Source organism: Lytechinus variegatus, chromosome 13 (assembly GCF_018143015.1).
Source record: "Lytechinus variegatus isolate NC3 chromosome 13, Lvar_3.0, whole genome shotgun sequence".
Classification (NCBI taxonomy): Eukaryota; Metazoa; Echinodermata; class Echinoidea; order Temnopleuroida; family Toxopneustidae; genus Lytechinus; species Lytechinus variegatus.
This window is the reverse complement of record NC_054752.1, coordinates 16,820,507-16,885,871: the sequence shown is the minus strand read 5'-3', so window position 1 is coordinate 16,885,871 and position 65,365 is coordinate 16,820,507. Positions and strand designations below refer to the sequence as shown.

The following is a 65,365-nucleotide window of genomic DNA, read 5'->3' as shown; positions in this document are numbered from 1 at the left end:
GACATATTGTTTCCTATCCCACTGCACCGCTCTTTCTAGATCTGCCACCATTCGCTTTCTCCTTTTTATGGATTCCATAAGGCCACCCCCCCCCCCGATCCGCCACTGACAGATGGATTGATTTCTTTTTTTTTCTTGCCGCGTTGACAAACGGCAATACCAGTATAACGTGTGGTCTCTTTTGACTCATCCAAATTGTGCATAATACTTGTACAAATAAATTTATGCGATTTTAGAAGGGGGTGTGCATTTCAGCCGATTTTGATTTTTTCTAATCATTTTTTGTATCGTTAAAGGTGTAGTCCAGTGCAGTGGCGTATCTAGGGAGGGGGCACGTGCCCCAGGCGCCACTTTAAAGGGGTGCAAAAAGGGAAAGGGGCGCAAATAAAGAAAACGAAAATATACGGTGAACTTAGGAATAAAGGCGCAGAAAAGGAATACCACTGGAGGTGATTAATACCCCTGTTCTATGATGATACCGTGGTGATGCAGTTTCCAACTCATTTAGAAAATTAATATTGCATTTTTTTTACCCAAGGACAAATATTTGTGTCAGCTTTTGGTTAGTGATATACTTATTCTTTTCGAGAATTCCAACAAACAGTCCTGAAAATATTTCTTTTATCAATATAACTTTTCATCTCTAGCTGCGGGTTAGCATTTTGATACGTTACTCTTAATTAATTCAAACAAATAGTTCTGAAGTACATATTTTCTGGATTAATTGTCAAGCGCTGATTTGATAAGGGCGGAACAAACACACTTCATTAATTTTAACGTGCAATCGTCCCTTTTTTAGGAGAGAAAGGGCCTATACATAACAAAAAAATCAGCTCGCGCTCGGATTACGCCGAAGAGATATGTATGTGAAGTTCAAGGATTCATAAGAATGCTCCTTAAAAATGTTCCCCTTTTAGGTGAGCATAAAGAAATGTCAGCTCATCGTTCGTGCCTGCATTAATTTCTTAGTTTAGATCCGCATCGTGGGATTACTTCTCTCTAAGATCCCGATTCCAGGTATAAATATCAATAAGGTTAGCTCGCGCTTCGCGCTCTCATTAGTTATACAATTGTTTAGAATAGTCTTAAGATCCTAATGTTGGAAAAAAAGTGCTCGCGCTTTGCCCTCGAATTACATGTCGGTTGATTTATTAAATGAGATTCCTATCATAATTAATCTATAGTAAATGTTCCTTTTTCAGGTCTGAAGACCAATAATTTTCAGCTCGCGCTTCGCGCTTGCATTCATTATTAAGTTAGATACGAATCATGTTCATGTTTACAAAAAACAAAAAACGAAGAAGTATCCGTCTAAACGTCTATTGAAAGAAAACTTCGCACTCTCATTGATATAATACACTTTGAAAGGGACGCGATCTCTTGTCCCGGTCGCCGTTTGTCCTAAATACGCCACTGGTCCAGTGTCATACTTGGGGTACCTTTACAGCACATGTTCACACCTATCAAAAAGGTGCATCTTAGCTTCACACATTGTCATGATTACACCGAACATATTATAAAGCATGCTAGAAATAGGCACAGCAGCTTTCCCCCGTAAATTCACCATGCGCGAGTTCAAGTACGACGGACTTTGATAATAAGGCGATTTTTTTTTCTTCAGCAAACACCAAATAATGCATGTTTTTAAAGAAACAAAAACACTAGCGTTGCATTTTCATGTAGTGTAATTCCAATGTTTTTATATATCACTCTCATCCTACGCAGTTTTCCTTCATCCTCCGATATAAAACCGATCCATGGCATCCATTCTTCTATTTTTGTTTTGATGTTTTTATTTTGTTTGGTTTTTCTTCATCAGTCTAGCGACATAAGCCAAAAATGAACATTCTGCAAATAGTGCAACAAGTATCATTTCAATGAGTGCCTGCGGCTCTCAATTGTCTTTCGCGTTATAGTGTGCGGTTATTTGTCAACGTGGTTGAAAACGAATCAACACGAGTGAACAACCACTGTGACCATGCCCACGGCGCCATTTAATCGCAGTGTATCAAGTTGCGGAGGAATTGTTCTGTCCAGAGGTTCGTGGTGTCCACCCACTATCAGATAGATCAGATCGCATATACTGCAGAGTTCAAACCATGGCCGTCCGCTGCTGGTAAACCAATGGAATAAGATTAAAGCCTTCCTTTTCTTATTGTAAATTTCCACAAATTCCCAGCAAGAGTGTTATTTTCAACATGCAACAATTAATGGAGAGGATCGTCTCTGTCACTTCGCTCCCTTGCTTATGGGTGACTTCTTGATATTTGACGACCCCCCACCCCCTCCTGACCATGTATCAAAGGAGAAAACATTAATATCCCAAAACTTTGAGGGACCTGGTTTACTCATTCAAATTTCTTTGTTTGGCATGCCGGTAGTCATTTTAGATAGTGAGACACCAAATTGTGCCCGTCTTCCAGTCCCCTTTTTAAGGGGGGGGGGGGTCATGTGACAAATATTTGAAAGCAACTCAAGCGCCGTAGGTATAATCATTATACAAAAAAGAACCCCCCCCCTTAAGGGTAAAATATACAAATAAATAACTAAGAAGATAAATGCACAATTTAAAAATATATATATGAAAAGAAATAAATGAATACATAACTAAATGAATAAATTATTATTTATTCATTTAGTTTACTGGGAGAACATATTTTGGAACTGGAGGGTAAATATACCGTTATTATAATTATTATTATTTAAAAAATGGTACGTGTTACTTTGTAAAACTTGTAAAGGTAAAATATGTATGTATTTTTTCGGATGTTTCTGTCTGTGAAGATGGGTGTCGTTAAACACGGATGCGCGTGTGCGGCTGTATGTGAGGTGTGCGATATTGCAACGTTAGGGTGTGTGGGTAGGCTTTGGATTGAAAAAAAAAACTGTTGTGCAAGATGTATGGATTGAGTTTAGGATGCTATGTATTTATGTTAAGGTGGTTGTGATGGAAAGGGGGTGAGAGTGAGGCAGAGAGATAGAAAGTGAAACAGAAAGAGGGAAAGAGAGAGATTTTAATATCCTTCCAATATGAAGTTTCTGGGGAAACATTTTCCGGTGTGACATTTCTTCCTCTGGGACCCCTTCCATTAATCAAAAACCGTTACTCTGTTTAAAGTGCATGAAACGAGGTGAAGAGCTTTTCCGTTTTACTACGACAAAACAGGAAATATTGGGTTCCTCTCCATTTTATATTCCTCGAATGCAGGAATATGAAATGAACATTTTCTCACCTCGTAGGTAACTGAAACAGTGCATCTCTGTTCAACAGTTTGATTTGACATAGGGGCTCCAGTATGCTATTCAAGGACTATTTATAAAATGCATGGCGTTATTTAGGTGCCACGTGATGGGTGCGTGTGTGTGTGGCCGGAGCAGGTGAATAAATTCGCGGTCGTTCCACGAGATCGACTCGCCGGCTGTTGGTCTCGTAGTTAGTCGGTCTTTTGGGCGTCGGTCTGGTAAGTTGTACCCCCAAAATGCATGAGGTTATGAGGAAATGTTTATAGAAAAGTAGAAGGGAGTTTTCAAATGGAGATGGTAGTTGCGAGGCCGGGATGAAAATGTCATCAGAGACTTTAGGACTATCGTTCGATGCCCTACCTGATTGGTTTCGAATGGCTTTGTCGCCATCATCATCTGCTCAGCTCTTTTTCAAAAACATTCGGGTGTCACCAACCTTCCTCTCGTATCGACGCATTTATCAGACTGATGTAAACAAATAACTTATCACCCTGGTAAAAAACAAAATATATATATATTTTTTTAAACAAACAACATCGGTCCTCGGATAATATACCGCCACATTATAAGGAAATGGACCTACTTCTATTAGCCTTGACGAAGCATACGCACCTATTTAGGGATATACCCTGACACATGAAATATTGATGCTGAGTTGAATTAGCCTGGCATGGCCTATTGGTATTCATTGCCACGAATGCAATGAAAATAGGACACCATATTGCTAGAACATTAGGCCTCGAGGATATATAGCGTTAGATTTAGAAATATTATTGATCGAATGTTTCCATAGCCTAATTAAGTGCATATCCTTGTCTCCGTCTGTGTATGCAGCAAAATGTCCATGGAAACATACGGTTGTTGTTGTCGTTTGTTAGATTATGATTATAGAATAAAATTCCAGTCATTAATCTAATTTTAGCGTTTACATATAACTTTGAATTTTCTTCAGAAAATGTGGGAAAAAAATATTTTTAATTTTTATGTAGTCGAAATTGCTCTTGTATTTAATATTCAATTGTGTATTCCTTCAGTATGTATATCCTTATTTAAGAATCATGACAATTTTTGCAGAGATCTACTTATCCAAACCTATAAAAGTAACGTGACGACGCAGAAAACCCGATGCGAGGTAATGTGGTCTCGTTATGCACCAATCAGGTTCCATATCAGAAAGATATCTGGATGCCCTACATTTTGCTTCGAAAGGATACATTGTATATATTGCCTGAGTAGGTGACTTGGCTGAATTACAAGATCAGCGGTCTTCTCATTTTTTTGTCGAAAGACCCCTTGATTTTTACAAACTTGGCTCAGTCTCCTGTGGACGTCGAGATGGATGGTCTTGTTCAGGACCAACACTAGTCTACAAATGTAGACCCACATCTGCAGTGTGTGTACCTTAGCTGATTCAACGAGTCTGCATAGCAGACTAGGTCTACTGAGGCTGCAGACGTGGAATGGCTCACTACGCTCGCCCTTTCAGGCTGGTTTGCTTCGCAAACCAGTAGCAGATCCCACCTCACGAGCCATTCAGAGTCTGCATAGCAGACTAGACCAACACCGTGAAACCTACTACACTAACCCCAGATAACCCTTTATTTTTTTATGAAAACTAACAAATAATCGATGTATTGTCTGTTTTTGTTTCCTATGCAGATTTGATCACGTGATCATTTTCCACTCCGAATGACCGAAGCAGGATCAATGTTACCCGATTTCGCAATGGTTTCTTCTGAAGAAGAGTGTATTGCGTTGGCAAGCTCGTATAAAGAAACGAGTGAAGGTAAGCTATTAAATCCACTTTAATGAACCGAGCATACTACATCTTAAAGATGTCTCTTTGAGCATTTCATATCAATTCCCTCGTCGTCAACTCCTGGCAAATCGCCAAACAGGACTTTCTCCTCTCCTTGGGGAGCATTCCAACAATTTTTTTTTTAAGGAACACTGTAATAAACTTCCACATCCTATAGGGTACCCATTTTAATACTGAAGTCAGTTTCGCCAAAGTGTCGTAGGTAATGGGTCTTTGTCATGTCTATGCAAGGAAAAAATAGGGCGAAATGGGAATTTCCCTTCTTAGAGCTATTTCCTTAAACAATATAGCGATGGCGTAAATGTTGTTTTCCAAAATAAAAAAAAAATCCATGATTATCGCAGGAAATGTAAGCGTATAAAAAGTGGAAGAAATAAAATCAATAACTAATCCAGCATTGCTCCCATGTCGCCCCAAACGCAACTCGCCTGTCATATTCCGCCCTGTGGTGAAGGAATGCTAGACCGAGTTCCATATATGAACTTTGAAAAATCTAGGCTTTTTTTTCAAAAGAAAATTGTTCTGCACGGTCGTGACACTCCCAGCCTCAGGATTGGGATGGTAGTTTTCCATAGTTCTGGTGACTAGACACATGGCACCATGTTTCGATGCGAACCCACGGCACCTACATGTACGTCGCTCAGGGAAACGTTTACTGAATCTTACGCTTATCTTAGACAAAAATGAGCGGAATATAATCTTGGTAACAATATGTGGAATTGTTTTTTTTTATTATCGAAGTGCCTCAACTAATCATAATTTTTTTCATCTCCAACTCAACTGTTAATGTATATTTCACTAAAAATGACCTCATCCCTATCTTCATCACTGTCATCGTCGTTGTCGCCGTTTAAATACAACTTTATCACCTTTATCAGGAGCACGAGCTCTACCACTAACAACACCACTTCATTGTCAACATCATCATCATCGTCGTCATCTTTCTTGTCAGTATTGTCATAATCACCATTTCATCACAATTCAATTTATTAACATAATGCGTCTCATAAGTTTATTATGCCTTCAGTGCCGTCTATGCGAACATTTGGGTAATGCGAATTGTATTACTTATCAAGCAATCAATTTCTCGGGTTACCAAAGTTTGCAATTGATTAAAACTCTCATTTTTGTAGGTTCGTCTTGGAAAGCGCCATCAGGTTTAAACTTGATAGCCGCTTATGGCCATGAACAACCTTCAACCAGCCTGTAAAGATGATTAAATGTGCTTCCTCCAATACGCCCCGATATCATAAACAACGCATCGCGTTATTCATGATATTGCTGTACTTACTCAAATAATAGTTCACGTGAATTCGTGGCGTCTGCATGTGCTGCGGAGAGCTCTCTAAAAATTCAAAATGTCTCAAACAATCTGTATTCATAATTATATAACAGTAATATCACTTGCCACTTGTTAAACACTTGTCTTACATGTAGATGATTGTAAAATGAAATTTACATCGGCCCTTTTTTTTTGTTTTTTCCATTCTCTTTTTAGGAGAGTGCATTGAAGTAATAATACCCAACAAGCTCGCAGACAAATTTGACTAAGAACGGAAGGAGGGGGGGGGGGTGATTTTCTTTGCACTTGCCGCCTCATTTTATTTCCTAGTAAGTGTTGCGAGTTTCCCCATGTAATTTGGGACCCATCAGTTCATTATCGAGGAGGTACCGTATTAGCGTGAAACAATCTTCCGGCTTTTTATCATACCCATGCTTCAGAACTGTCTCCCCTGCTGCATTTTTCTGATTACCCTCACGACCACCACGAATCCTCTTTGAACCTAAACAATGCACACTAAACGGCTAAACCGACTCCAGACCGACAAAATCTATTATTTGCAAACCGCCGGTCGGTTGGTGCCAATGGGGAGATTTCGCATTTACGACGAAGACACTCTCTACAACACTTCCATTCTTCGGGAAATGTAATCAAAGTCACATTGGGGGAGCTGAGAGGCTTCTGTCGAAAGTTGGTGGACTGGGACAGCAGATCATCAGAAGACTTGCACCGGGCGAACAATTGCAAATATTTCTTTGTCCAAAGTCAAGAGATTCCGATGCTGTCCACCAACTTTCGACAAAATCATTTAAGCTCTCTATTGTGGTTTGACTTGCATTTCAAATACATTGTTGCGGTGTAGAGAATGTATCTCACGTGACAAACTCAAATTTTTGTTCGCCTGAATGTGTATAATATGCATGTGACGGAATTTATCGACTTTGTTTGGCGCCATTTGAATAATTTCTTTACTTAAACATGCTTTAAAAATAAGTCCGAGTCATAATTTCATAATACCCGTCGGTGCAGCCCTTGCAGTTATCATTTTCGTCTCCATCATTAACCCCCCCCCCCCAACACACACATTTACACACAATTTGCTGCCTCTGCCACCAAATGTACACAACTCATCCTTTAACTGTCGTCACTCTTTCCATCTATCCATTCATCCAGACCACACCACCAATCCCCTCCCTCGTTTTCCTCGTGATCACTAAATGCCATGCATCACATCAAGTTCATTGTAAAAACACAGCCTTTTACAAGCCATGTGCAGAATTAATACAATGCTACAGAAAAAAGGAGAAATATCCGCGCCCCTACCGCCCCACCCACTCACTCATCCACCGTGTCGATACACTTTCTCACCGGGTTCCGTAGTTCCTGTCTTGCACCGTTTCGTTCGACCGCCATCAAATCATTATCGAGAATGCATCATGTAGTTAGTTTAAAAGACAAGTCTGTGTAGCATGAGCATAATGAAAGTCCCCTCTGGATTGCAAGTGCCGATTCGTCTGTAAACACGTGTAATGAATGAGGAATTTTTGGTTAACGTTTGATAAACTATGTCATGTATGTAGTTGCAGCTGCCCAGTCTTGGATCATGGTACTTTGGAGCATTGTATAAAAACCTGAAAACGATTCCAGTGCACGTATAATTAGCGCCGTTGGGTTGGTGGGGACCTGCAGAACCAAAGGTGCAAAGAAATGCACTTCCGTAATTGTCACAAAGACTAATGATAGACAAAATGATCACCGTTGATAAATGTTAAGTAAAAAATATCGTTTTTAAGGCGATTACTTTTCAGAAGCGAAGCTTAAGAACGATATCGTTACACAAGCTCGCACGGAAAGAATTAACTTTATGGACGTTTGGCCAATCAGATTCTTAGTAAAGGAACCAGAGGCATGGTTCACCAGCACTATTAATTTGTTTTAATTGAGAAATGTACTTCTATTTTATTGACAAAATATACTTCTTTTGTCATGTCGTATAGTGGTTACGATTGGGGACATCGTGATCTAGTGGTTAAGATCATTGTCTTTCAATCAGTGGGATGTGGGTTCGAATCCCAGACAAGGCGTGTTTTTCTTCAGCAATAATTTTACCCACATCGTGCTGCACTCGGCCCAGGCGAGGTGAATGGGTACCTGGCAGGATTAATTCCTTGAACGCACCAAGCGCCTTCAACATCTGGAGCCAAAGCTAGGGTGATATATAGTGCGCCATTGAATAGACAACCTCCGCTTCATCATATTCCGAGCACGATCTCCATCTCGTGTCGTTCATCTATACCGAGGGACTTGAAGGAAATCATGAATGCTCCATACGCAATCTCCTACATTATCGTTCCATTAATGGGCCCGAGTTCATTCGGCGACATGTGTTTCAGGGATGTTCATAGAAAAAGAATCGCCCAAATTAAAGCCCCCCCCCCCTTTGCTCTTCTTTGGAAGTTGGTAATTTACTTCAATAACTCCATACATCTACTTGATTTGCTAGTTCAGCCTTGGACTGCCATACCCGAATAGAACTCCCAAGGATTTAAAAAGCGCGCGCGCGCCCTCTCCCGTTCAGGCTTACTACCCATGAACACCGCGCAATTAGCGTCCATCTTCCTCTTTTGCTTTCGGCAAGCCTACGGATCAGACGTGCTCAGATAAGTCTCCCAAATTTCAAATCTTTTTTGATCTTTGGTTTACTCTTTTTGCTTATCTTTGTGCATTCTCCCTTTTAATTTCAATCTCCCCATTTGTGTGTTAGATTGTGTTCAGGATTTACACCCGGCGCGACTTTTTAGCGTGTTTTTTTGTGACACTTATTTTGTTTTCCTAACGTTTGGGTTCTTCACGCTGAAACACGTTCCTCGGCGGTGGGTCCTTCGTACCCCCCCCCCCCCCCCCTCGTCGCGCCGCTTCGCTAGCGCGTTCGCGAGGCACCGGGTTTAATCTGCCTACGTGGCAGCAAACCTTCTCCTGCCACGGTCATTGTTCTTCATGTTCAAAGTGTGGTAGTTTTTAGTGCCGTTCTCTTGAATTATTTTCTAGACAACCTCTACACTTGTTGCAGTGGGTGTTCTTGTTATTCCCTTTACAGGTTGGGATCTACGACTCTGCTTTTTTCCTTTTCTTCCGGAATTGATTATTAAGATTTTCAATTGATTATTGATTGATTAATTCTTCAATTCCCTTTTCCTTCTGTTCTGAATAAATTTCTTGATCGATATTTTATTCACAGGTGGATCTTAACTCAATTCCTTTTTCCTTTCTGTTTGGATTAAATTTCTTGTTTGATAATTTATTCACAGACGGATCTTAAAACTCAATTCTTTCCTTCCTGTTCTGAATAAATTTCTTGATTGATTTTTTATTCACAGCCGGATCCTCAAGTTCTTTTCTTGTTCCTTTCTTCTCTGAATAATTTCTCTTGATTAAGATTTTATTCACAGACGGAACTTAAAACCCCCTCTTTTTCACTACAGGGAGTTTTTAATTAGACTTAAGCGATTTCGTCTGGGTTGATTGGCTATTCAACCCCCCCAAAAAAAAAAAAAAAAAAAAAATTTTTTTGCAGGTGGGGTCTTCTTCTTGTTAGAAATTCTTTTTGTTTCTGACCTCTCCCGGAATTGTTTCTTCCTTCAATTCCCTCTCCCCTCCTAGTCTTATAGTTTTTATTTCGACAGGCGGGCTCTACGATTCTTCTTTGAGGTTCTTTTCTGTGTCGTTCCTCCTCTTGAAATCGTTATTAGAGACGTTCCCCCCTTCCTCCTGTTCTGTTTTCTTTACCTTTCCACAGGAGGTTACGTTTTTTCTCTTGGAAATTATCGTAAAAGTTCTCAATCCCTTTTATCCGATTCTATACAGGTGTTCTAAGAACCTTACAGGTAGATATCTAAACTATTATTAGGTTCTTCTCCCTCCCTACCCTTCCCCTTTTGAATTGTTCTGTTTACCCAAACAAACTTCTTATAGGAGGAGAGTAAGACCACTCCGGTCTCCCAAGCGAGATCTTGGTAAAAAAAAAAAAAAAAAAAAATTCTTGTTCTTTTCTTTTTTCAGGGTAGAGAGAGGCACCGATGAGCGGGACTAACACAGCCCCAGAGGACCCGGTGTCCCCCACGGGGATCGCCCCGCTTGCAAGTGTTCAGAATTCGACCGCCTCCACCGGCGGCGGTGAGTATGAGGGTGCGTCGTTCAGCATTCCGAATTTGCGGTCGGATGCTAAGAGTAGGAAGGCCGAGACTGTGGCGCCACGGTCTCGGACAAAGAAAAAAGTGGTAGCCAAGGCTTCCAAGCCTAAACTAGGTCCTGCCGCCGCAGCACCCAAAGGGCTATGCGACCCACCGGCTACCGGGTCACCAGAAGTCCGGGGGGAGAGTGCGGTTCTCTCCCCCCGGCACAGGTCAGGATCTCTGCCGTATAAGTCGTCCTCCGTTGACAGCATCGGGAGAGATCGCCCAGCCCCTGACGCGAGAGGCGTCACACATCAGACTGTGACCACAATCTGACCCCGTCAGATTCGGGTGATTTTTCGTTGTTGGCGGCCGCCCTGCCAGGGGCGGCAAATCGTAAGAGATCACCCGCGCCTCTTGTGCCTTCTTCTGCTCCGGCCACGCCGGCGGAGCCCGCAAGAAAGAAGAAGAAGAAGAGGTCTAAGGAGAGGTCGGCCAGCCCTGCTGCCAGGGGCATTCCTCCTTCAGACCCTTGTGTCGGTGGTCAGATGTCACAGCTATTCACGCTGCTGTATTCTGCCTTCGAGCGGTGCGGGTTCGCCCCACCCTCGACCTCTACTCACTCCGCTGGTGCCCCCGAGCATCATGCGAGACAAGTGAGAGATAACCACCAGACACCCGGGGAATCCTCGAGCGATTCGGTTGAATCTCTCGAGTCCACCACCCCGACGCATACGGGACGCCCTTGCCTCCCGGAGAGCCGACCGAGAGGCCGTATGGCCCCCGCGGCTCTAGGAGCCCCTCCAGGGGAGGAAACTTGTCATGACATCCTCCCCGATCAGAACGAGCGAGACTCCCCTTACGAGGAGTCTCTCGAAGGCGAGGATAACCCTCCCACGGCCGACTCCGCAGTAAGCGCCCAGGCGCTACTGGAGAAGTATCTGCCCCACATCTACCCTCCGAGCGGGGGTATCGATGAAGAAGGGGAGTCCTTATTTTTTGCCCCGCCGCTTCAGGCGTCGAAAGGCATTAGATTAACCAAGGACTTCAAGTCGGCCTTTGAGAATGCTGCCGCTCTAGCCAGCTCCCCACTGGTTAAGAACAAAGGGCAGAAGTCTTATGGAAGACAGTTTACCTTTGTCCAGGAGGACCAAGAAGCATTTTTCTTGCCCAAATCATTCTCACCAGAACTCGATCGTATCGGGGCGAGATTGGGGACCCGTTTTTCCGCCAACCAGCACAACTCGTCGGAAAAAACAGGAGGTAGCATATGAGCGTCAAACCCGCTCGGCCCTTCGCCTGACGGCGTACCTCGGGGCCCTAATGGCTCTCAGAGCCCAATCGCCTGAGTTGGGAGTGTCGGACGGTGACGCGGTCGCCTTAGATGAAGCGTTACTTTCTCTGATTGGCGACTTATGGATGCACTTATCCTTTTCTGCGTCCCTCGTAACCAATGCTCGGCGGGAGAAGGCGCTCAGCAAACTCGGCATCCCGCCCAAGGAAATCGCTAACTTCCTCCCAGGCATCCCCCAAAGCAACAAGTTCCTCTTCGGGGGCGCAGCGGCCTCCCTCCTCAAGGAGGAGGTCGACGGTCGCAAGCAGGCGTCAGAGCTTATTAAGGAGCTCAGACCCAAGCGCCCGGCGGCTCCCACGACGAGGAAGCCTCCAGCTCCGAGGGCGCAAGCCCACCCCCGCTCTGCTGCTGCCCGGAGACGCCGGGCTCCAGCACCGCCGCCTCGTAACTTCCAAGTCTCTCGAGACCAGCGAGAAGCCAGAGGCAGGGGCAGGGGAAGAGGGGGGCGACCCAATTCGAAGGCGCCGCCCAAACCGAAGCAGTCGGTTTGACATGCTGCCCCGAGCGCTGGGCAAGGTAGGCGGGCGTCTCCGCCATTTCCTCCCGGCTTGGGAGGAAATCACGGAAGACGCATATATCTTATCCGTCGTGCGAGACGGCTTCTTTATAGAAACAGAAGCCTTCCCGCACGGCGCGATTCGCATCGCCTCACCGCCTTCCTCCACCCTCCACCATCAGTACATTGCGGCCGAAATCGCCGCACTGGTGGAGAAGGACGCAATAGAGAGGGTGACAGACAACCCCAATCTTTGTCTATCCCCGATCTTCGTCATTCCCAAGCGCTCGGGCAAATTGAGAATGATTCTCAACATGAAGAGAATCAATACATTCATTCCGACCGAACATTTCCGGATGGAAACGTTAGCCACGATCCTCCCCTCACTGGAGGCGGCGGACTTGGCAGTGTCCCTGGATTTACGCGACGCGTACTTCCACATTCCCATCCACCCAGCCTCACGAGACCTGCTGGGTTTTCAATTCGACGGCGTGACTTACCGATTCCGGGCCCTCCCGTTCGGGCTAAGACCGGCGCCCCGAGTGTTTACACGCATAGTCACCACCGTGGCAGCCTATTTGAGAAACCAAGGCCTGCGACTCTTCGTCTATCTAGACGACTGGCTTCTTGTCGCAGACTCAGAGGTAAAGTTACAAGCTCACCTCTCCTTGCTACTACGGGTGACTCAGAACCTCGGGTTCATAATCAACTGGGAGAAATCGGAGCTCACTCCTTCCCGCGTCCCCACGTATTTGGGCGCGAGGATAGATATACCAAACCAGCTCGCACGGCCCAGCCCAGAGAGGGTGCGGTCGATCACGTCTCTCGCCCGCTCCCTAAGGGGGCGCAGTCACGTGAGAGCCCGCGTCTGGCTTCAGTTACTAGGCTATATGGCCAGCTTAGTAGACATAATGCAAGATTGTCGTCTCTATATGAGGCCCTTCCAAAGACACCTTCTCCGCTACTACAGCCCCGGAGTAGACTCACTGCATTCTCGGATTCCCTTACCACTGGCTATCCGTCGCAGTTTAGCGCCCTGGACTCGCCCAGCATTCGTGGCTCAGGGAAAGCCACTACAGACTCCCCTCCCGTCAGCCTCATTGACCACCGACGCCTCGCTCTCCGGTTGGGGAGGCCACTGCGAGGGGGAGATGGTGTCCGGAGATTGGGCTTATCCAGGCGCCCTCCCTCACATCAATGTGTTGGAAATGCAAGCGGTGTCCAACGCTCTTCGCCACTTTCAGCACAAGCTAATCGGGCGGACAGTGCTGGTCCGCACGGACAACAGGTCTGTGGCAGCCTACATAAACAGACAAGGGGGCACACGGTCGAATTCTCTCGACGCGTTGGCTGCGGGTCTCTGGAAGTGGTGTCGTGCAACGGAGATTGTCCCGATCGCCTCGTACATACCGGGCAGGGACAATCTCATAGCCGACTTCCTCTCTCGGGGGCGGTGCCTCCCCTCCGAGTGGGCACTAAACCCAGAGATCTTCAGGTCGATTCTCCACCGCTGGGGACCGCTGGACATCGACCTGTTCGCAACAGCGCTGAATCGGAAGCTCCCAGTCTTCTGCTCTCGAGTAAACGAGATGGAAGCGTCACATCTCGATGCTTTCTCAATGAACTGGGGACGTCAGAGGTGCTATGCCTTCCCGCCTTTCTCCCTGATCCCGCAGGTCCTCCGGAAGGTGAAGGCGGACAGGGCGTGGGTACTTCTCATAGCACCCAACTGGCCGGGAAGGGCGTGGTTCCCCCAACTACTGGAATTATTAGTGGGGGATCCTCTCACTCTACCTCCGACAAGTCAGCTAGTTTCCCAGCCCCTCTCGGGAATCAGGCATCCGCGGCCGGAGTCACTACACTTGACTGCGTGGCCGCTCTCGGGGAGGATGCCCGGGCCCTAGGTCTGTCGGATCGGGCAGCCAAGTTTGTCTCGGAAAGCAGGCGTGCTTCCACGTTGGGCTTATACAACTCCAGACTTGGCATCTTTTCAGAGTGGTGCAATCAACGCTCACTCGATCCTCGCTCTGCTTCGATTGCGTCGATCGCAGATTTTCTGGTTGACCTTTTTGATAAAGGCAAAGCGATCGCAACTATCAGGGGCTATCGGTCCGCGATTGCAGCGACGCACCACGGTTTCGCGGATGGTTCTTCTGTATCTAACTCGTCAGTCATTACGGATTTATTAAAATCCTTTTTTGTGAAGCGGCCACCAGTCAAATCTTTAGCCCCGTCGTGGAGTTTGCCTGCAGTTCTTAAGGCCCTTGCAAAACCGCCCTTTGAGCCCCTAGCGGAGGCTTCTCTCCATAACTTAGCCATCAAAACAGCGTTTTTAATGGCTATCGCTTCGGGCCAAAGGCGAAGTTCTCTCCATGCCCTGTGTGTTTCCCCGGGACACATTCGCTGGGAGAGACGGGGTGTTAGGTTAATTCCGACCCCCTCGTTCATCGCAAAGAATCAAACTATGTCGTCTGGTTCAGTTGAAATCTTCCTGGCCCCTCTGTCTAGTTTTTCATCTATTTCAGAGGATAGATTGTGGTGTCCCGTGAGGGCGTTGAAGTGGTACTTGGATCGCACCAAATCGTCTAGGAGTTCAGATCAATTATTCGTAATTTCACGTGAACCCTTCTCAGCGGCATCCCGCGACACCATCTCTAGATGGATTGTTGAGGCCATCAACTCAGCGGGCGCGGGTGCTTTGTTATCGGATACAACCAGGCCTAAGGCCCATGACACTAGGGGCATTAGTTCGTCATGGGCCCTTTTCCAGGGCATTCCCTCGAGGACATCTTGAGAGCCGCCTTTTGGCGCTCATCTAACTCCTTCACTTCGTTCTACTTGAAGGACATTCCGTCCAGTGAGGCGAGATTTGCTGCTTCGGCGCTTAAAGCAGCTGCGGCTTTTTCCCCCTCTCCCTAATTTTCGTGTTTCCTTTGGTGTTTAAATTTTCGGGCTTACATTTGAAAACATGCCTCCCTACGGGTTGAGTCCGTGCTGGTCTAGCAAATCAAGTAGATGTATGGAGTTATTGAAGTAAATTATGAAAATACTTACCTGATTTTCTTATTTACGAGATAACTCATACATCTACTTGATACCCTCCCACCGACCCTCCGCCTTGCGTAGCAACATGTTTCAACGTATGGGCTTGCAAAAGTTGAGGAAGATGGACGCTAATTGCGCGGTGTTCATGGGTAGTAAGCCTGAACGGGAGAGGGCGCGCGCGCGCTTTTTAAATCCTTGGGAGTTCTATTCGGGTATGGCAGTCCAGAAGGCTGAACTAGCAAATCAAGTAGATGTATGAGTTATCTCGTAAATAAGAAAATCAGGTAAGTATTTTCATAATCGCGACTCTGACCGGGAAAGTGGCAATTTAGACTCCCACTTTTCCTGCTCTTACATTGATATAAAGATAGTTAATTCATTTTGTGATTAGTAATTTGAAGATGTCTCCTTTATAGACACTTGCTGGTCATTCGCTGTATACCTTTAAACTCGTTGGATGTTGGACGGACCCTTCAATTCGAATCCATGTTCTAGCATACAGACCACCAAAGTGTGCCTTTGTAAATACTTCCTGTCTTACTGGACACAGATTAGGTTCGATTCATGATAAACACACTCACACAATCCAACAAGTGATCAATGTCCCTGCTGGAATAAACACGATTTTCACACTGTATAAACACACTAACACAAAGTTTAACTGCCTTTTTTAATAATATGACCTCTTCGTGAACCACATCCTCACACCGTCAATTGCATGAGTGTGAACACACTTTGAACACTCACGGACGAAGTGTCAGCACTGTGGACTTGTTTTCACACTGTTAATCAGCTGACTAATGTATACTTCCAGTCCTCATAGGTTATGTACAGGGACCATCTAACCGATTCCAGTAGTCAATGGGTTAAGAATTTAACAGTCGTTGGGAACATTAACACTTTCGAGGTGACTGTAATGTGGAATTATAGACACATTTTTTTTAATGATAATTTCAACATTAAGAATCATATCTTGATATACATGTAGTCCAATATGTGAAGATGTTGTGCACATTCTTTGTGTTGAAGTGTTCACAGTGTGAAAATGTATTCACACTGTTGTCATTTTAACAGTGTGAATCGATTTTGTCCATAGTCCATTATGTGAACACACTGTGAACACCTACACTCTCGGGCGGTCCAAAGTGTGATACTGCATTTACACTGTATGTCCACTATTTTGAACACACAATATACACCCGCTCAGAAGAGGTTCCGCAGTCAGACAGTGTTGAATTGTCTTCTCACTGTTAAAGGGCAAGTCCACCCCAACAAAAACTTGATTTGATAAAAAGAGAAAAAATCAACAAGCATAACACTGAAAATTTCATCAAAATCGGATGTAAAATAAGAGAGTTATGACATTTTTATGGAAGCTTATAAAGTGCCACCCAGATGTTGAGATAGTTATCTTGGAAAATCGACATCTTGCAAGCAAAAAGACCAGATGACAAGATCCCGGATCTCATCATGTCCACATCTTTAAGAAGAGATGATCAAATGAAAAGATCCCAGATCTCATCATGTCTTGTCAGATGACAAGATCCGGGATCTTGTTATCTGATCATCTCTTCTAAAAGATGTCGACATGAGATCCAGGATCTTGTCATCTGATCATCTCTTCTTAAAGATGTCGACATGAGATCCGGGATCTTGTCATCTGATCATCTCTTCTGAAAGATGTGGACATGATGAGATCTGGGATCTCGTCATCTGATCTTTTGCTATCATGATGTCGACTTCCCAAGATAATTATCTCAACATCTCGGTGGCGCTTTTAAGCTTCCATACACTTTAAAGTTTAGCTTCATTTCACAAAACAGTTATATGCTCATCTCAGTCGGTATGCAAATGAGGGAAGTGATGACATCCCTCACTCACTATTTCTTTTGTATTTTATTATATTAAATATGAAATATTTTTATTTTCTCGTCATTGTCATGTGAAATGAAATTTCATTCCTCCCTGAACACGTGGAATTCCATTATCTTTAACATTTTGTGCTTCAGGCAAGGAGATCCTAATCATCAAATTCGTAAAAAATGAGATATTGTATATTTCAAACAATAAAAGACAAAAGAAATAGTGAGGGAGTGACATCATCGACTCTCTCATATAGATGTAACTGGCTCGTTCATATAACTATTTTGTTAGAAATAAGCGAAACTTTGAAATGTCATAACTTTCTGATTTTACATATGATTTTGATGAAATTTTCAGCATTGTGCTTGTCTATTTTTTCTCTATTGATTCAAATCAACATTTTTCTGAGGTGGACTTGACCTTTAAATTTGAGCGTTTTGATACAAAGTCCGCACTGAACATACTGTGAACACACTGAAAACGCAACTTGAACTTAATCTGAAATGAGAAATTACACAATTACTCTTAGTTTTCACAATCATGTCCACTGCTGACGTCCCCAATGCTTTTCTTAATCTTAATGATAAGGTGACATTTCAATTCATTTCTGATATTCCTTTAATATAATGCACTTTTACAGCATAGGGATGCAACACTACCTGATATTATGATAGCGTATAACATTATTGTAAACGTTATTCTGAACTTTGACATTAGAAGACAAACTGTATGCTAGGTGATGTGATTCCGTGCCATGAAGTTGTAAACGATATGCGCCGAATGTTCCGTGAACTAATGTAGAGAATGATATCTGGTGTTGACCTTCAACCTCTGGTATATGTTGGAAATGTGGACAGACACCTGCTGCACTTTGGAATAGATTCTGTTATATACATGGTGCTGACACGAAGCGCAAAATCTTTACCATGTTTACCGTACTTGTGTCAAGGTACATGTAGGTGTTTGTTCGGTGACACGACAATTGCTCCTGCGACATTTGATCCGTTCATCGTATCTCAGATGGCATAGGGAAAGAGTTAGAATTGCAATAGAGTCTTGGTTCAGAACAATGTAAAGATAATGGTTAGGGTTTAATTAGTTATGGAGGCTAGATTTTATGTATTGGCTTAACGTGCAGATTTCACCATCTGAGCAATTGTCGCCGGAGCAAATGTCATGTTCATTGTCGTCACATTTTCGTTATCGCCCTCTCTCGATCATCCACATCTATTATACTTCTCACTCGATCTTCCTCTTTCTCACATACACACACACCCCTTCCTTCTCTCAATATTTCCCTTTCTTCCTTTCTTCATGGAGGTTTACCAGTTTATTTTTTTTCCTTTTATCTTCCCACCTCTTCATTCGTCTGCATGTATTATTCTAATTATTCCAACCACACACTCTCTATAAAATGAAGAAGAGCTAACATTTTACCTAGTAATCACACTCCTCTCCGAGTGAGTCCATTCGGAGCGAGCTGTGCCTTAATGAATAGAGCAGTATAGCTCATTCTAGAGTGAACTATGCATCATGTTAGATATTTCATTCCAGACAGAATAAAATCCACTCTCAAATGATGAAAATCTTACTCCAAAAGGAGTGGCATCGTCGACTCACTCCGAGAGGAGTGTGATTGGAACATAGAGGTGGAGAAATAAGTTTTAATTTATCCAGCTATATGGATTGGAACCAGATCAGCTGTTTTAAATTTATAGAATAAAGTAAGTTCTCCTAGTTTTCCTTGGGCTTCATATATATCCAGGGGCGGAAATCTCTCCCAAAAGGTAGGGGGACAAGGGTCTGGAAAATTTGACAAGCAAAAAAAAAGGTCATCTCGTCCGAAAACGCACGTTTTATTCACATTTTGAGTGATATATTTCTTAGCATCACCAAAGACCCAAAATAGTAGGGGGACATTTGATATTGTGTCCCCCCTACTATTTTGAGTAGGGGGACACGTCCCCTGTCCCCCCTGGGATTTCCGCCTTTTTATATACCTCTCCGTCTTCTATGTTATTTATTTCCATTAATTCATCTAGTCCCAATTTCACTCTTTTCTCAATCCATTGACCTCTTGGTTTCCCTTTGTTTTGTATGTACATCGGCTGATATAAATGCATTGCAACGAATCCATGAATATGACGTAAACATGCAAGTATCCAAACTCCAAATCATACGTCTGATTGATTCGAACCTGTTATGGCAGAATGTAATTTAAGCAATATACAAATCTACCAAATCTCTATTTGATTGCCATGTCAAAATCTATTGACAGAAATGAGTAATTGTGGCTTTGAGAAATCAATTAAGGACGACCTCACCAATCCATAGGCTCAGAAGAAAGAAGGACATGGTCAGGCAAATAAAGAAAATCTACTTTCCGATAATCCGTCACAACATACTGCATTTGTACCATACAATAACTTGGTTGTTAGAACTCGTACATAAGGCTGCAGTCACTTAGATGAAGCAGAGTCCAGAGCCCATCAAAGCTATAGCATCATTTCCAATGATACGCCATTGGTCGATTTAGAGTTGGCTTGGTTAGTGTGACTGTACCTAAATGAAATTATCTTTAGATCTGGATCCCGTTTCCAAAAAGATTTGTTATAATAACAGTGCATAATTTCTAAAAACCAATTTACTTTCAGCCAATCGGTTTAGCTGATCCGTTGCTGCAGTAGGTCCATGGCTGACTTCAGTAGCTTATAACTGTTATTACAAAATTGTTATTATAGCAAGTTTTATGACATGGACCCTTGGATATTCAGAAATGCTCTACCAATATTGCATGAGGATATGATAAATGTCATTGATTTGATACTATCATGATGGATGTGTGAACATTTCGGTATTGCAACGGGTTTACAGAAACAATAGTGTTGTAATATCGTTCCATTTATTTTGATGAGGCTGCAGCGATCTCTGTCAATTTAAGCCAGGGAATATATCGAAGATGTTTAAGGAAATTGACGAGATTTTGCAGTCACGAGGAGATCCCTGGGGAATTTTACAGGGTGTGTGTTGCTTGGGAAATTAGAGTATCAAATGATTTCGACAAGATGATCATATTTTGTAAATCCGCGAAAGGTTAGTATATAGAATTATTCATTCTTTAAAACCAATTTTATTTGCTGGCGCCTAGGACGCGCTCAGGACAGTAGTTTTGTTCATTACCTTGTTTTACAATCGTTGTATTTTGATATCACCATGCTCTTTTCCATTACTTCTATAGGAACTATTTTTTTTAGTATCATCGTCGTTTTCCTCTATTAGAGTTATCGTGCACTACTGAATACTAATGAATTGTCATTGTTTCGTATTTGTAATCGTGTGTTTTGACCTCTTCTTCTTCTTTTTCTGCTTCTTCATGTATTTAATTTCCCGAGCAACGGACCTTGCATAATTCCCAGTGATCTGCAAAATCTCGTAAATTTCCTTAAGCATATTCAATATATTCCCTGGCTTATTTTGACAGCAATCGCTACAACCTCATCAAAATAAATGCAGTAATATTACAACACTAAATATTTATGTCTTTATGTAATATTTCTGTTTAATTTAATTATTTAATTTTGTTTATTTTATCTATTTTTGTATAAGATCTTGCATGTTATTATATTCTGTAAACATGTTTATTTCAGCCAACGGCTGCCAATCATGTATTGCCAAAAATCATTACTATTCTATTCTTATTCCCTTTTCTCATTCTCCTTTCTCTTATTATTCTTCTTCTTCTTCATGACCTTGACCCCTTTTCACTACTTATTCTCCTTCTCCCCGTCTAACTCCTCCCTTTTTTTTAAATATGAATCGGTTAAAATTGTAGGCCTATATGGATAACCCAAAGTGACATTGTATTGGTTGTTATAGGGGAAAATAGCTTTTTCATCACCTAGTTGTATTAATGCAACGAACTTCATCATGCAGGGTGCTCTATGTGTTACTTATATGAACAGATGAAGTGACAGGGGGTGACTTGGTTCTGAGGAGGTCTTTACTGCATTAAGTATATAGTTGATAAGTCGTAAACGTTGGGACGGGACAAATCACAGACACCCACATCGACTCACCAATAAATAATAACGCGTTCACCATAAACATGATAAATATTGAAAAAAAAATAATATACACTGCAAAAGCTGTGGTGTTAAATCTGACACCAATTGGTGTTAATAGAGGACCACACCCTGAGGTGTTAAATAACACCCTAGAGATTGAACATAACACCAAAGAGTGTAAATGTAACAACCATAGGTGTAGTAGTAACAAACATAGGTGTTGTAATAACACCTATATGTGTAAAACTAACACCACCAATTTAACACCGCTGTAAAATAACTGGTGTGGTCCTCTATGCACACCAGTTAACACCACATTTTTTGCTGTGTAGGGTCTGCCCTTTCTAATGCGTGGTTCAGTGTCATTTTAATGCTTGATTTGTTAGAGTTGTCACATTATTTTGATTAAACCACATTATTTTACCTCCCGCTGGTTTTATCTTCATTTTCCCTGTTTATTATCGATCAAGATCATAGGGTGAGGAGAAATAAACGCAATAAATGTTATTGCTCTTTGGTTCATGCACTGTTGGGACTGTCGTGGACATGGCCCTCGGAATCCGGGGTGCTGGGGGTGCCTCAGTTTTTCATAGGCAGCACTCCCTGGTATTCTGGTAGGTGTGTCACGTTTCCGAAATGTACGGAAAACGACCAACATTGTCTGTTTAAACGTTTTTTGCTAGTCAAAATTGTATTGGACATAAACTACCTTCATTTTGTAGCAAAACCCTTTTTTTGGGGGGGGGCTTGTCAATTTTTGGTGACCAAAACGACATTCCTTTTCTAAATGAAAACTTTTTTCCTTTTCTTCTCTTTTTTTTGCTCGTCCATTTTACTTCAGCAACCCCAGAAAAAAAAATGTTCCATCGGTCGTGAACAATTAAGGTTTTGGGGAGGGGAGTGGTTTTGTGTTTAAATTCGAATGGCTTAGAAACGCATTTTATTTTTAAATAAAACGTTATTTCGTCGATATTTTTTTTATTCAATCAATATCCGAATTAATATATTGTTCTATATAATTCAACGAGAAAAAGGGGGTGAATGACCCCTGAGGAGCCCTTCTGACATCCATCTATGTTTCGAAGCTATCTATTAGACGTATCTTCGTGTGGGTGAGTCGGGCTATGTAGTAATGTTACTCAGATATCGTAAACATTATCATAAATCATGCATCACTGTCCTACAACCTCTTGTATATTGAATTATGATGAATGATACCAGATCATTCCTTATTCATTCCCTTCTCCGTTTTGGGTGTTATCCCCATTTTTTCGTCAAAAAGAGTTTGTGCTGCATGCCTTTGCGTCCATAACTAATCCGTGGGAGGGAGGGAGGGGAGTCTCGAATTCTCTGTGACCATATTTCATCTTTTAATGGTTTTGCTCTAGGATATGGTGGCTAAACCTGACAGTGTTCTCTTTAAACATTCCGGTGATCTAAAAAGTTGTTGGAACATTTTGTCAGAACCCGGGAGCCGTCATTGCACATGAATCAACGTTGTAGTCTATTTCATGTTCAGAGCTGTGTGACATTGCATTGTAAACATACCTTGTGAAGTGTTTCCCCCCACCATAATGTAAACCCGTAGACATTCTTGCAAACATCGCTAGAATGTTTGAAACAACAAGCAATCGGGATATATGTTTCGGATATAACGCTGTTGTTTTTTATTTAAAGATTAAAACCAGTTTCTCTGTTAATGCGTGTCATTATTTTCATGCTACCAAATTCGCATTTTTTAAAGAAAAAATGACAAATATGTACCTTGATAATAAGATTGGTATTGCTTTGGAAAGAGTATCATTGATTTTTACATCGCTGCCAGTAGAAAGGTAAAATAGAAGAGTAAGAGCCGCGATGTGATTAAATTTGGCATTACACGTACGGAAACACGGCACGTGAATGCACGGTCGTGAATGTCTGTAACATTGACTGAGGCCAATAATGAAAAAGAAATAATTCCTATTAATGCCCATTTACAGTAAAAAAAACATTGCTTAAATCATTCCTCTTCGCCCGCTCATTGACACAAAACTTTATCGAACCGAAATTTAAAAGTGTGCCGACCAGAACTTGGAATGTTTCTTTGAGTCACTTGCAAAGAGGCAAAATTTGAAGATGTACATGTACGTACTAGCAAAATAATCACACAGCCTATTACTACTCGACGTTGATCCTTCGTGAGACGTTAGAGGCACCAGCGACATATAAATCATAAATGTATCCTATGACAATTATTAAGGACATTAAATCTGGCAGGCGGAAGTCATAAAAAAAATACCCGAGCGTATTATCGGCTTGATCGTGTTCGCGCCGTTACACTTCATTTATTAATTCATATTAATCTCAACTACAATATGAGTACCAGGGTTGATAAAGAAATTTAAGGATCGGTTAGACATCCTTGGACTGGAAACATTAACATTTCGTGGGATTTTACAGGATAGTGGGACCTAAGTGAGCCCTAGAATTCCTTTCACTCAGATGCATTGAACCTTACGCGGTGAGCGGGAAGGGTTGCAACCCCCCTTCGTTCTCCGAATTTTGTACAGTAAGATGGTCGCCTCCCGATGATGGACCAATGAAGTCCCTCGAACCACCGCATCCCAAGTAGATATATCAGGAGCGCCATCTCATAATATTTTAAGAGAATATTGACTGCGTCGCGGGATGAAATTAAATATTTCCTGACTTCAAAACAAGACCTATGGTACTTTTTTTAAATATAGAAGAATACATGATGAAGAAACGCCCTACTTCGGTCGTGGACTAGCCTGCCGAGGTGCCGTTTCAATTACCGGCAAAACCCGAGACGACTTTTGCTTGATTAGGCATAATGTAAGAATATTGAGACTGTTCCGTCCGATTGAAAAGTGCCTGGTGACATCACCAGGAAAGAATATCATCCTTCAGGATCCATTTTGGCTTTTCTAATAGAGTTTTTCTTCAGATATTGCGTGTACTTAAGGTCCACTCCTGGCATTGGATTTTTATTGGGTTGAGTGGACAATAAAACCTACGCTGATTCGGCCGTGTCCATTGGCATCATATCAACTTGAACGTAAACGAGACGGGGGTGGGGTAGGGATGATGAGGCGAGGTCAGGGAGACTTGCGAATGCCGGCGCCGAGAGACGGGAAAGGGGACGGGATAAAATAAAGATACATGCCATCATTTATTTGAAAAAAGGGGAAGGTTATTGCACGAGGATGAGAAATGTGCGACTTGATAGAAGATGGAAAGGTGCATGGATAGGGGGAACTAGGAATTGAGCACAGGGAATTCAGAGTTTTAAAAGGGCGACGAACATGACGAAAGGAACCCGGGGATCAATCTGCCAGTGATCGAGTAATTGAAGAGCAATGTTCAGCTGAGTTGCAATTTTAGGAAGATGTTCGTAGCCTCACGCATGAATTTACAAAACACTGGATCCTACCAAGCCAAATGTAATTCTCAGTTCAGAGAACATAATATCCAAGTTGTCGAATAATACTGTTTGGATAATTTTGTCAACATGCCAATACAACCTCAGAAAATACCGTTTAGGTTGCATTTTTTTTTTGTTTCATATTCCATTAGTGTGTAAAATTATGGTTACAGCCGGATTGGAGAAATTATATAAACTGGATAATGGGCTAAGTGGCAAAGAGACTATTGAACTTAACTCAAAAGCATCTGTTTAATATATTAAACAGGTTTTTAAAACATCAGGACTATTAAAAAACAAAGTTCTTTTGAAACTATTTTTAAATTATCAACATTTTAACTGTGTATGTATGGTTTAGTGCATGAACTACATGGATTAGACAATATTGGATCTTAAAACCAATCGGGCATTTTAGTCAAACCGATTTTAGACCGAGTGATAATCAACCACTCCATCCCCACTTTCATGAATCCATTTTCTTTTTATTTCACCTTCAATCAGGTTCACCATCATGCCTACCCGACTGGGACGGTGAGATATGCTGGCCCTTAACAACGGCTAGTCAAGAGGTCGAAATGGATTGTCCAGATAAACCATGGATAGATGCGTCAAGTAAGAGCCATTATAATTTATTATCATGATTAAAGAGATTTTGTAACTTTTAATATTGCTTATTAAAAACGTGATTGAAAAGAAAGCAACACAGTGTAGTTTTAGTGAATGATCATGATAGTGGTGGCATTGGTGATAACTCATTCTATTTTCAAACATTTATGACGTTGGGAAGCAGAAAACCAACATGTTTTAAAAAATATCAAGACAAAGCTTGTTCGAAGGGATGCAATGATAAAGAAAGACCCTCATCAAAATAGAGGCTTTACATTTAAAGTTCAAATCTCCTTGGTAAATAACACCAAATATGCAAAAACTTAAATCGTTCGATCTAATAGCAAGATACAAAATTATTTGTTATAGTTTTATTATTATCATTAACCTCCCTCTTCCTGTCTCCGCCTCGCCCCACCTTATACAGAATCATTTTACAGGGCGTGTAGCTCCAACGGGACGTGGGCGGGGCCTGGACAGTACTCGGATTGTTTTCTCGACAGTCTCGTCACCAACCCGACGTTGTACCTTGCCAACATCTCAGACGCACAGCTACGGGTAATGTATACTATTTAGTACTGACCAATATGAGGGGCAATATAAACACAAAATGTCCAACATGTTTCATACAGTGGATAGAATAGATAATTGTGGTGCCACCGAAAAATATTATAAGCGCATTATATGCATTTTGTATGCGCTTTATGTCGCGCTCATCAATAAAGAGCATTAACCGTTTGTTCCCTTTGATACCTTGAATCCACATGACAATTTCTAACTTTTAATTGTTCTGAAATGCAAATAACAAATTTTCCATTGTTATTTTGCTCATAAACCATTCTCCTGGTAATACAAAGCTAAACGCCTTTCTATGATGTAAGGGTTGAGGAGAAAGGGGGTTTGACGGAATAATAGTATCGGGGAAAAATATAAATTCGCCTGATATTCAAAATTAACTTAGGGGAAATGGTAATTAACAACAATTTTAACATGTTTTAAAGAGAGACGCTTGATGTGCCTGTATAAAATCATCAATTCAAAACGGCACAAAATATGTTTGTGTTCTTAACATTTACGTTGATGACAAATATAATACACAACAGTTTGATGGATAAATCCGCGGCCTAAGCCCTTAAATCATATGGGATAATCCACACATCAAAAACTAATCACATTGTAACATTTACTAACATGGCAGCAGGGTTTAGCAGCAAATGAAGTTCAAGTTCCTTGCCGATTAGTAAAATGTCAAATTTACCATACTAACAGTTTCCCCGTACAACATGACCCTCGAGCTGATACATGTTTTCTCAGATCTAGAAACGACATCTTGTTGCTGACACGTGCTCCCATTGTTTAGACCCAATACCTAAATAATACACAAGAGAGTCAACACTTCCAAAACGTATCTGTTAAATCAAACACCATCTCAATGTATAGGGATATGTCGCGTTCCCAAAGCAGATGTTTGAAGACAACCAAAACAGATCTGGGCCCCGTTTTACAAAGAGTGAAGATGGATCCGATCAACCTCAACTGTATGGACATTCATTAAAGTCATACTTTGTCTACAGGAACTTTGCACTATGTCATTTGCAAACAAAGTGAAGCACACTAGATTTTCCCGAAAACAACGAATTTATGAATATTTCGCACATTTAGAATATATGAACAAAACATGTAATTTAGATGTTGACTTTGCTGGGTTTTCTATAGTTGTGGTAATCAGGTCAGTTATAACTCTTAGTATCGTAAGACGGGGCCATGTTCATAAAACTCGTGGTAAATCGTTGTATTTTATGGTGTAATGGGCATGATTCCCACTGTTATGTCATCCATGGTGACGTTATGGGAACCCCATACACAGGCCGTTCAGACTGTCCCCCGTCACCGGGGGAAAGGGGGAGAGAAATCTTATCTCTTGACGACCGACATGACCGACAGTCCATACATGCACATCCCCCGGTGTCCGGGAGATTGGCACTGGGGGATGAGTGGGCTAGGTCGTCGGCATGGTTACGTAAGGCCCGCCCGCACATGATAACGGGGAAATGCAATTACTTGCAGCTAGCCGAGCACTATTGTCGATCATGATCGACCTTAGCGGAAGCAGTTTTTTGACACCACATTACGCGCATGTGCACTTATGATTAAAACAGGTGCACGATCTCGGATTACGGGCCAAGGTCGCTCTTCTTTTGAAAACCCTGTGGGTCTCACAGGCCTAATTCATTCCCCATAGACTCATGTGTTAAATTGGCACTTTAAAAAATTCATAAAAAATAAGGATGAAATTCGGGGGTCGAATGTTTACTACCAGTGGATAGGATTTATATCTGGCAATCCATATCTGACCAGAAAAGGGTCCCTCGACCGGCTCATTTTAAAAATAAATTGGCGTGTTTGAAGACACCGTCGGGGGGAGCAGATTCATCAACTCAAACAGCAAAATAGCCCTAATCCTTCCGCCAGTCATAATATAGTCCAAAATTGGTGATATTTCTTCCCAATTAGGGAAAAGGAAGTTCAGTAATTACCAAAAATAGAATCAGTGTTAGATGGACAATCATATGCATACACTTTGTCAATCAGCCATATCAAAATTAAAAAAATAGCAATGGGTTGGCTCGAATGAATATCTATGGCCTACCACTAGTAATTAGGCCCGTGAGACCTGTATTGTATGGCACATGAAGGTTTCTTTTTAATTTACCTTCCTGGCTTTTCTTCAACATCTGTACACTCACTTTATCACAAAGAAATGCATGAAATATACAGATGTGTTATGTAATGACCATTTCTAATGTTACTCCTAATGTCCAGTGCCCTATGGATTTACACACATCCTACATGCCTATATGTAGCTCAACAATGGATGCAATGTAGGGCCCAAATCCTATAATACAAATTGTAGATATGAATAGTGTGCATATCTGGATTCAAGATCTGCCCACAATATAAATACCAGATTCACATGAGTTTAATTAGATAACAATAAAAAGAAATGAGAATCAACATACAAGCATACTATACATTCACATCTTCCTATGACAAGGGCCCAAGCCAGGCTGTAAGAGAAAGAGACAGGGGGTTAGATGGCTTGTATTCTAAATGGATCGGGGGCTAGTCTGGCTAGAAGTCAGTAAAAGTTGAACAAGATGGCAGTAGAACTCATTCTCAGCCCCCCCCCCCACATACTAACTATGCTTTTCTCTACCCCCCCCCCCCCCCCTCCTCTTGAATCCACCACTCTTCAGTCAAATTCTAAAGTTTTCTCTTCTCATTCCCTTCCCCATGAACCAATTTCACAAGCGCAATTGATGCAAGGCCTATCTAATGTGTGCTTTATCTCGTGATGGGTGCAATACACGATTTACAGCAGCGCTCGTCGGTATACGAAAACACACAACATGCAAGCAAGTCCCAGTGACAAACACATGCACATACAGCCTACACAGCCTAGCCTAGGTACACAAACACAGAGTTAGTTACTAATAACAACTTGTTACCTGTAGTACCCCCTATGTAGCCTTGTATAGCCATGAAGTTCAGTTTTTGGACCTCTTGATGATTGAAACATGTCTACTAGTAGAAACAATCTGCTACTGAAGAGTTGGGCAGGGATTTCATCCACTAAGGAATTTTAGGCTATGGTCAAGGTTATATATATATAGGTCTCACAGGCCTAATTCATTCCCCATAGACTCATGTGTTAAATTGGCACTTTAAAAAATTCATAAAAAATAAGGATGAAATTCGGGGGTCGAATGTTTACTACCAGTGGATAGGATTTATATCTGGCAATCCATATCTGACCAGAAAAGGGTCCCTCGACCGGCTCATTTTAAAAATAAATTGGCGTGTTTGAAGACACCGTCGGGGGGAGCAGATTCATCAACTCAAACAGCAAAATAGCCCTAATCCTTCCGCCAGTCATAATATAGTCCAAAATTGGTGATATTTCTTCCCAATTAGGGAAAAGGAAGTTCAGTTATTACCAAAAATAGAATCAGTGTTAGATGGACAATCATATGCATACACTTTGTCAATCAGCCATATCAAAATAAAAAAAATAGCAATGGGTTGGCTCGAATGAATATCTATGGCCTACCACTAGTAATTAGGCCCGTGAGACCTGTGGGATAGAACCAGGAGACGGGGGACAATCATCCAGACCGTCCAGACTGTCGATTTTCCCGGGGTGTCCCGGGTACCGGGGGATCACCCGCGGGATGTCCCGGGTGACGGGGCGCAGTCTGAACAGGGTGTTTATTATATAGTTAAAACTTTGCTTTGAGCTAACACCAGTTGGCATTCAAACAGCTTATTCCAAATTAAAGCAAGGTTGGTTTGGTTATAAGCTGATGTTGTTTCAAAAGTTTCCCAGTATTTTACGCGCAGTTTTTTTGGGCCATGGACTACCGAAAGTTTTATCCATCGATGTGCGTTATATCCGATAGCGGCTTCTATATAAAGCAATATATCATACCCAGCGACCTGATATGCCAATTCCATTACCTATTCTTTTTAGATACATGTTTATTTCATCGCCCGTAGAGCTCAGAACAGCATGCATACTGTCAAATTGACCCTTCGGGAGGGGAAGTGGGTCACGCGTTGCATTATTGGATACCTGGAAAACGATCAATTCATTTTTTTTCAAAAGCAATCTCACGGTGAGAGGAAACATAGCCTGTACTATGCAATAAATTTCAATTTCCCTTCGGATCATGTTGGGTAAATGTGGTTTATGAAGGTATAGAATGAAAAGTATGATTGATGGTAATATCCATTTTGGTTCATTATAAAGTACTTTGTTTCTTTATCAAGGTTTACAGCGCTTATGCCATCATCATGTATCACGCGTACTCTGTAATCCTGACACATAAACTAAACGCTTCAAATGAAGTAAGGGGTCTGTAAGATCTACCAAGATTGTATGCCATGGAAATGGGAATGACGCCGGGACTATTAGGATACAATGTGGGAAAAACGTCATGGGATATTGTTAGGGATCACCAAATAGTGCCATGCAAATTAGATAATGCTCTTAGAAATATAGCTTCACTGAATTGTGAAAACTCTTATTGATTAGCATAACGGTGCACTGTGGGAACCTTAAAATTCGATCTCGATATTTTTGGAAACCAAATATTAATGATTGATGTGGAAATAATGTATGACCTTTAAATGCTCGTATGAAATCTTCCAGAGAATTCAATGTGATGAAAAAATACTTTCAAATGTTTCAGTCGAATTCAAATATTCATTATATTTCCAACGAGTTTATAATACCAAGAAATCATCTTACTCTCTATACCTCTCTACTGTTATCCCTACTGTATGTTCATATCTTCATTAGATCAATGGGCAGCGATCGTGAGGAGGGGTTGGGTAGGGTAACACGGAGATCTAAATTTCGGTATTAAACAATTATCCCTGGAAGAGGGACTGTATATTACCCTCCCACATCTCTTCTACATGTATTTATCTCCCTCTATCACCTTCCCCCCCCCTCCCATCTTCCTGGACCTGACACTAAATCACTGTCTAGAAGTGATAATTAAAGAAATAAATACATATCCGTGGCTTTTCATGAAACCCTTTCATAATTCCTCACTCAAGGCATGTCGATGTCACCTGATCGATGCCACAAATCCGACTGTCCAAGAAGCGACCTGTTGCACGTGGACGCGAGAAACCACGAGTGGGTGTACCATACATCTTTGTCAAACAATCCCTGATCGTAAGCATGGTTATCAGATTTGCTACATTTGTCGACGGCGCGAAAGCAAATACTTAAAAAGGAATAATCCATTCCCTAACCATGACTGATCGTTTTGGGGAAACCAAAACCTATTTTCACGATCCGGAAAAAGTCAATGGAGTTCTACAGGGCTTATTCTTCATTTTCTTGAAGGAAATCTATGATTGCCAAGAGTATGTAAGATATCCACCTCACACCTTTTGAAAATCAAGTGCCACGCACGCAAAATTGGAGTATCAGACGACATCTTCTTGTAACACAAAAAGCTGCATAGGTTACATTTACCTTTTTTTATTTATTTGTTATATTTTTTACTTATATTATTTTGGGCTTTTGTGGGAGTACTTATGCCTCTTGCAATAGGGCTTAAAGCAAATTTAAAATTACAGAGCTCTTTATACAGTGTAACGTAATTTCTAAGCGCTTTATAGATAAGTAATTACCAAGGTGATCTCAAGAAGCAATGAATTTTGGAAGAGTTTTGGAATTGATATGAATGTTTGTAATTGTCGCAATACCATTGTAGCCATTATAGTAAATTCCATTGTACACCCTTAAAGTGTTTTCTTTAATGAAAAAAAAAAATTACGTTTCTCAACTGAAATTACAATGTTGAATCGTGATTTCCATTTATTCATTCAATTATTCATTCACTCATTTATCTATTTATTTATTGATTTATTTTTGTATCTGTGTATTTATTCAGTAATGTATTCATAAGATGACTATTTATTTATTCATTCATGCATTTTATTTAGTTATTTATTTATTTTATTTTTGGGGGTATAAAAATAAAGCAAAATGGTTTATATTTGAACTTTCATGTAGCTGAAAACATGGAAAACGAATATAAAAGGGTGGTACATTGCAGCTGTGAAATCGCCAACGCCAGTTGGCACGCATGGACGCGTGTTTACCAACGTTCCGACCAACATGGCCAAATGATCCATTTAATAAAAGAATGATTAGTATTTCTTTGTAGTTACAGAGGAATTTCCAATTTTATACCAGAATTATTGGGCATGTAATGTTTATTTCTCATGTTAATGCATAAAACACTCATACTTATTTTAGATCCCCCCCCCCCCTCTGTTTATCCTTAATGTTTAACAGAATAGGAGAAAGTTCCATTATAGAGAAGGTCGCGCTTAAACGGCTACCCGACCAACATATGTTATTGACCGGTTAGCCACAATGTCGCCATGCATAAAAGTATTCGTTTTTATTTTTATTAGTATTTGTTTTCCTTTGAAAAATATGTGCTTTGCTTACGGAACCTCTTTTTGTCTACCATAGAAAGTCACCTATTCTCGTTTTATAGGTATACATTCTACCTTAAAAAATCATTGGTATTAATGATAAAAAGCCAAAACTGACTGTAAACAGTTAAATAAAGATGCACTCCATTCACGAGACACAAATACCTGATGTAGCCCAGGGCACCCAACCTCTTTGCTTTCGCAATCGGCACCTGGTTTACACTCTTGAGCTTGCAATTCGAATAGGGTTCGGTGTATAAGGACATGGGTTCCTATATCGTTCTGCATTAGAGGCTTACCGTATAGATTATCTATATGCTTTCGAACACACCTGCGACGCCGAAAATGTCACGTGGCTATTATAACGGAAAAGGGTACTTAGAGAGCGAGTGTGTGTTTTTTTTTGTCTCGCATGATGTATGAAGTCTGAACGTTTTCAAAGAATTGAAAAAACATAATATAGAGTAAGGGATGTTTTAAAGCGTTTATTTCATAAACATATTTAGTTGCTCGGGGGTCAATGCTCAAAGACTGTAAAAGCGTTCCCCTGTTTTCTTTTATGTGGCGCTCTCCTCCGCCTTTCATTTTTTTCTTTCTTTTTCTCTCCCTGTCATTCTCTTTATAACGTACATCTCATATTGTCTTATGTTCTCTCACTATCGCTGTCCCATATTCTCCTGCTGCCCCTGTGTTTCTCACTCATTTTTAAATATTATTTTACTTCACCCCCCCCCCCCCCACCTTCGCCCTAAATCGTGCAGTGTCCAACTCTCATAATAAATCAAGGTTTTACATTGTAATTACACTTTCTCCGTCCTTATTTCTCGTAAATTTCCTTCATATTTTTGTTATCATACAGCCTGTACAATGCATTGGCCTCATTATCTGGTTCATAAAGGCCCCCCCCCCCCCCCTCCATCTGCATGTCAACCCACGCATGATAATCCACAATAAGATGAATCCGTCCAGGGTTTAATTCTTCTCGATGCGGGTGTTTAAACTGCTATTTGCATTCCGAAACTCTCAGAGTGAGAGCAAAAATGACAAGCAGCAAAGAACATGAAGAAAGCTGATAGCATCGCTTCGTCGTCCACAGAGCCGAAGGCTACCCGGTGTGAGAAGGTCAGAATGGCGCCAGGCTCTCTGTTGGCCGGGGCTGATAGCACCGTGTGTGTTATGAGGATATATATATTGAGGTTTCCCCGTTGAGTGTTTTATGCTTTACTGCTTATGACTTCGACATATCTATCTGAAATTTAAGTATTAGTTGAGAGTATTAAAGGAGACTCATATGTTTGGTTGCATTACCGCGCACCCTATTTCATGTACTTTATGGCCCGTATTCTGAAGTCGGGTTCAACTTAAACTCAGGTTTAAAGTTATGGTCTAAGTATGGGAAGCCAAAAGTATCAAAATTTTTATTCAGTTGTATGTTTCTTATGTTTAATCTGCTCTTTCCTGATTCATCGATAGTGAAGACAATCATCTATTTATACTTCCTAGACAATTATGAATGATTTGGTAGCCAAATGAACTTAAGTATGATATCTCTTCTGTGAATTATGTAACAATTGGCTCTCCATACTTAAACCACAACTTTAAACCTGAGTTTAAGTTAAAACCGACATCAGAATACGGGCCTATGTGTTTATGCTGTACTGAAGATGACCAATATCAAAGCTAAAGGTAGCGATAGCAAATTGTAAGTTCGAAAACATGGTCAAATCAAAGGGAAATATTATCAAATACATGTGTTCTTTTTTTTCTTTCTTGTCTTAGATGGGGCCGGAGTAAGAATGTTGAACTTGTCAACATGGCGTTTAGAAATTTTACAGAAATTGTATGATTGAATTTTGATAGACTCATTCGAATTTGCTTTCTTTTTTGTAAATCTTTACAGCATAACAAATATTTGTAGAAACGTATGGATAGCTTGGAGGAGGGGTCGGCAAATGCCCCCAAAATAACCCCTCCTGTACACAACCACAAAATACAAGGAGAAGAGTTGTAACACATCATATATTTCGAAGGCAGGGCGAATTTAGCAATCCCCTTAGAATAAACGTTGTAATATCAACCAAAAACTATTCAGATTGAGTCTTTGGAGGAATATTTGAACAAGAGTTTCAGCAAGAAGTTGGATCCATTTGTGAGGTTCACGTTAGAATATGTCATTTTATATAAAAACAAAATATTGGGCCGTCCCGTCAAGAGATGGCCACTGCACCTCATTCATTCAATGAGTATTCAATTTGAACACACTAATAAAAGTAAAAATATGTACTAAAATACAAGGTTGTCTATTTAGGAAGCATACCGGTACATTCATTATAATGGTGATTTGTTAAGCCGCGAGCCTCTCGATTCAGAACGATTGAATTAGTGTGGTTTCGATTATCATAATTAGAAATCGGTAAATCTTAGAGGAAACGGCATCGAATATGCGTATACCATTATTGTTTTTTATTTTGTCTCTGTCTACTTCTTTCTTAGAGTTTCTAAAAATAGAACTCTACCCATATTTTAGTTTTGTTTTCCCCACAACCGGTTCCCATTAATTTCAATAATTTTATTAGAATCAGTTTGCTATACTATGGACATTCGCTCCATGGGACGAGTATTACTTGTTCTGCATTACAAAATGATATCACCGAAGAGACACATTATTTAGAAGACGCAATCATGGCAATATGAAGAAAGGGGATGAGAGTTCAGCTGTAAAGTGTTTTGATTTGTTTTTTGTTGGTTTTTTTTATCCTTTTTTTACTTTCAACAATTAAAAAGAAGAGAAAGTTTCACTCTTTCCGCCTAATTCGAAATATTATTCTTATTTGTTGAAACCATTTCAATCTACAAAATGTACTAAAATACAAAGACATTTAAAGTTTCTAAATAAATTACAAATTTCAAGAACAAGGATCTGTCTGATTCTCTCTTTACCTCCCCCTTCCCCTCTCTCTCTCTTTCTCTCTCTCACCCCTCCCCCTTTTGTCTATATTTTGGTTTTGTTTTCTGAAACTCCCACCTGTAAATATTACGAGGACCCTATGTCGTTGGCAGATGCGATATGTATAAATGTGTGAAGAGGCACTCGTTATCCCCCTAGCTTGTACATCGTTATCATATATGTCACTTATTACCATTTCTGAACTAAATGAATAACAATTTATTGGGTAAATAAACATGAGGGGAAATCAGATCGACTCAATTAGGCGCACTCCTAGTTTTAAAACACAACTGCTAGGCATGATAGGCTTTCGCATCCTACTGGATACAAATTCGCCCCCTGAGTGGAGGATGGCAATTGTGGATAAATGCTTTCCCAAAGAACGGTAGGCCGCAGTGTTATCCGAACGCACGACCTTCAGATCACGAGGCGTGTGTAAGAACCGTTAGGCCAGAACGCTTTACATCATGTGTATAGGAAGCTACAATATAAAATTGAATAATGTATAAACTACATTCGCCATTACACTTCCTCGGCTTGCATCGGCGTGAATGGGGGTTATTAATTATCGATTTGACTATCGATTCTTAGCCTTCGCTTGTTAGAATTTTGTGCATTGTGGAGACGTGTCACAAGATGATTATGCATGGAAAGCGATGCACTTCTTTTTATCGCGAAATTTATTTCTCCAGCTGACCTGGCGGTTTGGCAATTATTATTACAGTTGAATAATTATGCAATTTTAGTGGGTGAATGACGTTGGGTATTTTCACTTTAGGGGTATTCACCCAAAGTGTTTGAATGACAGACCATATAGGAGGAGGAGAATTTAGCTTTTTGAAACGTTTGTCACAGCAAGGACGACATCGTTGTGTTTATTCATTCTAGATTAGGTTTCGATCTGCATTTATCTTAGTTATTTTCCAGGCATATATATATATATATGTAGGAGAATAATGGTGATGATAGAGTTATGCCTATATGCATATCGTTTCCTTGGAGGGTCCGGCCAGACGCATAACAATTTTGAAACACAAATCAAACTGAGTGAGGGGGCGAAGCGACCAAGCTTGACTAGAAGCACTTTTGCATTTTCAAAGTGAAATTGATGAAATTGCGCACACTCTGGTTGAATGAAAAATGCCACCTACACTGAGTGCGGTCATGATACAGCTAATTGTCTCGGCAGTGATCGTGAGTTCTACGGAGGTGGCAACAGTATTTCATGTGAAAAGTGAGAGGCTTATTAAAAATCTAAGCTTGCAGTGCCTCTCATAAGCACAAGGAACGTATTCGTAATCATAAGAAAATGTAAAATTGACCGTAGGGCTTTTTGGAAAAAGGGAAGGAAATATGAAAAAGAGGTGCATAAATGAAATAAAGTGCTAGAGGAGGTCTCTGTTCAAGGCCATGGCCTTTGATATTTCAATCTAGGTTTAATGATCATTAATCATACCAAAAAAGTGGTGATAAATATCTGACTTTCAAAGGATGGTATTCGCTAATTTGTCAAAAGCAATCGTGCTGTATATTTGATTCCTTCGAAATGTCAATTGTTCGCAATCTGATTCGATTTCTCCTCATGTAGGGGCGCCATCAGAATATTTTGAGGGAAGGGGTAGGCCCAGGACGACATTAACGTGGTATTATTTTTTTCACCAATTCAAATAATGGGGAAGCGTTGATGTACTTTTTCATATTCTTCTCTCATCTTTTATCTGTTTGTCCTCCGTTTCCTCGTTCTTTTACATCTACCCTTTTTAAGGTCATAGAAGGCGCCCCCCCCCCCCCGCTCCGTTGCGCCACCTCAACTTCTCATATTGTCGCTTTTATCTTCGTCATGTTGGTCCATAAATCATAGATCATACTACATGGATAAGTTAATATATCCGCTTGATACCGACATCAATAACTGAAAGGGGCCATTTAAGACATGTGTTTTTCGCCAAAAACCCCCGATTATCCGACCAGTCACGACCTCACCCTCGTTTTCTTTTTATATTTAATTTCTATTGATCTGTTATCTGCCCTATCGTTTGGTTGAGATGGGAGAGCTCGATTGTTAAAACGCTTGACATGAATTGCGTGCTCATTACAATTCCAACGATATGGCTCTTAGACCTTTGCAAATTATGCAAATATGAGTTGCCTGCAAAAATGCATTTGCTTTGTAAAATAAAAAACAACGCAAGACCTTGTGTCTTGCATCGGATCCCACTTAAATCGTTAGGAAGGTACTCGCTTTCGAACTTATAGCTATTTGACAGTAGTTGCAGTATTAAAAACACTGATTTCGTGAGAAAGTCTGTAAAACCAAAATTAAGTTTTACTATGTCATCGTCGATCGAGATCTAGATCTGGTACAGTTACATAAGATGAACTTTGTGAAATCATAAAATCTAAGCTGAACAACAATCACACTGAAGATCGGCAACACAGATAGGCACACGTGGGACAGTGTATATTATATTGCTGGAATAATGGCCCGACGGAAGAGCCCGAATCCGCGATTATTTTGCTTATTTCACAGCAATTACACAATTTCTTTCAGAATCCTTTGGGACATATTTTTTATTCATATACACAGACACTTGGGTAGTCATTACATGTATATTGGATTCTGCAAAAAGTCATCTTGAGATCGTTACCACAACTGGCATTTACTAAATCATCAACAAAGTATAGACTATACCTTCTAATAAAGGCGAAATACCAGCATTTACAGGGTGTGGACATTTTAATTTCCAAAATGTATTAATTTGTTTTTCAAAAATAGAGGCGTACATTTACGGAGGGACAGTAATCTTTACATATTCCCTGTACAAAAACGACGCTCTCCGAATAGTGCCTTCCAGAAAGTAGCTTTCGTGGACGATGTGCAGTTTACCCCCCCCCCCCCCCTTTGATTACTTTTCAAATACCAAACGATGACATTTTCTCCGAAAAGGCGATAAGACCCAACGGTTTCCTCCATTTTGTCTGACAATATAAGCAAGATTTGAACCATCACTTTGGGCACTTACCGTGCTCACTGCTAAAAAACAGTTGGTTGTGAATTCGCAAGCGGCTCTTCCCCATATCTCTATGTCTTCCCTTGGCCTCCCCGCCGGGTTCACGGCGATGTTTTGAAGCTAAATATTGCAAATGGACACATTCATTCATCGAGTTTAGCACTTTATTCATGCAGGATGACACCCTGAAGACATGGCCACCTTGCAGATGAAAACATACACCGAATTTATTCAGATGTATCTCTTTCCCCCGGGTGGTCAATGAAAAAACATGCAGCTCCATTTTCGCGATGGATCGGGTCAAAATTCACTTCTGATCATGAGAAGGCGACAAATACTTTTTGAGAGGAATACATACATAGATTGTTTTTCCTCATCTAATACGATATTAAATAGGGGAAATCTGGAAAACACAATAATTGGAGGTTAGAAGAAAAAAATCAGATTGCAGGATCTTTATTTAAATTGCATTAAATCACACATTGGCGATTGAATAAGTAGATTATGACAATTAATTGGTGTGGGTAAAAGTTATACTTCCGTTTACTCATTCTTCATGCTATATGAGATTTAGATTATGTGTATATTCACGCCCTTTTACTATGATGCAGAAATATTGTAGATATTATCTGTTCTACTTGAAGAATTCGGTAGTTTTTTCGTGAAAATTTGCTTTGATCAGGTGTCCTTTTATGAAAACGTTATATAGGCGTATATATCTTCATCCGCTATATGAACTTATTTTTTATTCATGCCCATTTCCATACGTGGACTATTTCCAATCATGCCAATAGCGAACTGTAATTATTACCTACAATACTTTAACTGCAACCTAGTCTCGAGTGAAAATTAATATGCGCTGTGAGGGTATAGGAACGCAAAACGATACTCTACATACCATAATATCAAAGTTAGTTCTCCATTTGAAACACCACAGGGAGTGCATCCTTTTTTTTCGCGTCATGTCACACGGAATTCTACGAAACTCCTACACCCCCATTTCCTTCCATCGTGCCATCACCATTACATAAAGCGGTTGATGGGTGCGCCGGGGATTCCATGTTTTACATAATTTTCTAGCTATATGGCTCAATTTAAGGGAAATCTCTTGAAGGAATTTGGGTTTTGGTGCAACCATTTGTGAACTTTGTTTATTTTGATCAGCTCATCATATTCCAATAATGCCTAATAAGATATATATGTACTTGTAAGTGCATCCAAGAAGGCTTTTCTTTGTTTCCTCCTTTATGACATCGAAAATCATCCATATATCTTATTTTCCTAATCTCCTGTTAATGATTATTGTGAGTATACATGTATGTGTGCATGAACTTAAATTCCAGATGAATTTTTCTTCTCTTCAGATTTATGAAACATTTCAAATCTATGTGGTAAAGGGTTAATAGTTTGAATTATACTTGAGTATCATTTAAGATTCCAGGGTTTTTTACGTTTTAGTAGCTCTCAACAGAAATTAGAGCTGTTAAATCTTTGTCAAAAATTCGGTTGCAATTTTTCAAAAACATACCTCCTTTCGCTCTGTAATGTTTTTTATAAGGGGGACACATCTTACAAAATTGGGTAAGACATACATAAGAAAGCTACATACGTCACGAATTATGTATCCATTTAATAATATTGTTTGAAAAATTGTTTCATTTCAACATGAAGAAAAAAGCATTCCAGACGTACAATATAGTTTGATCGGGCATCCGATGGAAATAAGATTACCTGTGATATCGCATCATAGACCTGATAGATCCTGCAACACACGTCTAAAATTTATAAGAGTTGGAATGGTGGCATGCACCTTTAGCACTGGCGGATCCAGGGAGCATATCATCAAAAATGTTAAATGTTGACCCAAGTGTGCCCCTCATCCTAAAAAACGAAGACCATTTTTTTTGCTTGTCAAATTTCCATCGGAAAATGTGCCCCCCCCCCCTTTCAAAATCCTAGATCCGCCCCTCCTTTAGTGTCTTCACGAAAACTTAAACCTGGGTTTTATATGAACTCGATCCCTCTGAAAATACATATTTTGATATCATGTTTGGATAGAGTGGAATCAATGGGCATCACTGATCCGTCTATATGACAGAGCCAGCGTGTCTATGGTTTCGTGATTGCTTGTGACAAAACCCAATCTCCTGCGATTTTCTGCCATGACATAATGAAACAGATGTAAGTCCGCGTTATGATAAAAATATCTCCAGTAAATGAGGGGACATGAAATTGGAAAAGGAGGAGAGATACATTGTTAGGGACTACCGTAATGTTCTGCAGTTTCTTCATCCTTTGTTCAATCTTCTAAACAGGAAAATGTTGAATGCATCCTTATTAGATTTGTTTTCCTCGCAACTTCTGTTTTCTACTTCTCTCCATTTCTTCCGTTTCTGCCCCCCCCCCCCCCCTCTCCTTCTTTTTTACTGACACTCCCATTCACTCGCAAACTCATTCTTTCTTTATCCCTATCTCCATTTCTCTCTCTCTCTATCTATCTAGTTATCTAGCCGGCTATCTTCCTGTATTCCCTTTTCGAATCCACATTTTTATCATTATTCTCTCATCTCTCCTGTACCCCCCCCCAAACCCCTTTTTACTTGCCATTCCGTCCAATGCTATGTATTTGGTGTCCCCACCCTTCCCAATTCCACCTAAATGCCCCTATCCCCCCCCCCCATACCACCTCCATATTCAGCTATCCCACTATACCCTAGTGCCTTCCCCTTATTCAGTTTTCCCTTCCCGTCCTTGCCCGTATTCCCCGCATCGATCCCAAAACAAATCACGATAATTTCAAAATGGATATTAAATACCGCGCAACCTGCTCCTGGCTATGAAACGATCTATTTTGATGTACACGATCGAAATCATTTTGAAGAGGACAGGCACGTGTGCACTTGTCATCGGGGGAAGTTATGAAATGAAATCGCAAAGATGTTGGACAAGTTTGGTGAAAGGAGATATGAATGTTTGTTCGAGACTTCCATTGATCTTTTGGGTTATTGTTTTGTGTTTTCGCATCGATTTTAACTTAGTTTGATGAAACGATGAATGTTGAATCCCCCTACCTTCGCATTCACACACACACATACATATCATATATATATATATATATATATATATTTATATGTATATAATATATTATATACACACTCACGCACGCACCCACACAGACCCAAGTCACCAATGGCCGATCTTTGATTGTGAATGCCGATTCAATCAAATGCAATACAGTATAGCATATACGTGACATGCCTGTTTATTATATTTCTTTGTATTAATGTCATGAAGAAATGTACGTTAAGACTGATCTTATTAACATTTATGTTCACGTAATTACAATCACCATGGACATCAACACCTCCACCACCGTCGTCACCATCAAATTCATTATTATCGTCGTTTGTTTTTTATCATCCCCACTTTTCATCATCATGACCGCCATCATCATTATCATTTTTTCTAATGACTTTAGTTTTCTTGATGAAACGAACTTTTGTCTCCATGTCATTATCCATACTGTTTATCGTTCGAAAGAATAATTATTGTTTTGATTTTTTGCCCTAAATCAATTAGACGATGACGGTAGCCGGAAATGCAAAGGGAAACTTGAATGCGTTTTACATGGCGAATTGTCTAGAAGATAAAATTGAATATAATAAATGAAAACGTACCTTGAAACAAAATCATTATCAAAAGTACCAGCCTTAAAAAAGGTAAATTAAAAGGAAAATGAAAAATTAATAAAATGAGAGGCGAATCCCAGTAGAAATAAACCTCACAAATCTACTTCCTTCAAATTAATTAGATTGGATACCATTTGATAATTTAAAAGTGAAATGTTGTGATGTGAATCTTCCTAACCCTCGGAAGTTGGCAGTAGATTCACTTAAATTAAGACGGCGATGCATGTCCCAATGAGTGTTTTGAAATTCTCCAGGTAAAACAACTTGAACAGGTAAACCGCCCATTCGCATTTCCGTTTATATTATTCTGGTGTTGTTTATTAAGCTTTGTTAATAGTTAAGATTATCTTGACTCTATTGAAGAGAATTTTTTGCTAATTTCCCGAGAGAAATCGAGCAAATAGAATCTCCAATTATGAATTGAATGTAAGTTATTGGAAAAAAGGCTTGTCCATAAATAAATTTCAGCAACTTGAATGTTGTATCGAATTAGAGCAGTAATCGGAATTGAAAATCGGAGGTTTATAGGATTGAAGCAAAATAAACTACTAAACAACATTGAGGGATTCTTGTTTTGTCACACTGAGGGAATATCAATTTGTTGTTTTTGTTTTCTTGAATTAATGATATCGTTTTCTATTTTCTGTCTTAATATCTCTCTCTCTCTCTCCCTCTCTCCCTTTCCCTCCCATCCTATGTATGTTAATATTATTTATTCATTTTTATGATATTCTCTCTCTCTCTCTACGTTTGATTTCTTTCTGTTTGTCAATATTTATTGGTGACCGATCTATATCTGTGTGTGTGTCTCCCCCTCTCTCTCTTTCACATTGTGCCTTTTTAGAGGGTCAAGTATCCTACTTTTGTATTCCTTTATATAGTTGACATGAAAAACAGATATGTAGATATCTTCCAACGGGCATTCTTATTTTCTATAAGACTTTCAAAGTAATAGACTTCCCCAAATGCTTCAATACCGCCTCGCCAGGAGAAATAACGCCCATGAGTATTCAATACAAATTAGGTCCTCTGTTTATTTGTATTTTATAGGCAAAAAAGTAGGTTAAGCCCTATCATGAGATTTGATGTAAATTTCGATGAGTTAATTATTTTCGTCGTTTGACCTGGGTACCAATCTTCCCGAAGAACCTTAAGTTCAAGTAATAATCCAAACGGTTCTATAATTCGACAGGGTGCATAGATGATTGCATTTCTGCTAGAAACATGTAGGGAAGAATATTTGGTTGTAATTCAACGATGCCTTGATAAATTATTTATTGTCAGTTGTCAAAACTTCCCTGTAGGAGTTTATTGATATGGGTCCAATGTTCAAGGTCAGTTGATGGGGTGGGGTACAAATATTTAACCCCCCCCCCCGTGCTTGAAAGAGTGCGTTCACCTAATGGGGATTAACTCAATTATTGTATAAGATTTGTAAGACTTGGGCAACAGTCTAAATATGCATTTTAAATATTTTTTTGTCTTATCTTTCATCGAAAGGCTGGCCTTGATCATCAGATTCTTTGAATTTTGAAACAAAGATCACTTTAATATCATTTATTTACACAGTCCGTGAGTGCGCTGAGCAAAATACACTCAATCTGACCGTTCTTGGGCAAGATTTGCTTACACGAACGGCGATCATAAACGGATATCATAGATGCCTGTTAATACTCTTCGAAGCACATAATGCATAAATGAATGTATGAAATCGGTATTGATCTGGCTGAGCTCGTATTCATGGATAGGCCTACCACTTGTGCTATTTATCCCGGGGGCGATGACTGTAAAAAAAGGTAGGGAATTCAAAGAGCTAAGTAAACTTTTATTTCTTTGCATGGATCTTATGAAACTACATCAATATAAGATTACCATGTTTCTTGTGCTTGTGATGGGCTTTCCTCGTATCTACATACGGCAGCATCAACAACAAGAGCAAGAGCAACATCAGAAGCAAACTTTGGAGGGAAATGTCTTAAGATTTCAAAACGAAAACAGCTTTCAAAGAGATTGTTTCACTTTGTGAGAAGCTGAATTTTAAAGAATCTCAAACAAAGATGAAACATGTGTATGAGTGCTTGGAGTTGGGCTCAAAAAACCCTGGGCAGACCTCAATATAGGATGAAAATCTCTTATTTAGACACAAGTAGCAATATATCAACCTGAATTTGAGAACCGTCTGTAAGACGCATTCAACTTATGCCCAGTTTTCTCAAATTCAAAAAGTCCGTTGGCTGTGTTGACTGCCTTCCCCTAATCACACACTCAGTGTACCTTTAGGTTGATCATGCTGGGTTCATCCAGAGTTTATTTCTTCAAATTCGCTGTATGCACACAGCACTGAAACCAACCCCCAATTTTTTTCAAACTTTGGTTTACATCTGCAAACTTTTGAAATAGTTCCTATAAATAATGAAACTGTTGAACTTTTGGGATGGTACTTTTAAACTATAAGCCTAATATTTAACCCATTTTCAAGCGACAAAATTATCTTTTTTAATAAGAACAAAGTGAAATGATCACTTTAAGTTACAGGGCAAGTTCACCCTGAAGAATATTTAGGTGTAAAATAGCAGAAAAAATATAATTGGCGAGGGTTTGAAAAAAATCAATTAAGAAAGTTATTAGAATTTTAAGTTTTGGATTTGTGACGTCATAAACCAACAGTTGCCCATATGTTATGTAATATAAATGCATGAATTTCCTTTTTTCAGCGGTTCCTAGCTAGTAAACTATTTTTGTTTTCTATCCATGATCGGGTGTGAAATGATCTGTCTATTTATATACACAAGGTACAGTAAAAGAACAAATCTGAGAAAATTACATTTCGATGATTTTGTACTATTTGATATGTAGGAATGCTTCCTGCATATGACGTCACAAATGCAATAATTGAAATAATGATAACTGTTTAATTTGTTTAATAGATTTTTCTAAAATCTTCTTCAACGTTTTTTATCATTTTTCTGCTCTTTTACAATAAACCCTTTTTTCAGGATGAACTTTACTTTTCAGGTTCAACTGAGAAATAAAAAGTCTAGTATGGTTCCGATATTCAATATAAATCAAGTATTAATGATAATAATGATAATGATACCGCTTATTTTTGCCTGGGGATACAAAGTTCTTATATCATTACTCCGGCATTAGCTGCGTAACCGATACAGGCGCTCAAGTTTTCCAGGAACTTCTGCCTATAGGTACCGGGAACCTCTTCACCTCACCCGGGTTGAGTGCAGGACGAAGTTGGAAAATGTTCTCGCTGAAGGGAAACACACCATGGCTGGGAATCGAATTCACTAAGAGGCCGTCGCCTTCCTTAGTACCATCCTGTCTGTAAATGCACGCTTCTTGCCAAACACATTCTCCACGCTTTGTGCAAATTAATGTTAGCGCCCTATCCCTTCGGGAAATATTCTGCAGGCGATACGTTTACGATTTGCATTCTTGTTCTGCGATTGGTTGTAATGGATTGATCACGAACAGTGTATAATGAGATAAGCGAGAGCATTGTATGTCCAATATGGCCGCGTATTATAGATTTGAATTGAATCTTAATACTACATGATTAAGGACTTAAAAAGAAGACGAAATTGAAAAAAAAATGCCCGGTCTAGGTTTCATTATTCATTATATCTGTATAAGACGTCGAATGAAGTACGTGAAACGAAATTAAAAACAAATATATGTCATTGTTTCGTTGTGTAGAGTTAAGGTTTTGTCACCCAATCGATAATACATATTTGTTATTTGAAGCCACTGACCTATCTTACTTTGTCTGTTCAGTTTCCACACAGTCTGTATTCCCGTAACGATGAACCTACTACATATCTAGTTTGATTCAAAAACTTTTCGATGATAGAGAATGGAAATTCCATTTCTTGGCAGGGTTTTCCAGTAGAAAGGGGTCACAAAAATGAATTAGAGGCCGCTATATACTGTGAAGACTGGGCGAAGAAGGCGAAATGGAAAAAAATAAAATTAAGGAAATATCACTTAAGCGAAGAAAATTTTTCATACGTACTTCAGTCAATCACAGACTGTAATTATAGTGATTCCGATGCCCTTTTCATTCACCAATACCATTATGTTTTGCATTTTCAATGTGTTTTCAATTTTCAAATAATCAGCATAGCAACGAACAAATCAATGAGTTTTACATATAGTTATAAGCAAAACAAAATAATATATAAACGTCATAATAAATACATATTTCATAAATTTAGATATCGTAGGGATATGGTCGTTACGATATATAAATTGTTCCAAAATAAACAATTAAACAAAATTACAAGTCGCAATCAACATATCAAAATGGAGATAAGGGACTGAAAACAAGAGCGAATATTTCATTTGTAGCCTCTCTTGGAAAAAAAATATCATTCAGTTCAAAATCAAAGTGATGGTACACTGTAAAATATTACAATTCAATATCAGCAAATCACTGTTCACAAAAGACAAATAATTGTCCATAATACAAATAATCGTACAAAATGTCATGGTATTAACATATTGATATACAGTGAATAAATTCAGTAACAAAAATTAACCATTTAATCCAATATAAATTCACAAAATCATACAATAGTTGTGCAGAAAATTGATTGCTCAACATTGATTAAACTGAATGAAATCAATAGTATAAAGACGATACCAGGACTTATAACACCGAGCGTTTAGACGATAAGAGATGAAAAGTGCATGTAAATTGGTGGTTTCGTTTTTCCGTTAGCATCGTTGGATTACAAAATTGGCGTTTAATGTATACGGCGCGAATGTATATCGATTTCTCGAAATGTTGACAAAATGTAAACAATTTATTCTAATATCGGATGCATCAGGGTATGGCCGCTAGGTTAATCAAATACGAAAAACTGTGTGACCGAATGTGTGAAATTGGCAGGAGAAAAAAAAAGTCAGGAGGAAATTGATACAGTATTGTAAACACACATTTAGTTGTGTGTTTCAATACGGTGACATAAGGACTACTTTATGTGGATTGTGGTGCAGGCTACTGGGGGCGGGGCAAGATACGTGTGTTTCAGATATTTCAGATTATGTCAGTGAAGGAGCAAAGCGACCTTCCAGATTTCTAATAATCGGAGCGAGCGAGTGAGCGAAGCGTCCTATCCCATGCGATGACCGGGGCGTTTGTCTGTTGTTTATTCATATTTCATTTGACTTTGAAAATCTGATGGGTTTTATGAGTTGCATTTTGGAAAGAAATGCGGTAAAATAGAAATCTTATCAAGGGGTGGTGTGTCCCCACTGTGTATGCCGATAATCAAAATTATGCAATCTACTTTATTGGTAAGACCCATGATTTATTCTACATGGAGACCTACATTATATTTAAACGATTGACCTTGATCTGTACTCAAATGCAGGCAAATATTCCCCTTTGATCACAAGATCAGACCGGAAATGTGCTCTCGACATGAGTACGCCATCAGTTATTGTCACACCAACGAAACCGTCTCCAAATCGACCGATTGTAAGTCAATTAGCGATAACAGAAAGGCTTTGATCGGTCTGGGATCGGCATTGCAGGTGTGACTATAGCCCAACGAAGCCAGACAATGATGATCAGTTTTCTATTGAGACAAGATTTAATTAAACCGACCCGTCTCCTTCCCGCCCCTAGAGATGATCATGATAATGGGCAAGTGTCTTGATTAGGCATGTTAGGATGGGAAACATAACTCTCATCGCGCCTGCCGTACCTCATCAGGAGGGCCACAGCTCAATTGGAAACAAATGATTATACGTATGATTAAACCTCAAGGCTAGCAAACAACGAATATTAATATAGCTTTATGGGGTAAGGGGGGACAGTCACCTACATACTTAGTCCCATTAGACATAAACTGACGAAATGCTCGATTGTAGTATAAATTGACACATTCCTTGTAAAAAAAATTACCAGAATGCTAAGAAAGTCATCGTTTACCCTGAAAAGAATTAGCGCATTTTCGAGTAAAAAATTACACCATGCTAGTCGAGTGAAACAATACCAACTGCTCCTTTATTATCTTGTTTTATCCATTCTCGTTCCTTTCTTCCTGATATCCCCCACCTTTTTAATGGGAGGGGCGACCTCTGTAGACACTTAGGTGAGAGGTTCACATGTACTTCGTCATAGTTATACTCGGTTATGATTTTGCTTGTACAATTATACACTTTTCTGTCATTTGTTTCCTTCCTACCCCTGATGTGGAAATGTCCAATTTTTTTGTCTGATGGTTATGGGTACACCTGCTCTTTATCACTATGTTTTCTTTCTTTTCTTATCCCAATTTAATCCAGTTTTTTGAGCGGATGGTCGCTAGTAGTCGCATCCTGGCTATCGTGGGGAACTCAATCTCATGGATCAGTCTCCTCGTCGCTCTCTGCATATTCCTTCACTTTAGGTGAGCCATCGGTTCCTTTATAATGTGTAACAGTTTTTAGAAGTGTTATTCCATAAATAGGGTTTTTTTTAAGTCTGCCTTTGACATGCAATTAAGGTCAAGAGGCAGATTTATATTTTCGTAAGTTTTAATATGAAAGAAAATCAAAACAATTAGCACAGATTGTTGATGTAAATCATATTTGACATTTCTGCCAAAATTCGATTCTCTGCACGAAGTAATGAATGCATCGGTTGTGAAACTAATGTAAATGTGAAAAGGCCTCTTTCCCATGAGATTATCGTAAACTGCTTTTAAAGATATTTAAAACTGATAATATTCATTTTTTGTTGGATTTGACAACCCCACCCTCCCAAAGCACACACACAATTAAAATATCATCTAGACATTTAAACGCATGATATGTTTTAGAATGCATAATAATTAGCTTAGAAGAAGCAATAGCTCATTGAACTAAAAAAAAAAAAGCTTCTCGCAATGTCGATACCAAAACACAAAATTCAGGTCCATGCGATAGTGTCATTTGGATGGGGAAAGGTCATTATTATCAAGCCTGCGAAATAATTCGGAATGTAAATAGCTTTAGATTTCTGTGACACAGCTAATATTATAAGATAGTCTCTTTGTCTACAAGACCTTTGTTCACAGTTCATCACGCGTGTTTTAACTGCCACATTCGTTCTTCACCGATTATGCTCATGCTTTAGCTGATTTAGATCGCATGGTCTGCCCTCTAAACGCCCTCAGTTGAACTCTGCAACCCCATTGGACTACGCGCGGCTATCACGTGATCACTCACTCACGGCGGCGCCAATATAGTAGTTTGTCTGTGAACGTATCGTGTATGGATCCATGGAGCTTAAGTTATATGGTTCGCCGAAACACGCAAGACGGTAGCTTGGAGGCGGAACGTATTACATGTGTAAATTGAACTGATGCAAACATAAACCCTCACATCAATACTCATCCTCTACTTGCCGAGATACCAAACACTCGTAATATGTGTAATAGTATTCCCCTTGCGGTTCAATCTCAAACGTCTTGCAGTTTCCTGTTCTTCTCTCTCACCATCTCCCCGGCAGTTTAATCCCCTCCCCTTTTTTATATTCTCTTTCGTTCTTGTCCATGTTTTTTCTTAATGCTTTCCTCCCTGTATTTCTTTCTGACTTTCTCTCATATCTTCCTTTCTCTTTTTTTTCCTTCTTTCTCCCCCACATTGCTTCCAACGTCGCCTGATAATCACTCGTTCATCGCTTTCTTTCTCCACCCCGCCCTCTCTCTCTCTCTCGTCTCTATTTGTATCTCCCTCTTGCTATCTCTCTCTCTCTCTTTCCCATTCCCCGCTCTTCATGTCTGTCTACATTTGCCTGTCTCTATCTGTCTCTCTTTTTCCCCTCCTCCCTCTGTCTCTCACATGCTCACCCCCTCTTTCATTTCGTCAATCTATCTTTGTATTTGAGTCGAAACAGCTAAAACCTAATCCACGACCAATACTCCCGTCGTTTGTATATTTCCAGCAAAGCTTAGATTCTTTTCTGTCTATGTTACAAATATACTTCTCAATCTATAAAAAGAAGGGCACCGTGGACGTGCAAAACAGGGAAGCATTTAATACGAGGAAAGAAAACGGTTAAATAAAGAGATTAGTTCGATACACGCATCAATCAAATAGCTCAATGGGCTTAATGTAGCTGTAAAGTCATCTATGGAGCAACATAGAATCTCAATTAGATTATTTTTAATTAAGCTTTCCTTAATCATTATCATTTCCTAAGTAAAGAAAAAATTATGAGTAATACATCCCCGATACATAGTCTTCTTAACCCTTGCTGATACCTTCATGACTTTCAAGGTCGTGGACCTACTAAGTTGAGATAAAGACAGGTTCTTGACAAACCGTTTGGATAAAATAAATGATGGTGGAAAGCTTTCTCAAAGTGATTGGCAAAACTTTTTTATTTTCCCTGATATGACGGCCTTACTGTTTCTCATATTCATATTTAATGAGGTTTTGTATTTGGTATATATGGCAGACCCGCCTTGATGACATTAGACTATTAGACTGATGTAGAGGGGTTTTTTGGTTAAAATATTGTTACATTAATTTGTTTGTGTTTATCTTGGATGATTTCACCAATTCCATGCAACCAACACTTGTAGTCAAACACAGTACAACTGAGGAAATGTATGTTGTTGCGTTGGATACCGTTTTATTATAGGTGTATAATGCCACAGATGATATCATAAACAATTCATGTGATAATAAATGATAATGACCTTTGACCCCGCAGGAGCCTCAACTGTAATCGGACCAAGATTCACAAACATCTCTTTGTCTCCCTGCTCATACGTCTCACGATCGAAGTCATCTTTGCTATCGATCGCCACTACAGTATCGAACCCGGTCACAGATTCAATACCAACACGCTACGATTTCAGGTGAGTGTCCTGTATAGATCACGTGACTCCCTATCGGCTTTTTCCGACACGCCAATTTCCGCATGGGAAATTGAAATGTGTCAAACATTTTTCGGTAAAAGGCCAGGAGAAGGGGAAAAGAATGACAATGAGCTAAAAGAGAGTTTTACAGACAGAGGGAGGAATAATAAAAATGTAAGAATATACCCGTGAGAGAGGTTGATAGGGGGGAGATGGGGAAGGGGAAAATTGTACTTAGTCGGCATTATGGCTTTACTGTATGCCTACCAATCTGGAGTTTGGATGCGTAGAATGAAGGACGATTAGATTATCTTATAAAACATTATGCACCTGAACCCTGATATACAATATATGTATGTACTTATTATATGTTAAGCTTAAGTTCCGCTTAAGCACACCATCCTAAGCAGAAAGAGCAAAAAAAAAAGTATGTAGATCACATGACGACTTACATACACACACATAGTCCTAAGCCTCAAACCCATGCACGTCATTTATATCATTAAATGGGCCAGGGACAACACAATTACAATATATATATACATAATTATATATATATATATATTCTTTGTTTAAAAAATGTCGTACGAAGAATGTTGTCCGATGGGAATAAACTTTGACAAGTTAACTGACAATTTAGGCGTATTTTCAACACAAAATCCGCTATTGTTTTTTTTTTTCAATTTCATCATCCAGCATTTTGTTATTTTTTAGTTCAAAGATCAATCTAGCATCCATCTATACTATACTTTCATAATTTGCTTACAATTTCAAACTTTATCTAGATAGTGCATGCAGTTCACAGTTTCTTATGAACAGTTTAAATGAAAGTATCCAGTGCGAATCTGTTTTTCATTTCTATAATAAAATATTTCTGTCTTGTCGTACAGAATGTTACGCGGAAATGTTTTTTTTTTTCTCCTTATTTATCTCTTTATTCCAGCCCATATTGTGTGAAATATTCGAAGTATTGCGTGAATACGGACGGTTTTGTGCCTTTGCTTGGATGTTTATAGAAGGAATGTATCTCAATTCGCTAATCTCCATTGCTGTCTTCGGCAAACCCAAGTTCCTTCTTTATTATCTCATCGGCTGGGGTAAGCGAAAAATCATTGCTAAAACTGCAATTGTATCCATTCCTTTCGATTAACTAGTTCCTCTGCTTTTAGGTATATGTTATATCCAAAATGTATTCAATACAACAATAATATGTAGCAGAAAAGAGAAGGGATAAGAAACAGTTTTATATCTTTACGAGCCTCTGACATTTTATTTTTTTGTTCAAGTTTATTGTTATGATTGAGAAAGGATCATGCCCAACAGGCCTAACAGCATTCTGCATGCAGAATAAACGAGTAAAGAATATTGCCATCGTTCGTGATACTTATAATGCTAGTATTCATGAATTATTTTTTTATTATCATTCATTCAAAAAAATAATTCATTTTACGTAGAAATAATATTCGTTTCAGCTTCACCAATATAATAACTGTAAAACGGTAAGCGATTGAGATATGTATATCGTTAACAATTTAACACGTATTTTTGCTGTATTGCACATCACAATCGTGTTCTACATTTCTATATCATTGGCAAACATGTGCGGGGACTCGACTAAATAATAACTCGAGAACGTTGATGCAATTTAGACATTTAGAGAACAATTTTACACACATATTTTGCTGTGTCGCATATCACCAAATTAAATAATCGTGCTCTACATTTTTGTATCATTGGCAAACATGTGTGGGGGCTTTGAGGGCTCGCAAAATTGTGGTTTGTAACTCATACCTAGTGAGTGATTCCATATGCAATAAACGCTGATGAAACACTTGAGCCATCTGCATTGATTGAAGAAGATGTGTGCTTGCCTCAACTTACAAACTATTCCATACTTCACATTATTTGTTCGATAATCCAAAGAATTATCGCCTCTACTGGCCTTCATTTCCCTGCGAGTATCGATTTCGTGGCGCAATTATCTTACCCTATATTCAGGATTCTGAACTGACAATTGATTTGGAGAATATGCAGGCGCTTTAGAAAAAAAATGAAGAAAGTGTTCGGAGGTGGGTATACATGGGTGAGGAGAAAGGATAAAAGAGATGCAGTTTTAAAATGATAAAAATTTCAAACATGTTTGATCGACACCACTTTCCTTGAGTGCAGCCCCCCCCCCCCCCTCCTCAACACAAAGTCGATTAAATAAATTGATAAAAAATGAAACCATCATGACACTGAAAATTCCATGAATTTCTTTTTTTTTAACAATTCGCTAAATTTTGCAAAACAGTTATTCACAATCTGTGTCGGTATGCACATGTGGAGACCAATGTCGTCACCCACTCATTATTTTGTTGTGTAAGGCCTATATCATGTATATGGAATATAATTTCTCTCCTCACTATAATGCTAAACAAATTCATCACTGGGCATATAGTATTGCAATCGTTGTAACTTATTGTGGTTCGATGAATATTCTCCTTATTTTTAATCTAAATGTTTTAATATTTAATAAAATGGAAAATTGTATGATTAAGACAAACACAAAAGAATTAGTAAGCCAGTACCATCCCCCAAAGTCCTATTTGCATGCCTTTCAGATGAGTTATTTTCACAATAAAATTTGGGCCCATTGGAATATATATTGCAAATCAATGACCATGCTTACTGTAGATGTTTCCCCGTTAAAAGGCGGTATTTTCTTTTTTTTTTTACTTAACATTATTACATTATCGTTTTTTTGCAGTATTTCCTATTCCCTTTGTAAGTGCTTGGGCTATTGCAATGGAAATGACGAATGGTAGTCGGTGAGTTTCAATCATTTCTAGATGTCCTTTCTTTTTTTATTCGAGATTATCTGCAAATAAAAGTTTCCCTTCGACCATTCTGACATGTTACCATTGTCGAAGGGCCTTTGACATAGGTAACACGTTAGTTTATGCTTCTAACGCAACGAATTAAAATGATTAGAATATCATATGCGTTTTTACTCCAAATGCGGGGATGGTCATTTAATCGTTGCTCATATTTTTACATATTTTACACTTTCCCTGGGTTCGCTCGAAAGCATTTGATTTACATATTTCTACGTTTTGAAGGTAATGTTGTAATTTTGTACCCTATACTGGACTAGGAAAGATGCGGGAAATTGTGTAATCTCTCAATATGCTGAGGAGACTTTATACACATATGGCATGTATAGTTATTATGATCAGCCCTCTGCATCATATTACTTTGCATGTAATAGTGACCATGGTGACGCTTGTGATATATGATCTTAGAATTTTCAGTAAAAAATATGAATTAGAAAAAAAAAATCACTGACTATATGCTAATATTCGCATTCCTTATATCATTCTTTCTTTTACAAAATCCTTTTGCGTGAACAGGTTATTTCCATTATTGTTGTATTTCAGGTGCTGGTATCCGCATGTCAATTCATTATTCTTTAAAGGTCTCATTGAAATTCCAAGAAATATTCTTCTTGCCGTGAGTATTAAGCATCCAACTAATAATTATGACAATTATTCTTAAAATTATCATCATAATTATTATTACTGTTATAATTATCATTCTTGTTATTATTATTGTTGTTGTTATTATTATCATTATCATCATCATTAATATTATTAGGGGAGTGTTTTTTGTCTCACCTGCGAAGCAAAGTGAGACTATAGGCGCCGCTTTTCCGACGGCGGCGGCGACGGCGGCGGCGTCAACATCAAATCTTAACCTGAGGTTAAGTTTTTGAAATGACGTCATAACTTAGAAAGTATATGGACCTAGTTAATAAAACTTGGCCATAAGGTTAATCAAGTATTACTAAACATCCTATTAGAGTTTAATGTCACATGACCAAGGTCAAAGGTCATTTAGGGTCAATGAACTTAGACCATGTTGGAGGAATCAACATCGAAATCTTAACATGAGGTTAAGTTTTTGAAATGTCATCATAACTTAGAAAATATATGGACCTAGTTCATGAAACTTGACATAAGGTTAATCAAGTATCACTGAACATCCTGCATGAGTTTCACGTCACATGACCAAGGTCAAAGGTCATTTAGGGTCAATGAACTTTGGCCGAATTGGGGATATCTGTTGAATTCCCATCATAACTTTGAAAGTTTATGGATCTGATTCATGAAACTTGGACATAATAGTAATCAAGCATCACTGAAAATTTTGTGCTAGTTTCAGGTCTCATGATTAAGGTCAAAGGTCATTTAGGGTCAATGAACTTTGGCCGAATCGGGTATCTGTTGAATTACCATCATAACTTTGAAAGTTTATTGGTCTAGTTCATTAAACTTGGACATTAGAGTAATCAAGTATCACTGAACATCCTGTGCGCGTTTCAGGTCACATGACCAAGGTCAAAGGTCATTGAACTTTGGCCGAATTGGGTGTATCTGTTGAATTACCATCATAACTTTGAAAGTTTATGGATCTGATTCATGAAACTTGTACATAAGAGTAATCAAGTATCACTGAACATCCTGTTCGAGTTTCAGGTCACATGATCAAGGTCAAAGGTCATGTAAGGTCAATGAACTTTGGCCATGTTGGGGTTTTTTGTTGAATAACCATCATATCTCTGTAAGTTTATTGGTCTAGTTCATAAAAAGTGGACATAGAGTAACCATGTATCACTGAACATCTTGTGCAAGTTAGAGTAGTATTCAAAGTCAGCACTGCTGCTATATTGAACCGCGTGATGCAGGTGAGACGGCCAGAGGCATTCCACTTGTTTCTATTTATATTGTTTCATATTTATGATGAATGAATATAAAACCGATGAATCACAAGACTAGCTGAAAAGATATCCTGTCAGAGGGTAATGAATAGGATTTGTACACATTGAAAGATTCTTCGAAAGTTGAATAGTTTTCTACGCTGTCTGATTTTTCACTCTTTCAGCTGTCTTATTACGCATAATATCTTCCTTAATATTTTTTTTTCCTCAAGCAGTGCTTCACCATAGGTCCCCATCCTAAATTTCGCTTTAGATTTTTATTTTGCATCTGTTTGTATTTCGTTTCGTATAGATTTACGAACAATAAATTAAATTATTAAATCAAAATAATAGGCTTGCCAGTTGTAACAACAATGGACTTGTCGACACAGGGGGATCTACTGTCGCCAATCAATCAACACTTGAAAACATCGGGCTTATTTTTAAGTATAATTGCTTTGCTATTGTATGGAAATTATATGCAAATCGAAATGCTTCTGTCCGACGTCATTAGCATCGGCGCTTTCCTATTCTTAGGTACGCCTTCAGCGTTTCCGCTGGAAAGTTATCAAACCCAATGGGTTAATTTTTTTATATCTCTATGGGGTCATTTTCTCTTTTTTTTTGTTCGAGGTTATGCATGATTGTGAAAGTTTCTTGCTTTCAAAATATTCAAATAGAAGAAGGAAGCAATTGTGGGCAAGCGTAATAAGGAGCATCATGTATGGGAATATTTGTCGAAATAATTGATAACCTTCCTTTCTATCCCCCCTCTCTCTCTCTCTTTCTCTTTCCATTTCGTGTAGGCCAATAGTCTTACGAATGCAGGGGCGCTTTGTTAGAGTTTCAGTGTGTGTTTCTCCCTTTTCACCCTAAAATGCCATGCTAATTTCTAGGTGGATACTTGATTCTAGGCCCATCGTCTGTATGTCTACTTTGCACCATCTTATCCAATGATTAGTCATTGAATAGCTAAAATATGCAACCTGTCCATCAATTGATTCAGAAATTATTCAGTTATGTACACGTACATTTAGATAAAAGAAAAAATAAAGGAATGTAGCTTGAATATTTATCAAAATTGATTCAAATATATTGAAAATGTTTCTGCAACACAACAAAAAAAATTAAGAATCTTGATATGGAAATTGCTGAATTGTATTTACGTACATAACTTGAATAATCATTAAAACTAATGAAAGATATAAGTATTACATTGTATATATTTCTACAACTTAACTTATCCCCCCCCCAAAAAAAAAAAAGATTAACATACTAAGGAACACCCGAAGCGGGATGTAACAATGGGGAGTGGTATTCCATTATGAGGAGGGTCGTTAATAATGCAGGATTTGAAGAAAAAAAAACAGAGGGTATAACATTGATAGATAAACTAACAATAAGGATATGATACTAACAGAACTATCGATTTACGTTGAACTATACTGGCTATTCCCGATTATCTACAATCATTATTTGTAACATGAGAGCGTTTATAGTATCATACAGTAAATGATTTATGCGTGAACTATACGATCTTTCTACCCCCCACGTTTTACCGCTCGTTAAATGTATCATCGCTCATACATGTATACTTTTTTTACGTCGTTTTGCATTTCGTCCATAACAATAACGGCGGTTGTTTTGCAGAATACCGTAAAACAACGCACTGTAGTCGAAAATACATTGTACAATGGCATTAAATAGAAGCAATGCACATTACTAGGGTCGATGAGTCCAATATATATTAAAGATTCAGCTTAAATTTCAAATCTTCTTTCACTCATCCACCCCCCCCCCCCCTAAAAAAAATAAGAGGTACAATACATATCAAATAGTTAATGTAGTAATAAATAGTTCTTACTCATGGCTCTGGATACGGGATGGTGGGGGTGCTGATTGTATTTTCAATTATTTTTTCTATAGGCAGCCCCACCACAAATTGAGAAATGTAATAGTGAACACCCTTTTTGTGCTTTTATTGTTGTACCCCCCACCCCCTGCCTCCACATAATTCAGATATTTGCTACACAATATTATGAAATGATCATTGTTTTGTTTTTCTTCTGCAGATCAATGCCATCTTTCTCATAAACATTGTTCGGGTTTTGGTCACCAAATTACGAGAGAGTAATTCAGGAGAAGTTCAACAAGTAAGGTCAGTTCACTTTAAAAATAAATAAAAAAACAATGTATAAAATCTTTGTGTAAAGCGGGCCTTCCCACGAGGCAAAGAGCACAAGGGGCCGAGTGTCCAGTAGTCCGAGTTGTATTATTATTTTACTTATTTATTTTGCTTTAATTTTTTCTCGTAATTGTTCTTATTCCGCATCTAATCGATAATAGTCTAGGGGGTACTTTTTTTACATTGAATAATAGGTTAACCGCAAGTCTAGACAATTTTCTTGATAAGAAAATACAATATAGAAAATCTCCTCGACTCTTGCGTCTTTCCTCGATGCACTCCCCCCCACCCCCCCCACCCACACCCCCCACCGCACCCCCCTGATGATAGCATGCCCGCGGTTTGGAAACCAACGCCTGGTTCACTATCGAGAGTTTCGTGAAGACTCGGGAATATGGCCAATGCTGGAAGTGTTGTTACCTTTATACAGCTTGCTGGTTGCAAAACAATAAAACCTAGGGGTCCAATCAGCTTATATAAACGATTTGTAACCATGGAAAACATAAGCAAGGTGGCAATTTATCATTGTCCAAAGAAGAATAACAATTCCTGGTGGAATAAAAGCGGGAATGGGAAGTATATTTACCTCTTCTTATTTTATACTTGCTTCTAAAAGTTTTTTTGGTTGATAAAATGGTAATTACAATCCGAATTGTCAAATGAATGAGGAATTTTGACTTTCAATCTTACTGTCCAAACATGATCGCAAGCTTTCTCTATTTAAAAGCCTGGTCCCATTGGCCAATGGACGCAAAACGTATTCATGAAGGACACAGCGGACGAAATTTAAAGGATATAAACAAAATATATCAGGCGTTCCCTTCGAAAGCATAGTGGGAATTATTAATCCTCGGTTGGATCAGCAAAATATGTAGCAATAGTAATTGCCAGACCAACCTCGGATAAATAATTCCACTATACTTTCTCCAAGCGTGATATATTTGTTAACTTAAGGCCACCGCACACCTTACGATCCGACTGGTCTACGACTGGCTTGCGACAGAAACAGAGAAACTGGTATATTCACTCGTTTCTTCACGATTCGATTTTGGTAAAATGGTAATAGCCTCCTTTACAACTTACCAGATTCTCAACTTGGAAAATTGCAAAGATTCCAAAATGCAGCTGCACGTATTGCAACTCAATCTAGCAAGCGCAGCCACATCACCTCTATATTGAAAACTCTTCACTGGTTGCCCCTAAAGGAACGCATAGTCTTTAAAATCCTTCTTTTGATTTTTCATATAGTCAATGGAACTTCCCCCAGTTACAATAGGTCTTTGATGCATCATTACCAACCCTCAAGAAATTTACGATCCTCATCATCCATGTCATCTAATCTCTTACAAATTCCAGTTGCTAAGAAATCATGCGGGGAGCGGGGCCTTTGCTCATGCAGGGCCTAGCTTGTGGAATTCTCTCCCACACAGTGTGAAAACCCAGACTTCAGTGACCACCTCCAAGGGCAACCTGAAAACAAACCTGTATAAAAGTGTTTTTATAGACATTGACCTATTGTTCAGACATGTATTATATGTAAATAGTTTTTGTTGATCTGCTCTGAAGCGCCTTGAGCATTTAAAATCAAGATGGAAAGTGCGCTATATAAATCTTATGTATTAGTATTATTAGAGAGGGGAGATGTGACGTCACAGCTCTTGTCAGCTTGAGAGTCGCAGACCGGTCAGAGACAAGTCGCAATGAAAATCATAAGGATTTGACATGTCGAATCTTTGTGACTTTATCGCAAGCTCAATCCAACTTTCAGCCAATCAGACAGCAGAGTTGCACGACACGTGTACGATATACAACGCGCATACGATGTAGTAAGCGCCATTTTCTCAGTTGTTATGGCAAAAAGCGCATGCGTGAGTCGCAGACAGCATGGTAGTCGTATCGCCAGGTGTGCGGTGACAAGTACCTTGCGATTCACCTCAACTCAGTCGCAAGCCAGTCGTAGACCAGGTGTGCGGTGGCCTTAAAAGATATTACATTATTTATGACTGCTAGACCCTGTCATACGTTTTGTCATATCTTTTGCTTGTATAATTATTGGGATTACGCGCATATAAAGGCGCGTATTTTTGGTGCGCGCTAAAGAGACGAGACAAAATTTACGACAATTCTTTTGACAAAAGTTATGACATCCACCAGAATACCGATTTTGCCATATCTCCGAGAAAAGACAATGTTCAGAATACCGCCCCCGGTGTGTGTAGCTTATATGGAACACTCACCTGTTACATGACATGATCTGATTATCTGAATTACTTTATTGTTTTAATTTTTTGTGCAGAAAAGCTGTAAAGGCTGCCATTGTTTTACTGCCCCTACTGGGGATAGTCAACCTCTTATGGGTCCTCCCCGAAGCTACGGCCAAGGATAGCAGGGCAATCATCGTCATCTGTCTCTTCATCTTTAGATTCTTCGCCGAGTTTCAGGGATTTTTCGTCGCTTTACTTTACTGCTTCTTAAATCAAGAGGTAAATCGTGCGTAATTGTTATACATTTATTTCCCCCCAATTTTTGTTTGTTTGTTTGTTTTGGGGGGCATTACCTATGTTTCCGTCAGATTTCCGTTCATTTTTGTTCACTTATAAAACCTATTGATTCATTAAAAGTTTAAAAACGTTTATACTTCCATTTGCCCATGGCATGCACTTAATTCAGTTCACTGTCTTATATTTTACTCGGAAGGTAGTGACAACAGTAAATAATATATTTCTAATGAACATAATAAACTGAGATCAATGTATGGTAGCAAATTAAAATATGATATCTATGAATTGCGTACCTTCGTGAAGATAAGGACGATATTGTACGTTCTTACCATCACATTCGTTTGGTTTGGTTAATGAGAAGAATTATTCTTGCGACTTTACAACTATAGCTGGCGCTCTAATAGATTAAAGGAATGGGTCCCTTTACTACAATCTTGACAATACGTTGTGATATGGTTGATTCATTCGAATTGGTCAACAAACTAGAGTTCTAATTATTCGAAAAAGGACTTTCAGGGTCCCGTAACATCAAGGATAGCGATTGATCGTAAGCTTGATTTTCACGATTGATTGTACGTTGTAGTCAATGTCATCAATCGTAAAATATTATTCTACGATGAGTGTAAACTTTGTGTTTCGGGCCAAAGGTGTCCCCCAAAAATTACCTTGAATGAATTACCGGTAATAAAACGGCTCAAAACTGGCGTCAAAACGATTCTTAAAACACAATATTTCCCCACGTCTAACTATTTTGATAAATATTATATTCCATTTTTGTCAAGGTTCGGGTGGTTTTGAGAAGGAAATGGTCGACGTGGAGGAATTACCGTGATCCGACAACGAGACGGACGTCGATGCTTACCTCAACGTCAGATGTAAGTAACGCCCTGCCCATACCCCCCCCCCACCCCCTTTCTACGTCTCCCTCGTTACGCACCTATATATTTCCCCGCCTCGTCCACTTTTAGCGGCAATTTTCTTGTCAAAAATAGGAACTATACGCTGAATAAGATTTTTTTCGTCGTCTACGTCATGGCTATGTAACTAGGGCTCAGCAAAAGGCTCAAAAGTATGATTAATCACGAGTAATAAGGTTGCACTTTAAATCTATTTAGTAGTGATAGATTATTAATCGAAACATAATTATTAACGAAGACGTATTAATAAAACATAGTTTTCCTAATTGTGAGCTCATTCATATTTTGGGACTTTATATCACTGTCTTATATTTCTTGTCTTGTTTTATGCATACGCTGTTCATCTTTTCTTTCTTCATGATTTCACATTTCTTTTTGCTACATCTCCCTTTCTTCTTGATTTCTTTCATTCCTTCTTTCATTTCTGTATCTCTCTCTCTTTATAGATTTATTCATATTCCTTTCCTTTATGATATTTCTCATCGTTTTGATTTGATTTGATTTATTTTATTCGTCAAGAATATCACAAGAGATTACAATGAAATTGAAGAATACCTTGACAGGATAGCCCATGAAAGCCAAAAGGCTTATTTCCAATGGGGTCCTATAGTTAGTATAAAACATTAACATATTGTAACCAGCAATGTAACAAAACTGGAATATGGTAAAGAAAATAATAAAATACATACATACGTATCCTTCAGTCAAAATAATGTGCAAACATCTGAAGCAAACAACAATCCTCATAATATGTGAAACAATATTTTTTTTTTGTCATCACTATAATCATATTATTCATTATCATCATCGTCCTCGTCATCACGGTTGTCGTCATCATCATCATCACCACCACCACAATCATCATAATCATCACCACCCCCGCTACGACTTTTTTCCTTCTCTCTCTCCTCCTCATTATCCTCGTAATGATAAATGAAATTCCCTTCATCTCTCTCGTCTATGTTATCCCCGTTTCCACTGGGATTGCTCACACCATCATCGTCATTCTCGCTGAATTTCATCATCAACTCCCTGCTACTAATTTTTTTTTCACTATCATGGGATTTTCATGTTTCATCACCTTCATTTTGGCTTCCAAAATTACTCATCTTCCTCCTTAATCAGGTGAATTGTTTATCTTACGCATGCTTCATTCTTTATAGATTCATTCGACAAGAGGAACGAAACCGCGGATGGGTGGCGGAGGGTTCGAATACATTACAGTCACGGTCTGAGATGAAGACTATCTATACAGAGGCCGTATAACGTACGAAGAACGATACGACACAAAACGAATGCATTTCCAAACTTGAGAGCTACAAAGCGGCGTCATCAGGGATTTGTCCATCTGGTGTCTTACATGAAGCCAATAAAAGAGAAAAAAAAAAAACTTCTAAAACAGGAGGAAACTTGGGTGCAACGTTTCGTTTGATTATCACAATGCTATGTTCAAACCTCATTTCAAAATATCGACTGCAAGGCGTTGTTGAAAACGGCATGTTATATTTTAAAATTGAGAAGAAACTGAGTACATCATTATTTTCCTGCTGACAAAGACATGAAGAGGAGATATGTGACATCGCAACGACACCATCCGGACTTGCGGGAATCTAAACCTTCGCTTTGAAAGTGTTACAAAAAAGCACACGTGTGCCCGTCATTATAATCAGTTCATAACATTTATTGCACATTCATTTATTTATTCAGAGTTCAAATATACGTGTATGTGTGTCCCCATAGTATGTGTGCATTTATACGTATGTGTGGTTATTAAGTGGCCATTGAAACGGCCCCAATTGTGAACACAGAAATAAAAGGAAGATTGTGAAAGTCTATATTTCTGTGTGTTGGGCACAAGAGGGCAGGCGAATACATGAGAAAGCGAAAAGGTAACACTATTAGCGAGAAGCAACATGTAAGCTCTAGCGTATTTAATGTTTTTGGATCACCCCAAAATATTCATGGGCAATTTGGCCCTAATCAAGTTATTGGCCTATCTATCACATGCACCGTAATGTATTTGGAAATGATCGACAATAAATGCAGGTGTCAATATTGGCTAGACTATGTCATTTATTGGTAATTGATTTTGCCTCCCATTCATGCCGAAATAAGACAGACTCATCACTTAAAACTTGTGAGTTAAGATTTATACAATGTAATACAAAAATTATGAGTTTTATCAGATATCTTGCGCACAATGGACCAAGAAGTAGTAAAAATTTCGCTCGTTCCCACTTTTTCTCTCTATCACACACACACACACGCACAAACTCTACCTCTCCATTTGTATCTCTCTCATGGCACCCCATCCCCTACCTGGCTTGCCTTTGTAATACTGTTCAGCGTTTGAAGACCAAACAAATGAATCGCACAAATATCAATCTTCATCACATTAACATTTTTGTTTGAACCATCGTAATGATTTCTCCCCTCCTTTTTACAAGCGGGAATGTTTAGTCTTTTAATTTGTTTAATGCTGAGATGAAATTTCATGTTTTTTTTATTTTATTTTACACTGTAAATCCGCAGATTTATCAAATTGTAATATATATATAAATAGAAATTAAAAGATGTACATGAATAGCATTATCTCTGTAAATTTAATTATGTAAATAATATACATACATGTAAATAAGGGTTTTGAGAAATTGTAAGTACGATTTTTGTGTGTGTATTTTTTGCTATCAACAATCTGTATCTGCAAGGTTATTTATGTATGTTGTGTGTATAATAGAATCACTGTATAAATGCAATACCTTTATAACTTAAGCGCTAAATTAATATTGGTTAATATCGAGGAATGCGTTCACTAAAAAAAGAAAATCAGGTTTGTGATCTACGTGTGCAAAATATACACATGTTGGTCATTTTTGCTGGTATAAATTACATAGGAAAACATTTTACGTCTAATATAATCAGGCACAGTGGTTATGGACGACACCAAAGTAGAAACAATGGGAGAGCGAGTTTCGAACTTCATTCACCTAAGTGTGTATACAGTGAAAACAAAAATAAACGACAGATAAGTTTGGATTTTCATTCACAGAAAAGTGCAGGTAATTTTATTAAAGTTTAGGAAATAGGGTTAACTCACCGGAATGAATGTGTCCAAAACTCTAAGCCAAGGCAGTGCTCGACTTGAATTGTAGAATCCACTGAATAAACTGTCGATAAACAAACGCGAGAGTTTGGATTGACTCATGAGTCTCGACTCTTTGCTTTCCGCGAAAGTTAAGTTTAGATATTCTGCATTCCCGGTGAAAACAATAAAAGATGCGTGGAATCTAATATATAAATGTTAATCAAACAAAGAGTAAATCCAAGTATATATAATCCACGCGTAAGAATCCCACGAGAGTAGAAAAAAGTATTCAAGTTGATGGATTGGAGGTGAAGAAATAGTGATTTCAATCCTGATAACAGGTAAACATATGTAATTAGCACTAAAGTGTTTTAAGAGTAAGTGTCCTGTTAATCGATCACGCGGAATAACTAAACGTGGCAAATCGGTGACCAAGTTCAAAGATGATGTTCATTGGATGATTTATTAATGCGTAGAGTTATGCTGAACGCTGATTGGTTAGATACTGAAGATAAGCTCTGATTGGTTTAGAGAAAGTTCGGCGAACTAAAAAAGATTACATGTGATCATCATGTGGTGCGCTTACTAAACACCCTAAATTGTGATACTTAGCGCGAGGAATGTTTGAAACAAGGTCAAGAAGTTCAAGAATGTCTGCATACGCGTAAATGAAGAAACGTAGTCAAAACAAACACGGTGAAATGAACAAAGTTGTCTGCTGACGTTTGAAGCAGTTCGAGACAAAAAAATTGTAAAAACAGTCTTGTTTTTAAGAAAGTTGTATGCAGATAAAACAGTTAAAATATGGTAGGTCACTACAAAAGTTTCAAATATTATTAATTGCACTCTACACTGTACAGGGTGTGTTGCAAGATTTTATAAGTCAGATTCATTAATTTGCAAATTGGACCGACCTTGACCTGAGCGTCACCATCCGGACGACCTTTGACCCATTCAAATATTTTAAAAATTGCACAGTCTAAACCGATGTAGAGAGTACTGCAAAAGTCTATCAGTCAGATATCTTAATTTCCAGTTTGCCCCAC

At 39.2% G+C, this 65,365-nt stretch overlaps 1 protein-coding gene across 1 annotated transcript; it reads left to right on the top strand.

Annotated features, from left to right (window-relative positions):
- Positions 1 to 4,907: 4,907 nt before the first annotated feature.
- On the top strand, positions 4,908 to 62,771 carry LOC121426144 (PDF receptor-like). The gene is made up of 12 exons (XM_041622322.1): positions 4,908 to 5,029; positions 25,267 to 25,377; positions 25,799 to 25,929; positions 48,351 to 48,454; positions 50,746 to 50,893; positions 51,837 to 51,990; positions 53,643 to 53,703; positions 54,313 to 54,385; positions 57,704 to 57,789; positions 60,113 to 60,299; positions 61,100 to 61,192; positions 62,398 to 62,771. Exons 1-12 carry the CDS (start codon positions 4,933 to 4,935, stop codon positions 62,467 to 62,469), a joined length of 1,317 nt encoding a protein of 438 aa, XP_041478256.1. The 5' UTR covers positions 4,908 to 4,932; the 3' UTR covers positions 62,470 to 62,771.
- The last annotated feature ends 2,594 nt before the right edge of the window (positions 62,772 to 65,365 follow it).

Bases quoted from the DNA above. Each gene is read 5' to 3' on its own strand.
- LOC121426144 (XM_041622322.1), top strand. From the start codon at position 4,933: ATGACCGAAGCAGGATCAATGTTACCCGATTTCGCAATGGTTTCTTCT. The intron at 50,894-51,836 runs GTGAGTGTCCTG...TCTTTATTCCAG, and splicing joins CCAACACGCTACGATTTCAG to CCCATATTGTGTGAAATATT. The intron at 53,704-54,312 runs GTGAGTTTCAAT...GTTGTATTTCAG, and splicing joins GAAATGACGAATGGTAGTCG to GTGCTGGTATCCGCATGTCA.